A 72,089-nucleotide genomic window follows, 5' to 3' on the forward strand; every position below is an offset into this window, starting at 1 on the left:
GTAGGTCGCATAACGAAGTAATTTTTTAGAAATACGGAAACACTTTTGAGGAACCACCACCATTTTTTTCACCGCTGCCACTGCGGGGAAGCTGTCAACAGCCTCGGTCACCACGGCCTGTCGTGCAGTCGGAGTGCGGGCCGCATACCACGACATGCGAATATCAACGACGTGATCCGTCGGGCTCTTGTTGCCGTCGGCGTGCCAGCCGTACTTGAACCAAATGGTTTGGCACGCGACGATGGCAAGAGACCAGACGGCATGTCGCTATTTCCGTGGAAGATGGGTAGGACTTTAGTGTGGGACGCGACCTGCGTCGACACTCTTGCGCCATCCCATCTTCCTAGAACTGCGTGTTGTGTTGGCTCCGCCGCTTCACAAGCAGAGGACCTCAATCGGCGCAAATATAGTAGCCTTATCGGGAATTACATGTTTGAGCCGTTTGGGGTTGAAACTCTCGGGCCGTGGGGTCCGAGTGCTCACGCGCTTGCGAAGGAAATTTCTAAGCGCCTTGTTGACACTTCTCGTGACCCAAGGGCTGGCTTTTATTTCGCACAGAGGTTGAGCATTGCCATCCAACGTGGCAATGCTGCCAGCCTTCTGGGTACATTACCCAGTGACAGCGATGAGGAGCAATTTTTTGATGCAATGTATTAGTTTTAAGTTGTATATATAAGTTTATTTTTAATTTATAAAATTAATGTAAATATTTTGTAAATATTATGTAAATATGTTAATCAGTGTGACTTGTAACGAATTCCTTTTACTTTATTTAAATCTTTTGAGGAATAAGTTTATTTTAAGGCAAAACTTTTTCGGGACCGTAGACCACAGTATACATAAAGTACCAATTTCAATTTCCTTCCGAAAAAGGTAGAGGTTCTCAATTCGATGGTAGGTATTTTTTTTTGTTTAAAATATGCTCATATCTCTATGCGTTCCTGATCATGATTTTTACAAACCGAGAAGTGTGAAAGAAAAGGTTTTATAAGAGTGTTTTTTTTTTTAATTATTTTGGGGATCCGTAACCTAAAAAGCGCAGTAATAAATATGAAGTAAAACGCAAAAAACCTTTGCCACCAACTGTAGCCTCTGGTGGCCATAAACAGGCACGTAAAATCTATTATACGAGTGAGCACTTTAGTTTTTTCAATTTAATAGGAGTATGGCTGCCAGTTGGCATATTTCTAGTATGCTCATGGTGGTATTTAAGTATTAAGTTTACGCCATGGAGAATAAAACTCGTACAAGTGTTGCCTTGTGCAATCAGAGATATTTAATTCAGTTTCAATGCAATGTAGAGAAGCTACAGATCGATCGATCAAAATCTGTTGTTAAAAGTATTAAAATAGTTTACGTTTTTTCAATTCCGCATTTAAAAGTTTGTCGTTCATGAGAAAAACTACCAATATAGTAGCAATTCTCGGAACTTTAACATTCCAATTTCAAATTGTAACCCAGAACAATAGAACAAACTTTTTTTTGTATTGTTATTCCCTAATTCCAAATTCGTATTGTCTTCAGACTTAAGCGTACGTTCCAAATTTCAAACTACCCACTAAGTTATTACTACAATCTAAAGTTTTAAGCTTTCGAGTCGAGAGCATCATACCGGTTCTGAAACGGTGAAAACTTTTCAAGCGTCTGAAAATTTCAATATCACTAAAAGGATTTCGCGATTCGGCTGTTTTTGAATGGCCCTTGTTATTTTGAGTTGATTGAAGGGCTTAGAGTAAAAACTTTAGGTTTTTTTTCTACTTTAAAATGGGAATTATATTACGGTATCTATGCCTAAGTTATGCGTTCTTAGAATAATTTTGCAGTCAGCTATCAGTATAAAGAACTAGCTTCCGGCCGCAGCTTCGCCCGTGTAGAGTTCGGTTATATCACGTTTCCAAGAGAATTCTTCAAAAGTCCGGGATAAAAACTATCCTATGTTCTTGTTCTTTCTTAAGGTCAACTCTATCTTTGTACCAAATTTTATTAACATCAGTTCAGTGGTTTAGACGTTAAAGCGTAACAGACAGACAGAGTTACTTTCGCATTTATAATATTAGTAGGGATTAAAACTGGTTACGAGAGCCCAAAATCAATGAGATGCAATCACATCTATTGCAAAAAGGTGTTGCCCCCAAAAAGAAGGATGTAGTTTCTTACAAAAATCCTCTCACCTAAGAAACTTGAGGAAACAGATAAACTGGTTAGAGAAGAAACAATCCATTTTAGGCGTATGGTTTCAAATCTCAGCTCCGAATGCTATCGGTCCCCTCAGGTCACATTTTCAGTGATGTTTTATTCATTTCGGTTTTTTTCTTGTGTGCGTTTGATGTTGCCAGGTTCTGAGAAAGAATTTTTTGATTGGTAATTGAGTGGTATATTGATAAAGGTGGATTGTGAATTTTGTCTTTTATACAAGTTATAGAAGCTGGTGTGATTTGAACAGATTTTCGTAATTTCTATGAGTAGTCAAAATCCAATCTGACCAGCACTCTTAACAAGGGGGTTGGCCTGGTAATTTGATTGAGGAGGAAAGATAGGCTTTATGTAAAATAGAAATAGTGAGCTGCATGCGATTAGATGAGAAGCTGACCTCAAAATAGCTGAGAAAAGGCTCGGTATCTCTTAAAAGTTGCTATAGGCCGATAGTTTCATACTTTTTAGCGTTTAAATCTTGTTATGTCGAAAAATGAACCAAAATTTGAAAAACCATAGCTAAAAGCTTCTACCTAATGGACAAACATGGAAAAGTTGCGTTTTAAAAAGTCGTAATTGAATTTTGATCGCACTTTCGCACACGCCTGCAAAATATTCCAATCTATAAATCTTTTCAAACATGTATAACATGTATTTCAAGCAAATATAATAACATTATTTGTTTTTATCAACATAGAGATCGTACGCTTTTAGTTTTTGCCTTTTAGACGTTATTTACTATATTATTTGCCACTCTCTTTATATGGAAGGACAGCAAAACTACTATAGGTATGCACTATACGCGCATGAATTCTAACATAAACTATTCTTAAAATTTTTAAAATGAAAAATAAACGAAATTTATAAAATGAAAACCTAAGTAAAGACTACTTAGGTTTTCATTTTATAAATTTCGGTGCCTCATTTTGGTGGCTCTTCTCGATCTTTTTGGTGCATCTTATCGATCTTTTTCCGTGTATTTACCCAAAGAAACAGCTTTAGCCGTATTATAGTACACAGTTACGCTTTTCATCTATGCTTATTTTCTAAAACCTCCTCAAAAATTTCGTCCACAAAATTATAAAACCATTTTAACATTACAAAATTCCCTATCACTACCCGTATCGACCTCAAAATCTCGTAAAATCTCTCCTACCTTACTTACAAGGACCTAGGGGACCCTCAGCTATCCTAAGAGGTCCTTACCAACACTTGAAGCGTCATAGACCGCAAGATGCGAAGATATAGGCGGTCGCTTTGACCCGTGAAGTGTCAATCTTAGTTACGTGCTACATTATTCGGTAAGTTTTTTATCGAAGATTTTATGGTGGGGTAGATGTTTTCTTGCGATTTTATCCGGATTCTGGAGAATTTTCTTCCAGTACAGGGATTAAATATAGCCTATGTTACTGGAGGATTGTGTAGCTTTCCAACAGTTAATTTTTTTTTTTAAATCGGTACAATAGCTTCGGAGCATTCAGAGTACAAACAAAAAGGTTCTTTGAGTATTTTGTTTGGTTAGCTTTTCACACAAAATAGGAAACATTTACCCATGGATATAGTTATAAATATATCCATCACCACCACCTGCATAACAATAAAACTTACGCAAATACAAAGCATTTACAATTTCAACATCACAATTAAACATTTTCCCATAAAAGCTGTAGTATTTTTCAGTTTGGCAACACAACACAAGCCGGCGGTCCAATAAATCCGATATAAAATACGAATCGGTGTTTACCTTGTTTTCTTTTATTTTCCACTTTTTTTGTTTTCACTTCTGCTTCGTATGCCGTACTCGCGATAATGTCAATACATTGAACTTTTTACACTGTATTTTCATTATTTTGTTTGTCTCGTATCTTTTCGCTCTATTTCCTATTTTAGTTTTATTTTATGTAGTTTGTATTTTTTACTGGAGTAAATGAACAATGTTTTTTATTTATGTAGTCTTTTTATTTTCCCTGCAGAGAATTTGTGCTATTTAATTTTGTAAAAATATTGACGCATACTAGTATTCCAAGATACAGATAAATACAAGTACTTATGTAAGTTTTGAAATAAACGATAATTAGTCAGACTTTTACTGATTAAAACCTCTTTTCCTTTTGTGTACCAGGGCCACACTTAACTCTATTGAACCATCCTGGATCCTGAGAAAAATAAAGGGTACTTTTGTTTCTGATAAGACCATTTAGGCACCTACCCAAGAGCATTTAGAATACTGAATACTGAATATCCAAAAAATATTTTTTTTCATAAAGAAACATACACTAATCTGTGAAACGAAACCATAACTTTTACATTTAAACGAAAAAGACCAACCATCCATTGCAAGCCCAAAGACATAAAAACTATCAGCAAAAAACCAAAAAAAGAACAAAAAAGAACCATTTTAAAACGAACAAGACGATGTTATAATGTAACCGACACGGCGACTCGGCGTCCAATTGCAATTTTTCATACGATTGGCTCAATTCCAACGTGATTACCGCGAATACAGCTCCAGGTGAAATATGTATGAACTATGAACAGAATAATATCTGTTCTTGTATTGTTTTTGTTGATTGGGTAGGTACCTTGATTTTATATACGGCTGGGTTCGGCATTAACGAGGTTCGAAAGCCTCAAAAAGTATATTTTTTGAGGCTTATATCGTTATGAGGGATAGTTATTTGATTTTCTAGGAAAAAAGGTTTTTTGTACAATTTATTTTAGAGGGTACCTACGGATTAAATGGAATTTGCTGGTTATTGTTCGAGCTTAAAATATTGTAATGCTTTGATAATTTTGGATTTATTTTATGTGCTAGATTTTTTAGTTTTTATATCGAATCTCTGTGAAAAATAAAAACTCGTGTGGTGTAACGTAAATTATAAAAATCTATTTTTATTATATACCTACTACTATTTATATGCTAGTTTATAAGTTAATTATAATAAAGAGGAAACATTTTCTAAACCTATTTAAAACATTCTTTCATTAAGTGAGCTATATTTTGTCCGAGTACGCAAAAAACTCCCCTTAGACCCGAGGGAAACTGCGGTAAAAAGTTAGTGTGTTAAGTGAACATTCTAATACAATATTAATCCCCATGTACGCATTCTTATCACATTCTGAACCCACCTCACACTACCAGTGTCAATATTGGTCCTTTCGCTCTATTGATATAATTTCGTGGTACAAAGGACCAGAATTTATTGTTCTCTACCATTGTTCGAGGTCAGTCGGTTTACAAAGCTTAATTGTAAGGCTTGGACGTGTACGATGGAAAAATGAGCGGAGAAGTTACAAAGCAGGTAGGTTAAGCTCCTTCTTGTAGGTAAAATACCGTGATGATGATGCCATGAAATTTCTCCTCCACCTATAGGTTGACTGGTAGAGAACGCCTAAGGCGTTAAGTCTGCCATTGTACATTGTTTTTCATTTGTGTAAAATGTGTGCAAAAAAGTATAAATAAATAAATGATGATGATGTCCTCCTAGCCGATTATCGGCTACGGCGGCTGTTAACGTATAAGGAGATTGGCCAACTGCGCAGGACATATAGTGCACAAGCATTAGCGAAGACACAGGTGCACTCACTATTCCTTTCCTAAATGACGTAACAAAACGATCAGTTACTAGTAAACTAATTCGGGTTCCTTAAGATATCTGTCGAAGATTGATTAGAATATGGGTTTCAAAAAAAGCGTATGAGAGCGTAGTCAGTAACCCGCATAGTCAGTGGCGCGCGACTTTCTTAGTAGATTTTCCATTATGACATGTCCGCTTGTAATTTTGTTCTCCAAGAGTTTGGAGTATTACACATGTGTCTATTTGCTATTGTACTTTGTATGTGATCTTTGTAGTTTTGGTTTGTTTAGCGCGTTGGGTTGCGTGAATAAGTGAGTTTTTATCTGAATCTTGAGTGTAATGTTTGCGATTTCATGTTTAGTGGGTGAATATGATGACAAACTTATTTTAAGGGTAAAAGCTCTTTAAATCTTTAAAAGAATTAGGTTGTACTGACGTAAAAAATCCTTTTTTTCTGTATCTTTAAACATTATTTTCATTTTTTATTTTGAATACCTAATACAAAGGGTTTCTATGGTTACAACAACATATACAATTGAGACATTTTTGCAAAAAAGTCTGAAAAGACTTAAAATTTATCATCCACATAAGTACCTATGTCTTCAAAAGCTCACACAATCAAAAACCACTTGCTTCGAAATTTCAAAACCTACACAGCTATATAAACACAAAACAAAATGAAGCGCCACTTACGCCACCCTTCACCACGAACAACTGCCAACGAGGGGTGAGCAAATAACATTAGTTAGTGCTCAAACTCAGACCGTCTTACCACAAAAACTTTTAAACGTCAGTTTATGCCTTGTCTAAAAAAATGTCAAATTATGACGTTGACATATGGTTCATTTTGCAGCCAAAATTTTATTAGACAAGTGTAAAACAGGGTTTAAAGTTTTTGTAGTAAGGCCCCTTGTTTCTAAACATAATCTTCACTTCGCGAGATGAATAACTTTGTATGAACTTGCTATTGACTTTATATCTGTGTTGATTTTGAATGCCAATGTAAGTTTGGTTACCTAAGTAAAAGGTTTTGGGTGTGTCTGAATTCAGTCAGTCTAAAAGCCTTATATTATAAATGTCATTGAAAACAAAGATATTTTAAAACATGTTTATCTATGTATGGTTATAAATTACAGGCTATAAATAATTTCGAATTGCAAATTGATAAGTTTCACAAAAACGATTCTCAAACTTTATAGACAGTACCTTAGTTATTTTTTTAAAATCCTGTACAATTTAAGCACCTTCGATTATCCTTTCCTCTGGCCTTTTGCAAAGATTAAAAAAAATCTGTAGCTCTCTATTCATCATTTTCAACCCTTGATGTCATGACTCAATGCGCCATCGATAAAGAAAAAACGTCTATATATTTTTTATCAAAAATCATAGCATTTTTTCACAACAAACAAACGCATTTGTTGAATGACAGATCTTTCTAAAACCCTCCTATAATTTAAGTGCAAATGCTAAAGAATACCGTCAGACACTATTGTAATGACGTCGATTTTCGATAAATATCAACACCTACCTATCTGACTACCCCCTTTCCCCCCATTTTTAATCTAAGATAAAGGGTACATTGAGTGCTTAACCATCGCGTCTGGCTGAAACTATGTTACACTTACATCTACTCTCCCCCTTAACTCTTTCACAATAAAGTCTAATTTCGATCATCTTGTGTGCGGCTAAAAAGTTTGTATCGCGATACTTGAAGACTATGTTAGTCATGCGGTTGGAAAGGCTGTAATGTCGGGGGCATAAGGTTGATTTTACGGCAGCTTGAGTGTTAGATTTAGTGTGGGTTTTTCCGTATCTGTAGATAGTAGACTTGACAATAGGGCCTCTTGTTTCACCGGTCGCTGAACGTAGGGGTAGCGGTCACTGTGTATAAGCGATAGCGATTTATCCTTATCCTTGTTTATATCAAGTGCCTACTTCTCAGGACAAAAACTACTATTTGATTATGTGATTATTTGTTACAACAGATTTAGACTATCTGCTTATAATTGCAGACGGAAATTGGATGCTGAAGCTAAAGACCCACGAATTATGAAGGAAACGTTAGAAGAGGCGCAAGGACTATTACTTTATGAAGATGTACATAGTATCTCTACTACTACTACTACTAGGCTAAAAATACTAAAATACATAAAAAGCTGATGATGGTAACATTGACATATTTTCAACGTGTTGTCTAAAATGTATACGTCTATTCTATAATGTAACATTAATTTATTATTATAAAAATCACCGCGTCCCTGAAGGTGACTGACACCCAAAATCGCTGTTCTCGTGCCACTACATCCCCACCCCATCCATCTGCCTGTCCCCCTCTTCATTGACAATAGATTATCTACGAGCCGGACACTTTATTATAGGGTATTATATTCACAAACTGCATCATGCAAAATGCGAGCGTTCAATGCACTTTATGAGCCTGAAAGATACGGGAGAACGACAATGGATACCTACAGCCTATGTCGTGTCTGAGGGATTGTTCGAAAGAGTTACCGCGCTAGTACATAAAGGGCTTAAGAAGGAACTTGGTGGGTTTTAGTCAGTAAGAGTCTAACACACTCACGCTGCGCCCACAGCGGGAGGTCATGTGATGATTTCCCATCAAAACCAAAAAAAAGGCCTCTGTAGTCTAGCGCGTTTTTATTATTCCGCAGCTGGCAGCATGTGTCCTCCGCAGCTGGCTGATCTCCTTACATGAGAACAGTCGCCGTGGCCGATAATCGGCTAAAAGCTATGTTGAGGTCGGCTTCCAATCTTACCTGATTCAACTGAGTACCAGTGTTTCACATGGATTAAAAATATTTTACACCAGTGTTTTACTTCCAAAGCTATAAGATACTTGAATTATCTTGTAGCAAGGGAAAATTGCTGTCCCCTGCTAATGGTGTTTGCATATTAATTTATTAAGTACGTCTATAACACATCCACTTCCCATTATATGAGTTTCAATGTAAAACGTAATTTCTATCACATATGAGAGGGATCCGCTTTAGTTGGGGCCATGAAGTCAGCGAATTATACTCTGCTACAAATACATAACGTAATTTAGCGTATAATGTGAAATGTAGCTATAATCTATAAGAGTAGGATTGATATCATGATTATTTTCATTGAACAAATCTTTATTAATACTCCTGAGAAAACTGGAGTATTCGATTATATTAAAGAAAAAACCTTCTGAATTAAGAGCATGGTAATACGATTATAGACCTAAACTGCCAAATGCCTTACACTGTTGGTCCTTTTATCCAAACGCATTAAGCAAAAGGACCAAGTGATATAATACTCGCTCGCTGATTACATGGCCACACTATAATACCAATGTTTACGGAAGTGAGAGAAAATGAATTTTATCATAATCTTTGTAAAAAAGATGAAGAATTAATGAACGTTGCGACAGCCAAATTACTTTACTAATATTATTTTGAAAGAAAATTCCTCTTTAAATACTCTTAGGAGACTATTTGCTTAGGAAAGTAAGATTTTGTTCTTACTGAAATGTGAAGATTTTTGTAAGTAAAAACGAAATATTATTTTTCGAAATTAATGGAACTTTCTTATGCATGGGCAATTTCTACCGTTTTTTGTGGGAACTACTTCCAGCATCCGGATAAAATGAGACTAGAGGCTCTGTAGAGAAAAATCGGTTCAGTAATTTTGGTGTAAAAGCACAGATTACTAATAGTTAGGTATGTAAAAGCCAGACCGATAGACCATCAAACAGAGATATTATCGCATTTATAAGAATTAAAATTTATTTTGATTTTGAAGTCAAACATGTAATTAATATATACCTCTGTTTACCCTCAAGAAAATACCAAGCTTGATCTTTTCTTAACAACTTCGAAACATCTCAATCATAAGAGGTTATATTTCAAGTTAATTATCAGCCATGTTTCATAATGAAAATATCCAATCTTTGAGAAAATACGAACAATGGACGCGCTTCTAATAAATACCTTTTTATTGTGAGACAAACAACGTGAGTTTGAATACACTCGAGGCCAAGGAAAATGGGCTCCTCTGTTGTTTTTATAGGAGTTGTTGAAACGTGATCGGTACTTCATTATTGCATTTGTGTGGATAGATCAATCAATAAGGTTTGGTTTCAATTTATTGACATTTATATTTTGAGATATCTATTATAGACGTCACAGATTTCGGTTTTTAATTGTTATTTTTTTACCAAATCTGAACAAAACCAATATCATTTATATCTTAACATGCACTTATGAATATCAAAACGGTATGATTGATTCTAGTATTCTAGCTTATTAATCCATAGAAAAGAACGACTTAGAAATTGTATGGTAGCTAAGCTACTTTTAAAATATATAGTCAAAATTTTGTGTATCAAGCAGCTCAAATATAAAAACTGGATTTAAACTACCATCAACAACAACTATAAACACAACAAAAAAATCCTGTTAACAACCATTACAATATTTTAAATTTTAAAGCGTACAATTTAAAACATTGCCATACATAGGCGCCAATTATTCTGTCCTGCAGTGTACGTATGTACAATGCACGTCACGGCCAGGTTTCCACCACTGTTGCGTCGTGTTTTGTTTTTATTTTATTATAATACCCATTGCCAAGTTGTTTAATACTCTTGCGTTTTTTAGTATGGAAATCTGTTCCCAATATATTTTTTTTGCGATTCATATTGGTACTTTTTTGCACGAGCCTATTCAAAGCTGATCTGATTCTGTATTTCATTCATTATTAGTTAAAGCGTTCCCCTCATGAGTCAAAATCAAAAATCATTTATTAAAAGTAGGCTGAAAAACAGTACTTTTCGATCGTCAGGATTACATGAGACAGCCCCAAAAACGCTCATCCTTCACCACTTCCTATGTGTCATTACTGGGAAGAAGAAGTGGCGCAATACTCCCCAGCAACCCCAGAATGCTACTTACCCACTTATTTTTTCCGTCGTGTTTAAAACATTAATAGGCACTCTACGTCTAGTTTATTTTACTACAAGATCAGCAAAGTTAACTCACGTCAGTTTATGTAGATACTCACTTATTAAAAACTTGAATAAACCTAGTCTAAATCTAGTAACGTCAGTTCACCTCATACCCAGTGATTAAGGCTATACAAAATGAAACAGGCACTCTGGCCGTACCGGAGTACGGACGGACGACCTGCTTAAATTACATAGAAACCGTCTGCCGTCTACGAGGTACGAAAAGATAGAAGGAGCTAGATTTTTTATGTCTTATATTTATATAAAGGGGTAAAACATATATATGTACGGTAGACTGCACATCAGTGGTAACTGTCATGCACCTTAACACAATAGTAATAAGTACCATTTTCCTACAAAACTGTTACCACTGACCTGAAGTTGACTGTACTTGCTAACCTACTAATATAATACAGGTTTTTTTGTTTATAAATTACTGAAGTTCCACCGAAACTCGGGCGAAACCGCGGGAAACAGCTTGTAGTAATCTATATTATTCTACTAATATTATTGTAAAAAGGATTTTTTTGTTCGATTTGAAAAAATCTTTCACGGATGGGAAGCTACACTATACCCAAATGTCTGAGTTGGTATGTATCTTTTGTCCCCGTACATATGGGACGAAGTTCCTACGGGACGCGGGTGAAAATCGGGAAAACACGGGAAACAGCTACTAACCGTGGTATTTAAGACGTAAAAGCCCGACCGATAGACAGATATACTTTCACATTAAATATTAAATAAGCATATTACCTAAGAACATTTCCTACCAGTCGTCGTAACTCCTAGCCTGGAAGAGGAACGCGTCGTTTTGAACTTAAATTGCCCGTGACCCGGAGTCCCGGTGGTTTTATTAGCTACTAGCTCACTTTGAGAACTGTGACTGTGCTATCTAGGCTTATTTACGTACTAGATTTAAACACTAGGGTTTAAGTATGAATGTAGATGGATGGAGAGGAAGAGGAAGACCTAACAAAAGTAGCTAAGTATGAATGTAGATGGATGGAGAGGAAGAGGAAGACCTAAGAAAAGGATGGATAGATTGCCTGAAAGATGACATGAATAGGAAGGGTGTGAGTGTGAGTATGACGAGTGACAGGGGAAAATGGAAGAGGATGACATATTGCGCCGACCCAAAATAAAATTGGGAACAGGGCAGGAGGCAGAAGAAGATATTTAAACAGAGAAGAGAGAAGAGATTGAGACTTATTATTTGAGTACCTATATTTTTTTCACACGTGTATAATTTGTGTGTATTTTGAGGACTTAGGTACGAAAGTATCCCCAAAATGGAATTTCACGAAAATACCTAAAAGTACTGTTTGTGCAAAGAAAATAACTTGTTTAGATTATATTTAACATAGAGAAGTTTAGAAAAATATTAAATAACACAATTTGCATATCGTTATGTAGGTAATTATGTAAGACATGCAGTTTGGTGGATATTGATAATACAGATGTAGTAATTCTCATGAAACCAAAGGAAATACCATAAGTATTGTAATCTATACATATAATAAATCTGTAAAAAAACTGTGTCTGTACATTGAATATATTTAAAAAATAATAGTTGGGTGGGGTTTAGAAACAGTAATGGAGCACAAATCCAAAAAAAAAATTCTGTCTGTTTGTCTGTATGTCTGTATGTCTGTATGTCTGTATGTCTGTATGTCTGTTTGTTTGTACACGCTAATCTTCGGAACTACTGAACGGATTTCAATGATTTTTTCTTTGTTGTATCAGTATTAAGCCTGGTCAACATATAGGCTATAATATATCTTCGAAACTTGAAGACCTGATGCAGAACTCCAACAGACCAACAAAACTATAAGAGATATAAAAATGGTGCCATGGCAAAAATTGTTTCATGTGATGAGCATTTTTAGTTGAGATAATAAATTTGAAGATCTGGAACACCTGATGTGGAACCCCAAGAGCCCAGCTTCTCTGTACCATATACAGGTATGCCGTTTTAGCAAAAGTTGTTCAATCTGATAAGCACTCTCTGTTGACTTATACAAATTGAAGGTGTAAAACACCTGATGTGGAACTCCAGGAGTCCAGCTAGACTATAGCATATGAAGATATGACGTTTTAGCAAAAGTGGTTCAATCTGATAAGCACTCTCTATTGATGTATAAACATCGAAGATCTGGAACACCTGATATGAAACTTCAAGAGCAATACTACACTTGAAATGTATAGAAATGAATGTTATGAAATAGGTATGGTGAATCCTATCCTAAAATAATGGACACGTATTTTTCTTTTCTCTCTCTCTCACAAACAAATAATAACGAAGATACAACAACGCTTCGTTAAGTCACTGCTTAGTACAAATTTTACATACTTAGACGTGGCGTCACGAGCCCTCACTCTCCGACTTTGTTGCGTTATATCTCATTATTATTTTGTATGTCTCTTCCAGACCTCGGGACTACAGAGTTCCGAATTTTTGGGAGGCAAACGTGGGGCCGAAGCCAACACGCTGAAGCCCTTTTGAGACAACTTTAATGAAATGGTGACACAATACCGTCGATTATCCCTTTATACACTATAGAAATGAACCCAAGGACATTCACCGGTGGACGTCGTTAAAAAAAAGACAATCCCCGGTTCTGTGCTAAACTATTGCTAACTATTGAGGGAAACTACTTGGGCTATTTGTGATGGGATGTTAGTGGATGTCAATGGTACATGTAAAAATGGCAGGTGGAGACTCGCCACCTCACTTACTGGGCCCCCGGGAACCTGAAGCGTGAGGATACCTCGGCGGACTTTAAACACAGATTACGCGCTCCCTGTGCTTACCATGAGGCACCTACCCTCCGAGCAGGGCTACTAATCCTGCTCTAGCGACTCCACTCTGGACGGCCAAGCCAAGCCAGAGGCGTGAGACCTACCCCCGTCATGGTTCACTCCGACCGGCCGGAGATGGGGGATACTCTCCCTGGAGAACTCAGCATATAGTATAGCCCCGCGGGGTTGCTACTCCCCGTCATCAGCCTCAGATGTCCTGCGGTGCCTATATCTCATTATTATTGTCGTTATTATCTCAAGAGCCTTTGTCCCAATTATGTTATGGTCGACTTCCAGTCACGATGCAACTGAGTACCAGTGTTTTACAAGGAGCGACTGCCTATCTGACCTCCACAACCTGGTTACCCGCTCAACCCAACATACCTTGGTAAGACTTACTGGCTTCTGACTACCCATAACGACTGCCAAGAATGTTCAATGACAGCCGGAACCTACAGTTTAACATCCCCTCCAAATAACGGTTATTGGTATCCAAAATATACGTAGAAAGTACATACGAACTTAGAAAAGTTGCATTGGCAGGCACTTGCCAGACCTGGAATCAAAGACGCACGCTCATACTTGAGAGATTGGTTCTCTACCCACTAAACCACCACGACTTCCACTAAGTCACCACGACTTTGTCATCTATTTAATGTTTTTTTACGTAATAATACGTGTAACATTTTTGCCACATAACTTAAATGCAGACTTATTAGAATCACTACTTTTATCCCTATGATCACGCCTATTGCGGTTCAGTTCTCAGCGTTTTGTTTAGTCCAATTTAATTAAATATATGGAACGTTTCTAATGTTTATCCGTATTCCGTTGTTTTCAAGTCAACGGGCCCTTAAAATTCAATATCAGACGGTTCAGATCTTTGATTTTGCTGACCCCGTAGTCGCTGGCATAAGGGACAGGATCCGCGTACGAAGTCGCGGGCAGAAGCTAGTGTACCATATATGTGTATTTGTATTTTTATGGACCCTAGTTGCCTGAAATAAAGGAATAAATAAAAAAATAAAAAATAATGCTACAACTTAGTAAGTATGTATTATTAATTTCACTTGCATTCTCATAAAACGGCTGCAAAGAATAACACATGAAAACATTGCTATGACTCTTTTATTAGGCGTTCTATTATATCCAGATTTTAATCATTTCAACTATTTATATGATCAATTTATTTGTCTACAGGTTCAAAAAAATACTCAACCAATTTTTTTTTTATGAACAGACTTCTATTAATAGGTGAAAACCTAGCAAGTAGGTAAATCATGATGGTGTCAGTAAATGATAAAGTAGATTTTTATTGATAAAAATTACCCCTGAATGAATGATGAAATGATCGTAGGTATTTTTTTATATCATCTCCAAGAACATCATAACACCTAAATCCATTCCATATTCGAAAAACCAAAGTTATTCGTAAGCAGTTGATCCGACCAATCAGAGGCGCTATCAATATATTCATAGCGTTTTCCAACACAACTGTGTTACAATATTTCCAGCTATTTCTCTTCAGAGGGAATTCTGTTGGAGTTTTCTTTTTCAATTTCAAACTGTCTCTAGTCTGGGGCTCGCGAAACAAGTGCGGAAGTACGGGTTGAGACTGTTTTTGTGTGGATATGACTGGTTTTTATTTAAGGTAAAGTTTTTTTGGGACATTTTTGGGTAGGTATGTTATGGTATGGTGTAGGCTATCTGTCTGTTAGTTCGTTTCCATAATGATAGGTATAAATATTTATTCTTGTGCTAGGGAGCTTTTTTTTTTAATTTATGTTAAAAAAATGTTTCATAAGTTTAAACTTATTTTGTGAGTATTTTTCATTTGTAGTTGATTTTTTTTTAATCTAGTAAGTGATGAAGCGTATAAATATCTTTGGTCATGTTCATTCTAATAAAAAATCTCTTTTCCACTTTATACGCAATATTAATAGGTGTGACGACATATACAGTAATTTCGCGAATGGTAATCACATCTTCGGTAGTATAGTGGTAAGTATCCCCGCCTGTCACGCGGGAGACCGGGGTTCGATTCCCCGCCGGAGAGATTCTTTTGCGATTTCTACCAATGCCAAAATCTGCTTTTTTACACTTTATAGTATTTTTGGCAATTTTTTAATACCTTTTATAAATAAATATATTTTTTTTATCAAATATGTAGTAAAGTCTCATCCACACTAAACCAATGAATATCAAAGCGACGCGATGTCTAAAATTCGCTGTTATAGGAAGAGCTTCGAAAAAAGACCAGCGAGACACTCTGTCTAATAGAATTTAAATTGTTCCTCCTTCAGTTTGTTTATATTTTGTCTTATTTGCATGCTGAACTGACTTGATTCTTATACTATTGAAATATAAACGTGGCATCTTTTTTCCAAGCTTTTTAGTTTCGCCATCGATACTAAAGTAATAAAAACGAAATATTATTTATTTGTTTGTGCCCTAAAGGCTTCGAAACTACCTACTGAACTGTATTTAAAAATTATTTCACTGTTTAAAAGCTACTTTTTCCGGAGTAACATCTAGGTACTTTAGATGGTGGGGTGTCGTGTTCAGAGATAAGTAAATAAACTGAATACTAATTAATACACTTTTATTTTCTGACTCCAATTAGGTTACATGGGATTTGGTACGGTCACAATATTTAGTAGCGTGCGTTGGTAGTGCGATATACGGGACAACTGGAGAGGCGAACACAATGCAAGTACAGTATGAACAATATTGATGCGTCAACAATTAGTGTAGGTCCCACTACATCATTCCTCCCCTTTTTTTAAAAAAAAATTTGACAAAAGATTTTTTTACAAAAAAAAATATTCTTATCCAGTTGCTATATAATCCAAGAAGCTTACAATGTTCACAAACAATATTATTAAATTACAGTCTCAACAAAAATTTGCTTACAGTATACATTTATACAATAACAACTTTGAAACAAGATGCTTGACGGGTTGTGCGATAAGCGCATGTTTGTCTCAGTACTACTGGCTTTGTACCTAATGGCTTAGTGATTAAAAGATACACCTCTCGTGCCTGAGAGTGCGGGTTCAAACTTATGTTCATTATTACAAATTGAATATCAAATACAGAGTAAAAAATCTATCTTCAAACAGGACAAAACTTTCTAAAAAAAAATCTTAAACTAAGTACAAAATGTTCTTAACCTTTGTGTTATACTCTGTTCTCCTCTCTTGGAGTCATTGTGGCCGGCCGGTACCAACAATACAAACTATGCAGAATGTCCTACGATCGAAAAACAAAATATAACACAATACGTCCTGTAACTGCCTTAAATCTATGTAATACACTACTCATATACGTCTATTACAGTTGCGGAACACTTCTAGCGAGTCCGTCTTGACATTTAATGTGATTACATACATAATAGGTAACATGAAATATACATAATCTATATTATATACGATATACGTTAAGGGTAGTTATCATGCCGGGTTACTCTGCTATACATATTAAAAAATAAAATTACACGCTTGGCCTACTCGTACGAATGACCAAGAGTCTCCAGTATCCGACATGATGACGCCATAAAAAATATACATTCACTACTGTTTAACATTCACTACACATTCACACAAATATAATATCACTTGAGAGAACGAAGGTTTTTGATCAGAATATTATTATCAAAGCACAACTTTGGCTGTTGGCGGTGGACTCATTGTAAGTATGTTGAGGTTGCACAGTTTCGACCTTAATACTAGGTAAGGCTACAGAACTGGCTACCATTTCTTTTCTTAACCATTTTCTCACGCCTCTAATAAATCTTCGTTTCAGTGCGTAGGCAAATACCATGATTAACATTATTATAATAACTATCATCACTATGCCAATAATATTTAACTTATTATGTACATGGGCCACATTAGATAAATTTTCGTTTACAGTTACGTTCCCTTTCGTTTGATTAGAACCCATTTTGCTAATTTAGTCCGCTATACTGATGTATCGTCTCAACGTAAATGAAATTAAAGATCACGATACCACAATTTGAAACTAATGTCCTAAATAAATCTGCAAAATTGACATTTTAACAATAAAATAATTTATCGGTATTTCAATGGCTTTTTGCTTACTCGACCAGTTCGCGTAGTATAAACTTTACTATCGGGTTCGTCCGTTTGAATTGTTACTTTTTTCGTAACTTTTCGACAAACGGCATCCCTATTACTATTATCAACTGCTTTAGATTGCGATTCATCCTCTATTAACATGTACGCTGGTTTCAGACGATCTATAGAAACTTTAACTTGTCGGTCGGGCAACCGAATACAAAATACTTTATTATCTCTACTTATGACGCGATATGGTCCGTCGTATGGTGGTTGTAACGGTTTCCGTACTGCGTCATTACGGATAAAAATATATTCACAATCATACAAGTCTTTATGCACAAAAATCTTATTTGGTGACTTATTTTTCCTATTAGATGGCTTTAACCCGTCAATTACAGCTTTTAACTTATTTACGAAATTTTCAGAATCGCTAATTTTCAAATCAGTTGTATCATAAAAGTCACCGGGTACTCTAATATTACTGCCATACAACATTTGTGCAGCGGTTACGCCTGTATCTAATTTTATCGTTGTGCGTAACCCCAACATTACAGTTGCCAATTCGTCAACCCAGCATTTATTATTTAAGCGAGCCATTAACGCGGCTTTTAAAGATCTATGCCAACGTTCTACTAAACCATTACATTGAGGATGATACGGAGTTGTACGTGTCTTTATAATTCCCATTAAAATCATTAATTCTTTGAATAAGTTACTTTCGAACTGACGACCCTGGTCACTAGTGAGCTTTATAGGACAACCAAAACGACTAATCCAACCTTCATATAATGTTTTCGCTACGATTTCTGCAGTTATCTCTTTTAGTGGAAATGCCTCTGGCCAACGAGTGAATCTATCGATAATCGTTAAACAATATCTATAACCTTCTGGCGAGGTTGGTAACGGTCCTATAATATCAATATGTATATGCTCAAAACGTTTAGTACTTTTAAAGGACTCTAAATCGGAAACCGTATGTTTTTGAACTTTCGCTCTTTGACATTTTACACATGTTTTAGCCCAATTACCAATATCTCTATTCATTTCAGGCCAAAAATATCTATCTTTTACTAATTTTTTACTTGTCTTAATACCAGGATGACTTAAATTATGAATAGAATCAAAAGCTAAGCGACGAAATTTTTCAGGTAAATATGGTCTTGCACTATTAGTAGACATTTCGCAATAAACATGTTTATCAGTATCGAGTAACGTTACACGTTTCAATATTACTTTACTGTTGTTGTTTGACGCCCTCAATAATTTTGCAAGCTGTTCGTCAACTTCCTGCGCAGTGGCGAGTTCTGCGAAATCTAACGTCGTGGGACATGTTATTGTTTCAACTCTAGATAATGTGTCAGCAACTATATTATTATTTCCACTAATGTGTCGTATGTCAGTACTAAATTCACTAATAAACATAATTTGCCTAGTTCGCCTAGAAGTTTCTCTATTGGTACCTAATTTAGTAAACGCGAAAGTTAATGGTTTATGATCTGTAAAAATTATTAATTCTTGCCCTTCAACTAAATTACGAAAATGTATGATTGCTAAATAAATTGCTAAAAGTTCTCTATCATACGTACTATATTTCTTTTGTGCTTCAGTTAATTTTTTCGAAAAATATCCTAAAGGTTTCCAATTTCCATCAACTTTTTGTTGCAATACTGCACCTACACTTGTGTCTGATGCGTCCGTCATCAATGACAAAGGTGTATGTGCCGATGGGAAATACAATAAGGTAGCATTTTTAAGGTCATCTTTACATTTTTCAAAATTTTTCGTAGCTTCAGGTGTCCAATTGATTTTACTTTTATCCTTACGCCTTGAATTCCCTAAATATTTATTTAACGCTGCCTGATGATCAGCTGAATGAGGTATATGAGCTCTATAAAAATTTAACATGCCTAAAAATCTTCTAAGTTCCTCTACAGTATCCGGCTTTGGAAAATCAATAATCGCTTTAACTTTATCTTCTAATGGTTTAATTCCTTCTGTAGAGACTTCAAAACCCAAAAACTCTAATTTATCTTTACCAAAACTACACTTTGAAAAATTAATCGTTATACCAAATTCATTAAAACGTTCAAAAACTTTTCGTAAATGTTCTCTATGCTGCTCTTCATTTTCCGATGCAATGATGACGTCATCTACGTAATTAAAAAGAAAATCTAAGTCTTGTAAAACAGTATGATGCATAAAACGTTGAAAAGTTTGTGCAGCATTTCTTAATCCAAATGGCATACGCACGAATTCGAATAAACCAAACGGTGTTATGACGGCAGTTTTCTCAATGTCATTTTCCGAAACTGGCACACAATAATAGGCTCTATTTATATCTAGCTTTGAGAAAACCTTTTTATTATCTAACATATACGTAAAATCATGAAGACGGGGAACTGGATATCGATCAGGCTTGGTAATCGCATTTAAACGTCTATAATCTCCACAAGGTCTAATATTCCCGTCCTTCTTAGGAACAACATGCAAGGGACTTGCCCAAGCGCTTTTACTCGGCCTACAAATTCCAAGCTCTTGCATAATCTTAAACTCATTTTTAGCTTTTACGTACCTGTCTGGTGGTAACTGCCTGGCTCGTGCGTGCACTGGAGGTCCTGTGGTCTCAATGTGATGACAAACATTATGTTTAGGCGTTTCTTTGTACGAAACTGGTTTAGTTAGTTCTGGAAATTCACATAATAAATCATAATAAGGGCAATTATTTACGATAGTTTTCAAAGTGGGCTCACTAGAATTAGAAAGATTGCCTTTGGTGCTTAAATTAGTTACTTGATCGATTAACCTTCGTCCGTTCAAGTCAATTAACAACTGAAAATTAGCTAAGAAGTCAGCACCTAATATTGGTTGCTGTACGTCCGCTAATGTAAATAACCAACGGAATGCTCGTCTTAGATTTAAATCTAATTCTAAGTACAATGTACCATACGTGTTAATCTGAGTTCCATTTGCGGCAAAGAGTTTATAACAACACTCACTTGTATTACCTTTCATGTAGGCTACTTTCCGCGGTAACACTGACACGTTTGCACCACTATCCACTAAGAAGTTTAAGCCCGATTTCCTGTCTCTGACACACAGACGGTGATTCCCGAAGGCACGGTCACAGCCTCCCGTCGCAGACTGCACCGACTCTAGTTTTCCGCTGGCTTGTCCTTGTCGTGTTTTTTCTTCCAGTTACATGGATCCACGCATTTAGTTGCCTTGCTGCGATACTTATAATGGTAAAAACATAGCCAATTTGGATCTTCGAATTTCCTTGTGCGACTTCTTGACCCTGACCTGGATCTGTTGCGTCTAAAGTTATTCCTTCGCCAGTTATTTGAACGGCCTCGTGATCTTGACTCTAAATTTTGTAATCTATCACTCAATTTGTTTATTGCCGAAATAATTTGGTCCTGAGAACCGGATGGGCCTGGTTCCTGTTTGACAGTCGCAACACTATTTATGGGAGTCGTTGTTTCCATTATTTTATCCGCTATTGATGCTAATTTCTCTAGATCTTTTTCTTCCGTTACAGCTAAAACTCCTCGCACCGAATTTGGTAAATGATTCTGCCACATAACTATGAGTGTTTCGTTATTTACTCGTCCCCTGGCTAGGTCTTGCATTTTTCTTAGTAATTGTGATGGTTTCTGGTCGCCTAATTCCATTTCGCCAATGAGTTTTTTTACTTGCCGCTCTTCGGATTCTTGATATATAAATATCAACTTATTCTTCAAGGTCTCATATTTATTTTTCTCAGGGGGATCCACAAGGATCTGTGTAACTTGCTCAACTGCGTCCGGGGGTAATTTTGAAATAAGGACCTGGTACTTTGATTCGTCGGACATCTTCTGAGGATTTAGAACTGCTTCTGCTTGGATAAACCATGTTCTAGGCGACTTCTTCCAAAATTCCGGAATTCTAGCTGTGATGGAGATGGACGACAGTTGATGTTCTTCAATAACGACCTTCTTGTCTTCAGACGACATTATAATTTCTTAATTTGACGCGCACTAATATTAAGCCGACACTACGTACACTTGTGTGAGTTGCCCCGGTCGTCCGATTCACTGAATTACAAGTCCAAATTCACTGGTTACAGTTCACACTTTCTCCACACGGGGTCACCAATTTAGATGGTGGGGTGTCGTGTTCAGAGATAAGTAAATAAACTGAATACTAATTAATACACTTTTATTTTCTGACTCCAATTAGGTTACATGGGATTTGGTACGGTCACAATATTTAGTAGCGTGCGTTGGTAGTGCGATATACGGGACAACTGGAGAGGCGAACACAATGCAAGTACAGTATGAACAATATTGATGCGTCAACAATTAGTGTAGGTCCCACTACATCATTCCCGACGTGATTTGAACACGCAACCTTCTGATCACGTGAACATTAACATTATAAAGAAGTATTTGTAACTTTGTATGTAGGGGGAAATCTTTGGAACCGCTGGTCGGATTTCCAAAATTCTTTCACTGATAGACAGCTACAATTTTCCTGAGTTCCATAGTCTATAGGTATTTTACTCCGGTACGGCCAGTAGTTCCCACGGGAAGCGGGTAAAACCGCTGCAAAACGGCTAGTAGGCTATAATTTACACAAATAAAAAATAATGTTAAGTAGGTACTTACGTAAAACAAAAGACAGCGCGCCTGTCGATTTCTCCAAGAATCCAAAATTGAATTAACGTCAAACGTCAGTCCAAGGAATGTTTTTCTACAAACTGTGATATATTGGATTAACAATGCTATTTATTGGCACAGTTCAAATATGCATAAGTACGTACATATATGCGAGTGTGACATTTTTACGAACGTTTGTGTTTTAACGAACCTTCAAAACTGTTCATTTTTATTCTGTGCTACTTGGTATGTTGGTCCCTTGATTAATTTATTAATTTGTAAGAACCTAGTTTGAACCCATACCACCAAAATTATGTAAAAACCATTTTAACGGTCAGACATTTCATTGGTCTATTGTCATTGGCAAGGCACTTTGCACAGATAACTATATACTAGGTACTACAGTTTGGCAAATCCGTTACTGGCACTCACATCGTCTAACGTACCTAGTCTAAACGGTGAGCAGAGAACGTTACAAAACTATACTTGAATTTGAGAATATTTAATTTAAAATATTAATTTAAGTTACGCATCGGATCAATTCTGGATGGATGAAGTGGCGACAGGTAACTATCACTATCTGTGACCCACGGATGCCCCTCAAACTGAAGGGCAAAATCTACAAATCCGTCATAAGACCTGTCGTCCTGTATGGATCGGAGTGTTGGGCATTGAAAAAGAGGGATGAGAAGAGAGTGCATGTAGCAGAGATGAGAATGTTGAGATGGATGTGTGGGGTTACCAGAATGGACAAAGTGAGGAATGAGTATATCAGAGGAAGCCTGAAAGTAGCGCCAGTGACAGAGAAAATGAGAGGTCAGCGTTTGTCGTGGTATGGGCATGTGATGAGACGGTGTGAAACGCCTGCCACGAAGAGTGTGCTAAGTATGAATGTGGAGGGATGGTCAGGCAGAGGTAGACCGAGGAAAAGATGGATTGATTGCCTGAAAGAAGACATGAAGCAGAAGGGAGTGGATGTAAGTATGACGTCTGACAGAGAGGAATGGAAGAAAAAGACATGTCGCGCCGACCCCAAATGACTTGGGAACAGGGCAGGAAGATGATGATAATTAATTGCAACTTATTAAAGCAAATACTTTTAAAGTAGGTTAGTACGATTTAAAATTATTTCTCGTTCTTTGAACTATAATCAAAGTTCCTACATTCTTTATGAAATGAATGAATTATGAATAATAACTTTAGGTACTTTGTGTAAGTTTCAAAAAATGCCAAGCAATAAAGATTAGGCATATGGAAATAAGAGTAAGTACCTGTTCTATAAACATTGTCTTAAGAAAGTATTAAATAAAATGTGACATAAAATTAAATAACATTTATTCGCGTAACATTTTGTAGCTTACAATATAAGAATCCAGAGTGACGAAGGCTCCCAAACTACATCTTTGCCATCGTCTTTCCGAGTAGTTTCGGCTACATTTAATCCCGGTACGGGCAGTAGTTCCCATAGAACGCAGATAAAACGGCAGGAAAAAGGATACGTGTCAATAATCACATTAGGAAAATAACCGCGCTGACTTCATTCATACGCATGAGCCGAGCGAGCCTTTCTCATTTCTCGAAAACAGCGTTAACCAAAAATGGATTTAGAGAGATGTTCCTCAATTAATCGCTAAGGGATCTACTTCTTCCACTTCCATTGATTCATCAACTGCCTCCAAATATACCTCTGGTTCATCCGTTTCATCATCAGAGCTTGTTCCTTTGTCTTCTACTACAGGTGCCAAACTAGAAACACTGCCTTCCTCAATAATTGGTAGTATCATTTCTGGGCATTCAAAAATTACTGGGACAATCGGAGTAACGACTTCTCTTGCTGCACTAGTACTGGGCAAACTAGTTACATCTACTTTTTTTCCTTTGTATTTCTTTCCATCCGAACATCGAAAAATTTGATCAAATGGTGAATTTCTATGTGTCTGATATATATTCTTGTTCAATTGCCATTTCAGCACATAGCACGCGATTGCCCAACTTGAAGAATTGTTGTCCATACACCATTCAAATAACAATGATTTCAGGCGATCCATGTATGCTGAATTTAGTTGAACATGTTTAATCTCTATGTCAAATGGTGCGAATTGAGTAAGATGTTTAACTTGGTCGATTGATGTTTCCACAATCTTGTCATCTATAAATAGTTTCTTAGGCGGTCCGTAATCCATAAATAGTCTTAACAGCTCTAAAGAAATTTCTGAATCTATTGTACTGTTACTCATAGGGACCATATGAAGAAATCCAGTATGCAGTTCTTCGTAAACCATGATTCGGTCAAAAGCATTGTCAAGCTGGTGCATTTGTAAAATATGTACAGCACATCGTGCGAACGGCCTATCTTCTCCTAAGCAAACGCAACAAACCTCATTCAGGAGCTCAATGGCAAAATTTGGAATTATATGAAAATCTTGTACAACGTGTTTCATCAATTCAGGACTGGGATGGTGGTGTTGCAAATGGAGTGGCCAAATTATATCAAAAATATCCTGCCAAGCGGGAAATATTTTAAATAGGCCCTGGTCCTTTACCAACAACTGGTTGCCTCCATAACGTGAAGTTCCAACTTCGAATTCATCTTCGTACTTATTTTTGTAATCCTTACGAAACTTCGAGATATGTTGCTCCTGTTGTATTTCAGCCATTAATTCATTGAGATAAAATTTAGACCACAATTTGGACTTGTCAAAAGCTGTTCGTTCGGTTGATTGTAGTATAATATTCCGTAGTTTATCATTAAATTCTGCTTTCATGGCTTCTTTTGCAGCTCTGCACACTTGATCTGCGTTTTTTTTGTACGAGCTTCTAGCATCACTCACTTTGCTTGTACTCGCCATATTGAGATCAACACAATACACACCGTTAAAAAAAAAGAAATGGTATTTACTGTAATTGGCGCTTCAAAACCATTTTATTTCAATAAAATTAAGGAAAACAGAATACTTAGAGGTTAGGAAGTATGTAAATAAACAAACTGGACTGTAAGAAAAAGAGCTAAAGCTTCTTCTCTTTCCAACCTCAGTTCATTCATCGTTTGACATTTAGGGGCACGCAATTAGAATGAAGTAGCGATATTAAGAAGGTGAAAGAGCGAGCGAGAGAAGACTATTCAATAGTATGCTTCAGATCTGTGAATTTTGTATCAAATGCTAAAGAACTTGGCTGTTTCGCATAAACTTAAACTTCACTTATTTTTTGTTGTGGTTGAAAATTGCGTTATATATAATTTAGTTCTGTTTTAATTGTAACTTACCGTGCGTAAAGTGTCCAAAATAATTTGGTACAATAATGCTATGACGAATGTGATTAGTGAAACGTAAGTAACTTTTTTTGCAGTCAATTCATTTAAGTAATAGAATCTTCTTGTAGATTTGATTTTTGAGGTGTTAAAAACTTTTTTTAACCGTAGGAGTAATGGTTAAGATGTATGTGCTCCATTATACATTCATTATTTAAGTTAAAGAGGTCAGATAGGCAGTTGCTCCATGTAAAACTGGTGCTCAGATGCATCCAGTTAGACTGGACACCAGTCAGTTGTATTTAGGCACAGTTGGGAAAAGGCTGGGCTGATGAAGTAGGTGTTTCATTAAAGAAAACCTGTTATGTTTTGCATTACTACATAGTATAAAACAAAGCCGCTTTTTCTGTCCCTATGTCCCTTTGTACACTTAAATCTTCAAAACTACACAACCGATTTTCAAACTGGTTTATTTCAATAGATAGAGCAAGAGGAAGGTATATATGTATAATAACATACATTAAATAGTAGGGGAATACTGTCATCCCGTGCGAAGCCGGGGTGGGTCGCTAGTATATTATAACTTTTTATGTTTTACTAATACTTACAGTGTGTAGTGCTAATAAAATAGAAACTTTTCATATATGCCTTTGCTAACTTGTCATCCCATCATCATCCTCCTAGCCTTTTCCCAACTATGTTGGGGTCGGCTTCCAGTCTAAGCGGATGTAGCTGAGTACCAGTGTTTTACAAGGAGCCACTGCCCTATCTGACCTCCTCAACCAAGTTACCCGGGCAACCTAATACCCTTTGGTACAACTGGTGTCAGACTTACTGGCTTCTGACTACCCGTAACAACTGTACAGATTAACATGCCATCCGAAATACAGTCATTGGTGTCTAAGATATACTTAGAAACTTTGCCTTTGCTAACTTGTAATGTTTACATAATAAGTAGGTAGGTATCCTATGGACGATTGAAGATCGTAGCCACAAGCTCCATTATTGTTGTCCTAAATAAGTAGCGCAGACATTAGGACCCTTTCTGCTATAGAAACAAAGATAAATGAGAACTTCAGTCAGTGGGTCCTGTTAGCTTCTTTCATAAATAGTAACCTGAGTAACTAAATTAAATTCAAGTTTAGTCACAGTTAGTACAAAATTTTGTTCAGTTTTTTTATAGTCCCACTATTGGCCACAGGCCTCCTCTGACACGGAGAAGGATTGAGTGTTAATCACCACGCTTCCTCAATGCGGGTTGATGATTTTAGACCTTATAGTCCAGGCTTCCTCTAGATATTTCCTTTACCTTTAATCAGTCATTTGGAGTCCAAGACTATCTTAGAAAGTACATAGGTACAAACTTAGAAAAGTAAGTAACATGAGAAATTATGATTTATTATTATCATTCTTAGCAGATGATAGAAAGGGTAGTTCAATTACACAATGCTTGTTAAATACATTGGGAAAAATAAAATGTTATATGCATTTGACTTGTAATGAGATAATTGAATGGGAAATTCCCATAAGTGATCAACTCTTTTTTATGTAATCATCATCATTAACAGCATAGCCCTTTCCCAACTATTTTTGGTCGGCTTTCTGGATGCACTTGAGTAATTCCTGTTTTTTAAATGGGCGACTACCTATATGACCTCCTCAAATCAGTTATCTGGGTAAATCCTCTACAATAATGTACCTATGTGTCCACTGTTTCTCACAAATAAATATTTTAATTATTTATTCTTAATACTTAAGTTGCCCCGGTAAGTGTGTTGATGAGGTCAGATAGGCAGTCTCTCTTTGAACTCAGTTGCATCCGGTTAGATTGGAAGCCAATCCAAGATAGTTGGGAAAAGGCTTGGCAGATGATGATTTATTCAATTATTTAAGTTGTAATGTGTAGGTACATGATTTTGGCCAACATTAAAATGAAACTGCACTATCTACATAGTTGTAGGTATATATTTATTTACAACTGATAGTTAACAATTTCATTAAATTGCAATGTACCTAAAGGTTTTAATTTAATCTAAATTGCAATAGTAGTGAGTACTATATGTCACCTACCTTAACTAGATTCAGATCAAAAATGTAAAATTGGTGTACCTAATAAAGTATATCTATCTATCTATCTACTAGAGGCACTTTCCTGAGCGTCCAATGTTTCTCTTCCATTTCCGATCGCAGTTAAAAAAGCACAGAAAAAAGCTTTTTTAAACTGAATTGATTAACCGTCGCAATAAAATGGTTCGGTTAGTTCTTCCTAGCTGAAATAGAAAGTAAATATTTTGCCTTGAGCGGCACATAGCTTTTTATGTCGGTTTTTTTTCAGCTAGATGGACAGTGGTGCCATTTTACAACTTGCGGTTTTTGTAATTGAAAACAAGCGATTGGCCTACTTTTGATGTGAAATAAATATTTAAGAATAGACTTTTAAAAATGAGTTTTCTCTTCTCTTATCATGATGAGTTCCTACGTGTTTCAGAAGGCGCATTCATTTGGTAGGTATGAGCTGCCATTTTGAATATCTTTAGTAGTCGGTTATTTAGTAGAGGAACTGCAGCATATTTGGAATACTGCAGGTAACTTGGAATACTTCGATATCTAAATATATATAAACGCCATCTGAGTTTTTATGCCGTAAACATAACGTCAAACGATACACAAAGCCATACAGCATTAAAAACAGGACGCCATCTTGACATTTCGGCTACCAGCCCCCAGCGAACGAGACGCCTGATTTGAAAACTTTTTCGGTAAGAATGCAATCAGTGGTAATCATTTGCTGTAATACTCTAAATCTTTATTGTACCATAATTATATTAATAATATTATTTTAATTGCGGAGTGACCTTGTTAGTTTAAGATATTACTATGATTTTGTGAATATTTCTAGAATTAAAAATTTGACATGCAATTTTAAGTTAGGTTGGTGTGTTGTTAATTTGGAATAACCGTGTTTTTTTGCTTTTCAGTTTTTTTGGGAGTCGGTTTTATTTTTTTGTAAAAATTTCTTTTTTTGTAAAGAGCCAATGACTATAAAAATATTAGAATTCTATTAGTTTCTAAGAAAAAGTGTTAGCAATTTTCAAAGAAAAAAAAATGAATATAATTTGGAATACTATATTCCAAATTATCTGCACCCTAAGGGTGCGTCCACATCTGGCGAATGCGCCGCGAATGCGCAGCACGCGAGCCGATCGCGAGCTGTCCGCGAGCTGCGCGCGTGCAGTCACTGCAATAGTTCGGTGCGCCTCTTTAGCGCAACTCACGCAAGGCTCGTATAGAGCGCGCGAGCGGCGCGCGATCTGCGCGCAATCAGTTCTCGCCCTTACAGTTCCGTATATTGGCTCAGTACTATCGAAGATGGCAGACGTCGCGCGCCGCCTGCGCGCCGCTCGCGTGCGGCGCTTAGGTCGCGCGCGAGCTGCGCGCGGGCGGCGCAGAAGCGGCGCACGAACAAAAATGCACGCGCGCAGCTCGCGGACAGCTCGCGATCGGCTCGCGTGCTGCGCATTCGCGGCGCATTCGCCAGATGTGGACGCACCCTAAGTCAAATCACGTTTTTGGAGTATTTTTAGTTTGATAGGCATTTTGATAATATATCTGGTATTTTTTATATTTGATTGTTCTCATTATTAAAGTTTAATATTTTGACAATTATTTAAAGTATTTTTTATTGAGCTATCCCGTTTCTCCTTCAATTTATTTTCAAAGAACAAACTGGTATTCCAAATATGCTTCACTTCCTCTAATCGGCAGTCACGGGAAGTGGGAAGTGCCTTTTAGTCAGAAAGTGAAAATCACCGGGGGGGCCCCGATGCCGATTGGTAACTGGGTTGAACAGGTCAGATAGGCAATCACTGCATGTAAAATACTGTTACTCAGTGACATCTGGTTAGAAAGGAAGTCCGCCTTAAAATAATTGGGGAGTGTCATCTTCATAACGTTCATTACGTAACGTCCCGAATGAATCAGGAATCTGGAAGTAGGGATAGGATAATTTTAAACCATACTTAAAAAGTAGTATAAAATCTTCAAAAACATGAAACACAAAAAAGCAATAATTTAGCAAATTCGGTCCATCTCGTCGCCATTACCGCGGTTATGTCCCGTGTATTTTAATAGACGCGTTTCTGACGATTTATTAGGGGAAAAACAAGATGGCGTAGGCCGGTAAATGATGTTGCTACCTCACAGCCGGACAAATGGACGACAATCATTTATTTTTGCTTTCGTTTTTGAGTTTTTTTTGGAGGGAAATGTATGAGGAAGATTGTTGCCGGCATTTTGATATAAAATATATCGTGAAGATTATTAAGAGCCAAAATGGGTACAGAAAACCTTACTATTGTAATGTCACGCTTTTAGGTACTTCAGTAAGCTAATCTTAATAGCTGTAACTACTGTGCTGAGGCCATCTTCCAGTCTTAATCGGTAGCAGCTGAGAACTATTGTTGTACAAGGAGCGACTGCCGATCTGACCTTCCCAACCCAATTTACAGGGAAACCCGATACCTATTGACTAAGACTGGTTGTCACATTTTCTGGCTTCTGCTGAGATTGATTAGTAACGTCCGTCAAAGATAAAATTAATATAATGTACCTAGATACATTTAATTTGGGTCACAGCTACTTTTTATCTGTACTGGTGACAGTAAAGTGGAAACCAACCCCGAGTAGTGAGTTATAACGCCCTAGAAAATCAAACTACAAACCCAAGAGCCATCTTCAACATCTGTAACCCTCAATAAAACAATGGCGTTCCAAAGTTACCCTACCAATTAACATCAGTGGTTCCGATAGAATCAATAAGTATCATTCTAAAACTAAAAACCGTTCGTTCCATGCAAATCTCGTGATATTTGAACAAGTTGCCTGAGAGTACTTTAAACTTATATTGTTTCAACACGTTGTGGGTTACGCCATCGTAAGATGATCAGAAGTTCCGTTTTTAGCAAAACGTTCTTGTGGTGGTGATTAGCGCTCATTCTGCCGTGGTGCCACAGAAAGGCTGATGATAATGCCTACGTAAAATGGAATCTACCTGTAGGAACTTACTGATATTATAAAGTTGAACAGTTTCGCGCTAATCTCAGCTCAGGAAATCTTAATTAATCTTAAAATATATTTTGTTACCGCGGAAAGATTTTAATCCCGGTGCTCGTAATACCTAGTTCTCACGGGACGCGGGTGAAACTTTCGGAGGAAGCTAATCAAAAATATATACAAATACACTCAGTACTTATTTGGAAGTGTATCCACTATCTCATAAATAACAATAAGGTGCTTCTGACATCAAACATAGTCAGGTAAAACATACCTAAGCTCATTTTATCACACTTTACAAGTGAATGAACCTTCTAAACCCGTATTCCACTATGTTTCCGCTCAATAGCACTGAAACTATAGTCCTTGTAGCCAGAAAGGGACAGCAGCAACCCTGAATACATCCATCTTTGTCACACAGAACAATGTTGGGTCTCTGAACTTTGAAACTCGGTTCTGAAGAGTTTTAAAAGGGGTTCAAAAGCTTTAATTGTACTTACACATGTGTCGTTTGATAGTTCAAGTAATATAATAAATGTGACAGTTAGTGTGTTTGGATGTTGGATCCTCAATCACGCTTGATAGTTCATCATTCGCCTGCCTTTAGCCCAATTTTATGTGGGGTCGGCGCTGCATGTCTTCTCTTTCCATTCTATTATATCTGCCGTCATCTTATAAGTAACATTCTTTCTGACCATATCGACTTTCACACAATCCATCCATCGTTTCAGCTTAGTAGCTGAACAAAATTACCTACTTGGCACACACATAGATTGAGGTTCAATTCAAAACATAGGATACTTTTTATCCCGGTGCGATAATAGATCCCTCGGGACGCGGGTGAAACCGCAATCGGAAGCTAGTTTGACCTATCAATGACATTTGGGTGAAATTGCGAATGTATAGTGATTTAAGTAGGGCTTAAAATAAGACCCCCTTTCGTTGCGGGTCAGTAGGTAGGTAGACGTTGTGTGTTTAAAGGATTACATCAGCTCGGGAGATGCGTTACTTGGAAATTGTTGGTCATGACTATGAAAATACTGGTTTTAGTTGATCAAATAATAGAAGCATTTTTTGGGATTTGTCACTGGTTTTTCCTAACATGGAAATCATTAGAACTAAAATCAACTATGTTGTTTTAACTTTAGCATTTAACAAAAGTATTTCAAACTTCGCTGGTTGCACGTGGCACTCCCATGCACCTCATTCAATATCTCATAAGCGAGTAAATAACCCGATATAAATAAGAAGTCCCTACATATATTTTGGTCTTACCCTTTTTATTAGCGAAGGCAAAAGGTCACCTTAGTAAGTGGATTTACTAGGAATTTTTTGACGCCATGGAAATCAGATTATCCCTTTTCAAAAGGATTATTAAAGTACTGTTAGGTTCGCATTCCTGAAACTCATGTGTTCAATTCTCGACAATTCTTTTAACGAAAAATACGAAGAACGCGTATTCTTTAGATTCTTTCTACATGTACTTTAAAATTGAAAAGAAGATTCAAGAGTTACAGAAACCAAAACAATGAAACAAACTTAGAGCAAAACCATTTATTTTAATTTACTTTTCCATTAACAAACTCTTAGAAGTCTAGGCGACAATAGATTCTTCTTACAAAGGTTTACCTAAGTATCGTAGCGTGTTCTAGCTAAATGATTGATTTAGTACTTTTCTTTCTGCTTTTATACTTAAGAAACTGCATGCGGCGTGGTCTCACGATCAATTTGGTTTTCTGTACTAAATCGTATCTAAATTAATCAGACATAATTATGTTCGTCTTAAAAGATGTCTCTAGCTGCTCCTAAAGTTAATCTGCCAAGTCTTTACATGCTGTGGTGGGATTGGCCTTTAGTCGAGCTGGATGCACCTGTGAAGGTACCAGTGCCTTACATGAAGCTACTACCTGTCTCACTCACCTACTTAACCCAGTTACAGGGTCATTGGCATACTCTACGCGTAACAGAAAATGGATGACATTTTATTGTAAATTTTGAACTTAGAACCGCAAAAACGCCCGCCATTTTCTTCCCGATCATAAAGGTGTCTACACACCAAAGCCGCTGACGCCGGCGGCACAGCCCGGCGGCCCAACCCGCCGGCCGTATTTTGTACAATCATGCCGCCGGCTTGCGCCCGCGCGGGCAAGCCGGCGGGGCAGCATGCCGATGCCGACGGCATCCCTCTCCACTCACTCAGTCAGTTGCCCGCCGGCTTTCATAGAGTATTTGACAATTACTGGAACACCACATGCCGCGGCAGTCGTGCCGCCGGCAAAGTCGTTCGGCTTGGACATTCTGAAGCCGCCGGGTTAACCCGCCGGCACTAAGCCACCGGGCTGTGCCGCCGGGTCAGCGGCTTTGGTGTGTAGACCCCTTTACGTTTGGCGCCAATTACGTTCCATATTCGAATCAAAATGGCATCCAATCTAATCACATCGGTTCCAAGAATCGAGACAAACTGGACCAATCCCAATGTGATTGCTATCCGTGCTGTTGTATTCCAATCCAATTTTCTTTACTGGCAATCTATTTTTGAGGAGAAAGATATTTTTTTGAGACAATGCGAGGTTGCGTGGTTTAGTTTTTAGGGTTCCGTAGCCAAAATGGCAAAAACGGAACCCTTATAGTTTCGTCATGTCCGTCTGTCCGTCTGTCCGTCTGTCCGTCTGTCACAGCCGATTTACTCGGAAACTATAAGTACTACAGTGATGAAATTTGATGGGAATATGTGTTGTATGAACCGCTACAAAAATATGACACTAAATAGTAAAAAAAAGAATTGGGGGTGGGGCCCCCCATACATGTAACTGAGGGATGAAATTTTTTTTTTCGATGTACATACCCGTGTGGGGTATCAATGGAAAGGTCTTTTAAAATGATATAAAGTTTTCTAAAAAACATTTTTCTTAAAGTGAACGGTTTTTGGGATATCAGCTCTCAAAGTCGTAAAAAGTATGTCCCCCCTCCTCTATTTTTATAACTACGGGGTATAAAATTCTAAAAAAAATAGAGGTGATGCATGCTAATTAACTCTTTCAACGATTTTTGGTTTGATCAAAGTATGGGGATTGTGGCTTAGAGATAAATGATACGATCGAGATCCAGATACATACTAGTTTATTGAAATAAAATGATTACAATATATACTCCTCTCATCTCTCCCTTAAAAATAAAATAAAATGAAATTGGTACAAGATTTCATTTTATGAAAATAAAATTAATGCATACCTAGTTATAGTAGCTATATAAAGATATCATAAAAATAAAATATTTAAAATAACATGCAGAACAAAGTTCGAATAAAGCATGGTGATTGTTTACACAATGTAAGAGTGCGATGCTACAAACAAGTTAAGACAATAATAGGTTTCTAATTACAGGTCTGTTACACACTGAGTACAAAATAATATTATGAATATTATTTCTTAAACTATTACTATACATGAAATAATTTTGTTCTATTTTTGTGAATAGTGTCAGTTTTTCCATTAATTTTGATTTGTACATTTGGTGACACATCTTTAATAACTTCGTAAGGACCAGAATAAAGGCTTGACAACTTATTACCTGTTTCATTTTTAACAAGAACCAAATCACCTGACTTGTATAAAATTGGATTTATGTGATTATCATAATTGTTTTTTCTTTGTAACTTAGTTTCTATGAGATTATTTCGAGCTTCGGCATGAGCCGTTTGTAGTCTGTACTTTAATTCAAGAGGATAGCTTTCGTGATTATAAAGTGGGTCTACGCGTTTAAGTAAATTATTGGGTAAGTTACATTTTTTGCCATAAACCAATTCAAATGGTGTAAATTTTGTTGAGGTATGTACTGATGTGTTATATGAAAAACACCAAAACGGAAGCCATGTACTCCATGTGTCGTACTTACCTTCCGCTTGAATTCTCAGAAAAGCGCCAAGATGTTTGTGGGAGTTCTCCAGTGATCCGATACTTTGGTGATGGTACGCTGTTGAGTTTAATTTCTTAATGTTTAATAATTCACATACCTGTTTGACCGTATCAGACATGAATTCTGCGCCTCTATCAGTAGCTATCTCTCTTGGTACGCCATGTTGTAATATGAAATTGTTTACAAAACTACGCGCGACTTCTGTTGCTGTTTTTGTAAATAATGGATAAGCACATACATATTTTGTCAACTCACACTGTATAGTGAGAATATAAAGATAATTATGACTGTCCCTATCTAAAGGTCCAACTAAGTCCAAAAAATTTTTTTCAAATGCCGAATGAGCACTCGAGGTGATGGCCATTGGCTCTTTCACCTGTACAGTGTATTTTTGTTTCTGACATTGAGGACACTTTAACACAAACTTTTTAATATCAGATGCCATACCTGGCCAAAAATAGTAACGTTTAATATTATTCAACATTCTTCTTATGCCTGCGTGGCCACTCGTAGGCAAAAGATGAAAATCGTTGATTATGACTTTTCTGTCATCTACGTCATCAATTCTTTCGACGTCTTTTAATATACATAAACTAGGCCCAACATAATTAGTTATGTTTTTAATTTCACTTGCAAGTTTGTCAACAAATACCTCATTATTTTTATCCTTTATCAAATATATTTCGCTTATATTTATTTTTTCAGCGAAATCACACATTTCCCTCACAAATTCGGCTCGCGATACTTGTGTTCGAGAAACTGGATTTATATAAATTGTCTTTTTCTTGGAAATGTAAATAAGTCGTTTACTTTCACATGTGATTTCATTATTTCTCCTAAATCGGTCTATAGTCTCTATGTCCGTAAATCTCATCTCCACTGCGTCTTTCGGCCTAATATGAGTTTCCACGACTTTTGGTTGATCAGGCCAATAGTCTGGCGGACTCATATCATGATCGCAAGAGGCGTCATTTAGTCTTTTCCTTTGTGCACGCGTCAGTACATATAAACATTCATTCATCTCTTTCAATTCTTTCGAAGAAACTTGCATCCTAGACAATGCGTCTGCAGCCACATTATCTTTTCCTCTCACATACTCGACAACATAATCATACTCCTCTAAAAGCAATCTAAATTTAAAAAGTCTACTCGATGGGTCCTTTAAATTAAATAAGTATACAAGAGGCTTATGGTCAGTGATTATTCTAAATTTCCTACCGTATAGATATGGCCTAAAATGTTTTATGGCCCATACCACAGCTAAAAGTTCTTTTTCTATGGTGGGGTAGTTTTTCTCAGCTTTATTTAGATTTCTGCTAGCGTACGCTATTGGTTTTTTATCTTTATTACATAAAACGGCTCCTAGGGCATAGCCAGATGCGTCCGTTTGCAGAATAAACTCATTATCAATTGAAAAATTTGGGTATTGTAACACGGGAGGAGATATCATACTATTTTTGAGATGTTCGAATGACTCTTGACATTTATTATCCCAAACAAAGGTTGCATTTTTTTTGCACAACAAGTTCAAATAATATGCCTTTTCCGCGAATTGGTTTATGAATTTTCTATAGTAGCCGGCGAATGCTAGGAAACGCTTTACTTCGTCAGCATTTTTAGGAACCGGATAATTTTGAATTGTTTTAATTTTTTCGGGGTCAGGTAAGACACCGTTCTTTGATACAACATGCCCTAAGTAAAGAATTTCTTTTTTTAGAAAATTACATTTAACAGGGTTTAATTTTAAATTAGCACTACGCAGCCTTTCAAAAACGAGCAAAAGGTTTTTATTGTGATCAACTAAATTTCGACCCAAAATAATTAAATCGTCTAAATATACTAGGCATTTTTCGTATGATAAACCTGCCATCGCCATGGTCATCATTCTTGAAAAAGAGCTGGGACTGGTTTTCAGACCCATAGGCATTCTAGTCATTTGATACTGCTCCCCTGCGCAAAATGCTGTATATTTTCTACTATTGTTTTCGAGACTAACGTTAAAAAATCCTTGATTTAGATCTAAGTGCGTAAAATAAATACATCCACTGAGTGAATCCAAAATTTCTGTAATATTTGGGAGAGGGAATTTGTCGTCTTGTATACAATTATTTAGTTTTCTATAATCAATGACTAAACGCCATTTCTTTTCTCCGCTTGAGTCTAATTTCTTAGGTACGAGTAATACAGGACTGGACCACTCACTAGTACAAGGTTCGATAATACCTTGCCTAAGTAACTCATTAACTTGATTTTTTAACTCATTTTTCTGTGCATGAGGAAGTCTGTACGGTTTTGTATATATAGGGTCAACATCTGGTTTTAAAGTTATTTTATGTTCATAAATATTAGTCGTATTAAGTTTATCGCCTGGAAGATAGAAAATATCCGAATACTTTGCGCATATCGATTCAATAGTGTCTCGCTCTTCGGTATTTAAATAATTAAGGTTTAATAATGAAAATAGTGTTTTAACGCGATGTGCATTATTCGGTGACTGCTGAAAATCGCATAACTCGTATTCACTAGCTTTATTAATTATAGGATTTACTTCTTTGACCACTAAGTCCGAATCGGTTGTGTTTAATATACGAATCGGTATTTTTCCGTTTAAGGGTTTCACTAAACAGCTAGCAATGAATATTCCATGTTGTAATTCAGTTGCGTTTATCACACAATCCTCCGTTTCACGCGTATCGATTAAATGTATAGACTCCGATCTAGATGGTATAGTTATAGATGTATTGTCCATTATTAAAGGTAAATTAATAGTAAAGTTTTTGTTCCATAGTAACAAAGTTCGATTGCCATAGTTTAGAATAGACTTGTACTTGCTTAAAAAGTCTTGTCCGAGAATTCCAGCTGCCTTACATGGCAAGGATTTAAAAACATAGAACTTGTGCTGGAGTGTCTGTTTTCCTAGGTGTAAAATTAAGTAAGCATATCCAATCGCTTGGACTTTGCCCCCAATACCGTTGACCAAGATGTTCTTATTATGGATAGGAATATTTAAGTCTCGAACAAGTTTATACAAGCTGTTGATTTGCATCCGTGCCATATTCAAGGACGTAATTATGCTAATGATTCTCGACCCAAATCAATAAAAAAATTGGTATGTAATTTTTTTTCTTTAATTTTTTTTCGGAAATCCGTAAATGTCATCTAGCCTTATTTAAACTTGTCGCGTATGTTACTGACGTTAAAACCGTGCTGCACCCTCACACAAACGCAAACACAAAGCATACGCAACGATCACTCATAAATTTCATTCATAAAATTGGATTACTTCGAAAATACCACGACATTACAATGACAAAAAAAGCAGTGCACATTAGTTATTTCCCATCTACTGTAATTCCAATCGATTATTTACGTATTGTATGTCCTCCTCCTGAACTATGGCACAAATGCAAATCAACACCTTGTATTTGATGACTGAAATAGAAGCCCCGGTATCAACTAACAAACTGAGGCAAGAATTGTTTTGTAATTTTATGTTTACACAAGCTGTATTATTACATGACAAAATATGGTTTTTAGTCACGAAAAAAATTATTTTGATTTTGAGTATCTCGAGAACTTTCTTGCTGACCTTCGGCGGATTCTACTATAGAGTTTGACAAAGTATGTACAGTACGTGCATTGGCTTGATATGAAGGTCTATTATAAGAGAACTTACCTCGTCCCCTGTAGTTCGATCTCGTTGCGCGCCATCTCGTTTGAGAACCTCTGAAGGGGTGTCCTCTATACCGCTGAGTTGGCGTCGTCTCGGTGCGTTGCTGAGGGGGTTGAAATTTACCTGAGAACGCGGAGCGTCCCCGTCCTGGTCTTCGGCGAAATGCTCGGCTTCTATAATTCATAGTAAACACATCAGTTGAGGTTGATGGTGATTGAACGTCTTCGTCAATAGCAGCCTGGACAGCATCTTTTAAATAGTTGTAATTCCTCGCAGAAATGATGGTGCTGAGCCTGCGATTTCTCAATCCATCGGAAAAGCATTTGATGGCTTGTTTCTCATTTAATGGTTTAAGAACTTTAAAATGTTCGTCATTGCCATCTGATTGAGCAATCGTAAGCTCTACAAACATTTCTGTAATTTCTTTAGCGAACTCATCAATAGACAAATTATTTTGTTTAGTGTTTTGCATTCTACGCTGAATTGCTGTTGCGGATTTCTTAGGCAATAAATGCAATTTTAGGTCTTTTATCAATTCCTCGATACTATCATATTTGGAAGACAACTTTAGTTTAGCTGCCTGGGAAAGTCTACTTTTTAATGTAAAGTTCATTAATTGTTTTTTCGATGGTTCATCTAATTCAGATTGATAATATTCAATACCATCTATCAACTGTTTGATACTGGCCTCATCATCAGTCGAAACAGGTAATAGCTGTAAAGCAATTTTCAAATCAAATTTCGCAGACATTTTAGAAGATGATTCTTCTGTACACAAGTCTAATATCTCTTCATACAATTTATGAAAATTAGTAGTCAGTTTCTCAATTAAAATACATTCACTTTCTTCAACATTACTTTTTGACTCAGAATAGTCTTGTAAAAATATATTAAAATCTCTTACTATATCATCAGCATCTTTTAATTTTTTAATAACTATGCTGCCTTTTCTACGACTTGCTCCTATTTTTATCAAATATTTTCTTATATCAACCAGATTTTTATACAATTCATGCAAAGTTTCTGCCATAAAGATGACTTACAAGTGATATATTATATTAGTATACATACCAAATTGCTGGCACCATTATTATTATTTTTTTTTTACACTAACACAAAGATATATTAACTCTAAAACTTAATACTTCTAAAGTCTTCTATATAGTCTCCCGATAATACCTATATTACGATGTTTTTTTTTTTTTTTTTTTTTATTTGCACTACACTGATTATATTGGATACATTTGAATACACTTTCCACAAAACACTGCACTTATTCGTATTGAAGTTCAATCACACAAAGTCATCAGTTGGATCTTTCCTCACGTCACGTTGACGGCGTCCATGCCATCGCAAAGATCTTCTTATAGAATCTCTAGATATTTCATTCAAAATCCATTTCTTGTGGCAATTTTTGTAGATCCTGAAGACGGCGTACAGAAATGCCAGTCCCACCAAAACCAAAAGTACGGTCAGGATAATATTGGTTGCGCTGGCGTGGAAAGCAAGTTGTCTTATCTGAGCATTGTTGTCACCAGCCGCAGCGTTCTGTGCCAGAACTATTTCTTCCTTGGAATTTGAAGATCCCATTTTTGCGGATTTTCGAAAATATAGAGGCGTCCACGTACGACGAAAGAAATATCGTTAGTCGTCGTCATAATTACACTATGCACCGAACGTATTTGGTCAATGGAATGTAAACACTGGCAGGGTCGCCATATGGGGATTGTGGCTTAGAGATAAATGATACGATCGAGATCCAGATACATACTAGTTTATTGAAATAAAATGATTACAATATATACTCCTCTCAAAAGTATCTCTTATAGTTTTTGAGATAGGTTGATTTAACTGTAATTTACGGAACCCTTCGTGCACGAGTCCGACTCGCACTTGGCCGGTTTTTTTTTCGTTATTTTTATTGAGAGGTTATGTCTTTGACCTTATAATGTCACAAAGGAGAATGGTTTTTTCATGTTAACCTTCTGCAGTTGTAGTGAAATATTTTGGAATCCCATCCAACTTTTATCCCCAAAAAATAAACATAACATATACGACAATAAGGCTCAGTACATACCTTGATCCTTGAGCAAATCAGTCCGTCCCTTTACGAGTCCCTACGTTGAAGCAGTCATTTACACGATGTTACTAACATTTATGACTCCGCCGTGTATTCAAGCCCTTAGTTTTGTACGACATGAGAACGAAGCAACAAAATAATATTTTCGTTGTAGCTTCCGCTCACGGTTTTACCTGCGTCCCAAGGGGTAGCTATGTAAGTCTATGTTTTTCTTATGTATGAGCTATATTTGTGGCAAGTTTGATCAAAATACGATTACCAGTGTAGTTTTTCACTCAGTTTTAACCAATGATGTCAGTACACGATATGCTCTTCCTGTTCACTGTTCTTATAATGAAAGACAAGATTTTTGCTACCATCATATTTGCCACTTTTTTATTTGTGTAGTAGAAAGTAAAAATTTAAAGACTTATCCTACAACAGCTTTGTGGAACATTCACTTAGAACGTGCTCAAGTAGTCCACACGACGTAACTTCTAACTCATGTCAACCTAACAATAAGACCCATCTCACTCTCAGGGGCATGTAAAGAAAATTTATTGTTATTAGACCAGTACTCATTTTTACTGACACTAAACTTTGTTGTAGGTATCCATAGAACTCCCAGGGGAGAGCGAGACGGATGTATGTTTGTTGTGTTGTCCAGTAAAGGCCCCAGTACACGTTGGCCCAAGTGCGGCCAATACACGCCATCACCAATGTGTACACGGGGTATTGGTGCAGGTTGGCGGACATTTGTCAAGGTTGGCGCGCATTCGGCGAGTTGTCGGTTTTTTGGGCACACATCAAAGGAATCTTGGCCCAGCTTGGCGTGTGGTGCTTACACATTCGGCCAATGTTTAGTTCGTCACCGACCGCTGAGGATAAAATACACTTTTGTGTTGCGTGTAAAAATAAATATAGTAGTGTAGTATAATATAAATCTATATAGAAGTGTAGTATAATATAAATATAAATATATACAGAAGTGTAGTATAATATAAATATATATAGTAGTGTACAAATAAATAGCCGAAGCCTTAATTGCTTCGACGTCCATCGCAAGTGGTTTGCCAGGCAGGAATGAGCCATGCGCCAATGTGTAAACACCATTTGATCGTGGCCTACATTTGTGCATTGCACAGCTTGGCCCAACACAGGCCAACGTGTACTGGGGCCTAAACAGAGATTGTTGGGTCGTGTTTTGTTTTGGTCTATAAGTCACCTGATAAGTGGTTGATCAAGGTTAAGTAATTCTTGGTGCTGTTCCTGTCTCGATGACTTCTATGTTTCCTTGATTGGTGGGTCCCAGTTGGCTTTTGAACATCTTCGCCGTTAGAGGTCAGAAATACTAATAACCAGTCTTATCAAGGAACATTGGTCGCTCCATGTAAAACACTGGCACACAGCTGGATCCAGTTACTTTGGAAGCCAACCACAATTTAGATACACAAAATACTTTGCAAGAGTTTTGTATATGAGCAGAAAAAATTGCCTTTATTCCAAACTGATACGTTTCTAAACTAAAGCAAAAATTATCTTCCACCATATTTCCTCATAGTTTTGTCAAACTCCCCTTTACAAGTGGCTACAATATCTTATACAAAGCCTTACATTACTTAAATCTTTTCCGTACTTGGAGAAGTTCACCTACTGGAAACGCCTTTCCCTCTGCCAAAGGTACAAGAGCGCCGGCTACCGTTGGGACTCAAAAGTTGTCATCATCATCGGCCTAGCCTTTTCCCAACTATGTTGGGGTCGATTTCCAGTCTAACCGAATGCAGCTGAGTACCAGTGCTTTACAAGTGCCGACTGCCTATCTGACCTCCTCAACACAGTTTTACTCGTAGTACCTCTCGTCACTTAGGTATTCGTACGTAGGTATAGTGTAATTTCTATCATCAATTTTATTAATTGTGCTTCTTAAAATTGTCTTATGCGTCGCTAACCACATAATGTGCTATCATTATTGGTTGATTTATCTCGCCCCTACTCGAAAATTGGCAGACTTTTTAGCAAGAGATAAAAAAGCTGTGCTAAAAAGTCTCTCTGTGGCTGATCCAGTTGGTTGTATGCTCCAAGTGCACCCGCAGTACATCTATGTTCGTACAAAACGTGATGTGATAAAACTAATGTAACTATAGGCTTATTTCCACGAGCCGTGGAGAAAATGGCGGCGGGCTTTCCTGCGCATTTCTTTATTGTATTATGTCGAGTTGTGTTAGAAGAATTCGGTTTTTTCGGTATTTTTGTTCGTGAAATGTTGTTTGGTTTTCTATTTTTGTTTTTGTTTACTGTTGCGAGAATAGAGTAGGCACCTCTTTCTATTCTCTTTTTATATTAATTATTTCTTATTTATTTTAAATAGAGGTTTTTTAAATATTTATTTAATGTAACTACTTAGAAGAATAAATAGTATTCTAATATGTATTGTCAAATAATTTGGCTGATCTGAAATCAGACTTTTAATGACTCTAATATCCTTATTGCTCAATGGTATTTATACACTTTGACTAGAAAAGAGTCAACTTAGGTAGGTAGACCTATTTGACGAAAGCTGGAATACTTACATATTTTTCAGAATAAATGTCTGAGTATTTATTTACACAAATATAAGTGAAATTAATTAAAACTCAATGAAACACGATGATAAAATTATGGTATGACCGTCCGGGCTCTTCATTAAACTGGCATTCACAGTTTTAGACCGAAATTACATTTCGGTTCAACAATTTGACTTTAATTTAGAAAGGTAAACTAATTGCATTGTTTAACATTTACTTAGTACATAAGGTACGAGAAAATGTAACTGGACTTATTGCTAAACATTGTGTTAAACTACAATTATTTTATCCTTAGCACAGATTACGTATCTATAGTTCGTGAAAGATCTCTTTAGAAGAAGATATCTTTATTGAATTCAAAGAATTTCAGAAGATTCAGATACAAGTAAATATTTACGAGAACATGATAAACACATAGGTACAACACAGAACTTAAATACAAAAATTCCCGTCCATGAAGACTATTGGCCTTACTACAAAAACTTTAACCACTGTTTTAAACTTGTCTAAAAAAAATGTAGCTCCAAAATGAACCATATGTCAATGTCATAATTTGTCATTTTTTTAGACAAGTCTTAAACTGACGTTAAAAAGTTTTTGTGGTAAGACGGTTTCTGTCTAACTGTCCAAATTATACAATTACTCGGCAGGTCAGAATATGATTGCAATCTGATTCATAACCAGACAGCTAGGAAGACAAAATTTGGACCGCCGCATAAAGCTCCTTTCAACCACATCGAAGACATTTCGCTGCTCCTTCTCAAGAGTACCCTTACTCCCATTCCCCATAAACGTTAGGTGCCGTTAATTCCCTTACCGACACTAATTAACATAACAAGGAAATTCCAAGTCCACAAACATAGTACAATATAATTTAAAGTTGTCAAGCGTTACTCCGAAACTTACGTTATTATGTCTCTCTGTCGCCATAAATTATTTCACAGTTATGCTATTTCGTTCCTCTTGCGGCCATCTTGGAATTTGCAGTTGGGCTTAAGTCGTTATTATTAATACTGTTTGACATTTTGTTCATTAATGTTTAGGGTTATTTTATTGTCAGCATGTTAGAATAGATCGAAAAAGTTACATAGGTTTTCTTTGCAAATAAGTAAAATAGGCACTTGAATCTAATTTCGACTTCAAGTTAGCTTTGAACATCGTAGCTTTGTTTGATGAAATAAATGTCGGTGAAATAAACTACATATATTAATTTATGTATTCTGCTTTCCAATTCGATAAGATAGTATTTACCTGACTTTGTAATAGTAATAATGGCGTCCAGAAAGATTATCGTCCACGACGACTGTTCCCGCGAACACAGGTGCATTATTATGTTCCCCCACTCATAATCCGATAGGATGGTCTTCCAGCTTCGTCATGTAAATAAATAAATAATGCCGGGACATTTTTCACACACGGTCGGTTAGCCCCACGGTAAGTTATTAATTAACTTGTGTTATGGGTGCTAACACAACTGATAAACTACATATAGTTACATATATACATATTTATAAATTTATATTATAACACCCAGACCACGGCCAACAAGCATGCTCAACACACAAATGTCGACCGAACCGAGAATCGAACCCGGGACCTCAGGTTCGGCAGTCCGGCATGGTGACCATTGCGCCATCGAGGTCGTCAGTGTATCGAGGTCGTATGTGTATCTGACCATTAGATGGCAAACTCGATTATGATGAAGAGTGTCTGCGGAATGTTTTCCTCTTTTCATAAGAAACTCCCTGTATTTGTGGCCTTACCTTTAACGTTTCGCTAAAACCTATGATAGGTCTTAGTACCTATTTCAAACAAAAACATTCGACTTCGATGCGGCACAAAAAAGTTCTACGCTAATTTTGTTCCAGATTCTACTTGCAACTAATTAGACTCTACAATAGCACCATTTAAACTGCTAATTTAGATTTAAATACGTATAAAATGTCCTGCTTTTTCCCTCTATATTTCCGAGAGCACGAGAGGAATTATAGTGTTAGCAAACACATACCTTCACGTAGCACAGAATACAAACGGAATTCCACTTGCGGATGCATTTCTTGAATGTTGACTGTTTTGTTATACAATAATGTTCTTAGTTTGTTTTATTGGGTCAAGGTCAACGTTTTGGTTCAGGTTTTTCGTGGCATTTTTTATCATATGGGTTCTGTGTACTGTGTAACACATTTAAAAAAAGTGAATTCTTACTTAATCATCACCGTAGCCTTTTCTCAAGTCTATTGAGGTCGACTTCCAGAATAACTATATGCAGCTGAGTAGTTTACATCGAGCGAGTGCCTGTTTGACCTCCTGAACCAAGATACTCAGAGCCCAGAAACCAGATAGAATTTAACAAGATGGTCACCCACCCTCGGACTGATTGCGCCAAGTATGGCGATTGTACCCATGCGACTATTCTCCTCATCAATCCTTACAATACTTATTATAAATTCAGATTCCAATTTTAGAGATGTTAATTTAAAACAGTTACAGCAGCCAGCGTACCATATGTATGTAGGTATACCTATGCCTGTTCAGCTTGTACATCAAACAGACTACCAATATTCGTTACAAACACCGTCAGCTTATTTGTTCAGGCTAGGTATTCCAATATCGTCTTTGAGGGAAAGCTCTGAGTCCGTCTAAAATGGTTGTAGGCTATTCGATACTTCGAGCAGTCGAACTACTGGAACCGCTACAAGCCTTCTGTGAGAGTAATGCCCGTTTTCACCAATAATCTCTTAACGTTCCCCTAACTAAGTATCACTTAGAATAAGGGCTCCCCCAAAAATAAAGGTGATAAGGGACACTTAAACGATGGTGAAAACGAAATTCGTATTAAATGTTCCCTAAACGCTCTTAGGGAATCCCTAAAGGACAATGGGCACAAATATATGGGACCTGGTATACCCCACCAATAGGAATGTCATATATATCATTGGATAGGCCTTTTTATGTAGGACAAGATTTACTATGACAGCTTTGCTGAAATGTTTGTCCGTTCTGAGATATAGATCAAAAACTGTGCTAAAGTTAGAACTAAGTAATCTATTGATACCTCAAGTTTTTAAAGGAAAATCTAAGTACTAATAACTTTAAGTCTTGTAAGTACTACTGTGCCCGTTAGGATCCATAATTGTTACTATTATGTAGCATTTCAACCTTTTATTGTACCAACTGGATGTTGGGCGTAGTGAGAAACCGCACCAATAGGAAAGTCATACATATCATTGGATAGGTCTTTTTAACTGGTACAACATTTACTATGACAGCTTTGTTCTATTGTTTGTCCGTTCTGAGATATAGATAACAAACAATCTTAAAACTGATGCTAATCAATACTGTAATCTGATTTTCTTTCATATACAAGACTTACACTTAGTAGTTCTTAGATTTTCCTTTAAAAACTTGAGTTATCAATAGATTACTTAGTTCTAACTTTTGCACAGTTTTTGATCTATATCTCAGAACGGACAAACATTTCAGCAAAGCTGTCATAGTAAATATTGTTCTACATAAAAAGGCCTATCCAATGATATATATGACATTGCTATTGGTGGGGTATACCAATCTGCCCATTGTCCTTTAGGTATTTGTTGGTGAAAATGGGCATAAGTCTGCCAATTTACGGGCGGAATGCGAGGCTATGGAAATGGAACAAATAAGAGGAGTTTTCTCACAGAGATTGGCAATGCTATGTTGCTATGGATGAGTTTGATATCCACCAATCATATCCATTGTTGCACATAACATAGGTCCTGGTGAAAACGTGTTCATTTTCGATGAAATATTGTTTAGTATAAACCCAAAAATAAAGAACGCAAGCATGATCTTTAGTCTTGACGAAATTATGAGTATGGGCTGCGTTCTTGTGACTTTGATAAAGGGACTGGCAATGGCGACTCCATTTTGTTAAATGCTCTAAGAAGCGATAGACAAACCCGTGTTCTAACAAGGTAGGTTATCTGTGGACGTGTTATACCTACATGCATGTATGTATGTATGTATGTAGGTGTCGATGTGTGTAGGAAGTGTCGTATGCGTGTTGCTGGTAATTGGGTTATGTCGGTGAGTTTGGGAAATGTCTGGATGAATTTCTTTTTGTGATATGAGATAGGTGTAGATTTTTAGTACAAAAGCAGTGTGGTCCTTTGAACGAGTGGTAAGGAACTATGTTTAATTATTGTTAATCCAAACTTGAATCAAGTTCACTTATAAATAGTTGGATTTATGACTTTTCGAGTTACAAGTTGTAAAGCCTAAGTACTCTATAATCCACAACATTACACTAATTAACAGCTGATTTCAAACCAATTGGCCCAACGCGTCTTTACATCATACTCCCCAAAATCTCCTATAAAATCTGGAAACACTACTATCTCCCCGAATTCCCAACACAGTAGCAGCATAAACGTCTCGGCTCACAAACATTTACGAGCAGGATCGCTCTCAGTGATGTGTGAAACATAGTCCAACACAGTTTATGTGTAGTTCAGCTACGATACCTAGTAATGGACACTCGATATCGCGGTATATTGCCGTGTAGATAGGTAATAATTTAGGTAAGGAGAATAGTATTTCGGAAGCCAAAAAGTCGGACAACCAGTCTTTCCAGGGAGTATTGGGTTGACCCAGTAACTGGGTTGAGGAGGTCAGATAGGCAGTCGCTCTATGTAAAAGACTGGTACTCAGCTGCAACTGGTATGACTGGAAGCCGAACCCCAACATAGTTGGGAAAAGGCTACGCAGATGATGATTCCTTTCTCCCCGAATTCACAATACACGTCTCGGCTCACAAACATTTACGTGCAGGATCGCTCTCGGTGATGTGTGAAACATAGTCCAACACAGTTTGTGTGTAGTTCACCTGCGATACCTAGTAATGGACACTCGATATCGCGGTATATTGCCCAAGGATCGATAATGGATAACTACTGTAGGTAATGGTACCTAATAATATTTTATTATAAAGCTGAAGAGATTGTTTGCGCCAATGAATGAATGATCTACAAAATCTTTCAACGTAGGTTTGTTTATTTGTAGAGAAAGGGAGTAGGCTACTTTTATAGGGAACGTGAATTAAAATATGTAAATATAAATAAGTAAATGACTTGAACAAGTCGGTATTTTTGTAAACGTGCTAAAGAAACAACATTTCTAAACGAAACATCTACAAACACATAGCCTTTACCTCATCCAACACAAACAGCTGATCTCAAAAGCTTCTTTCTACGTTAAAAGAGCACAAATCCTTTATATACACAAACTTGTCTCAATAAAAAATGAGCATTACTCAAAACCAATTCTCGTTTAATAAAAATATCTTTATAAAGTGGTAGTTTTACAGGCAATATCCCTTCAAAGAACTGAAGATCAAAGCAGAAATAATGTTGATAACAAATTCGCTGCAATTTTCAAATTTTCCTGCGCAGTCGGTTGAGCGGAAAAACGTGCCAGGAGCGTTTTGGATAACGCCGTGGTTCCGTAGCTTTGCCAATATTTATGCGGATTTTTCGTTGATGTAGATCAGAATCTAAGACCATGAGAAATGTTAATCAATTTATTATGTATTTATGACAGAGTACCTTTCATTGGTACCAAAGGCCATTTAAAATGACACACAGACTATCAAATGATTTATTATTGATACCAAATAATAAGCGATACTTTCGCTGTTTGAAAACGGAAAACAAAATAATAGTACTTATTTCTTATGTACTCTTATTCTTTAGTACCTATTTGTGACGAAAATAATGGGATCTTTTTGTATTTATCGAATTGGAGTTTATACTACTTTAGAATTGTATTCCAATGAAGAATTAGTAATGTGATCGCAAAGATACATGTTGAATGCGTTCCATTCGAAGCTTACGGAACTCTAAAAATCTGGCTGCAAAAGAAGCTAATAGTATGAATTAAATTTCCTTTGAAACATTTTCTATTAGCATACGTCGGATTTGTTTGAAATGGAATTTAGCTCGGCTATTTAAATTTCTTACTAGTTTCGTAGTGCAAGGTGCTGCAAAATATTCCAGTACTTTACATAATTAACTTTTACTTGAACCAGTGAGCTAGAATTTTGTAGATTAACCTGGAACAAGAAAGTAGTGAACAACTGTTTTGCAAAAAAATAATAAATATAAAGAATTCATGTAATTTTATATTGAAGAGGAATTCGAAAAAATATTAGGTTGGTATCAAGTTATCTAAATTATTATGATGTATGCCTATAGAGGAAAATGTTGTTTATTTGTGTGTCTGTACCTACCCTGAAGGCTCCGAAATTACTGAACCAATGTGATGAAAAAAAGCACGGGTCCCCCACTATATTCGGGTCTTCATCCGGGTACAGGAAAAAGATTCTCCCTGGGCGCGAGAAACAGCTAGTAAGTAATAAAGACTATGTTCCGGATAGGCCAAAGGCTTTCAAAAACTTTAATTCATTAAGCTCAAAATGTGGTCCCATCAAGAAAATTCTATCGTTATTTCAAAGCATTCCTTAGCATGAGTTATATAAAACAATTCATTAAATAAATTGTTCTACCCGAAGCGGCAATTCAAAGATATTAGGTCCCAAACAATTATTAAAATTATACACGTGGACCTTTTAGGTTGAGATTAAATTTTCGCTAACGTCAGCAGCCATTTTTTATTTTGATTATGCTGCTGTCAGCAGTTTAGTTTTTGTGCTATAGGAACCCTTAGGAGATAGATGGTTGTGAGTGGTAATCATAAACAATGAGTACCTAAGTAGGTATTATTTTCAATAACCGTCCCTTGAGTTATATTGATACATCTTGCATGCTGGAAGACATCGTTATTCTTACATTTATTCTCACTCGCAAAGGACGATCAAAGAAACGACTAATGGTTGGTGTGAAAGTCGATATGGATTGAAAGAATTTTACTTGTGAGATGACGGCAGATAGAAGAGTATGCAAGGAGAAAACATGCTGCGCCGACCACAAATAAAATTGGGATACCTAAGGGCGGGAGGATGATGATGATGATGACTCACTCACACGTTATGGAATATACCTACGGCTTTGCATAAAACGCTCCTAGCTTTTGAAAGGTGTTCTTTATAATTAGGTACGTACACCACTATGGATAAACCGTATAAGATGAAATATAGTATAGACCGACTTTCAAACGTACATTGGAAAAATATACGGGCATAAAGCGAACTTCACTATTATTATAATTTCCAAACCATAAACATAACAGACTTTCATAGCTTTTTATTTCACACACACTGGTTGGTTCGACCACAAAACGAGCATAATAGAATAAATGTCAAAAATGTATAATTTGGCGGGGAGGACGAACTCGGGGGCGACAGTTTTTTGTCTTTTGTTGCATATTTTTGGCTGGTCCAGTGTGGGGGTAAGGTTTGGTCTTTGTGTTAGCGGAGTGGGTTCAAAACGGGTGACTGGTACACCGAGTGAACTGATGTACAAAAAGTCCTTAGCTATTGGTGTTGAAATACTGCTAAGTCTAAAAAGTTTAATCTGAAACATGGGCATATAAGGTTGGTAGCTATTATTATGTTCTTTAAGGGAGATTAAGATTAAACAGCGGTTTTGCAAGGGCGAATTATTCATCTTCTAATCGCTTTTAAAACTGCACTCTATGCATAAGAATATCTGAATAAGCGATTCACTATCTGTTCATTCCAGCATTTTCATCGCACAACTTACAGAAATCTCTATACGCTTTCAGTCACAACGTTTCATTAAAATCTAAACCATATCTACCGCATACTATTATTACACAAACAATTAAAAAAAAAACAACGCAACAAATAACCCGTTAAGAGATTGCACAATGACACACACACTTACACAGCTCACGCACACAAACACACACACTATTCACGGACTCAAACCCTAAACAGCTTTTGAGTTGCAACAAAATATTTTTAGCTCTAAAATATTTCTGCTGGACAGAGATTTTTGTACCAACATTCTTTTTTCGCACTCTCAGCAGTTTCCGCCGTGCCGCTTAAAATCTGAGCTTTAAAACGTTATGTGCCTGCTTAAGGCGAAGTCACATCGGATTTCGTTGAGAAAATGTTGACCGGATTTCAAGAAACAATAAATGGAGTAGTGTTGTTATTAAATTGTCTGTTCTGTCCGACTTTTGTGGATAACTGATGTTTTATTTGTTTTGTCAGAGTGAAATGTTGAGGTTTCGTTTAAAAGAAGATTTTTATTTAACAATTCATTCGTCTTAAGTTCCAAATGCCAATCTTTCTTAAATGCGTGTTTTTCTTAACTGAAGAAATTGTGAGCCTTAATTCTTTTATTTATTTGAATTGTTACAAGCGACAAGTTTTTAAACAATTAATGTGTTAGTGTTTTATCATTATTATGTAGGTATCAGAATGGTTTATTTTGCTATATACAGGGTTACTGGTAAGTAGACCGCATCCTTTCATGAGTTCATAGTATAGGTCAATACGGACAAATTTTACCATGGCATAGGTACACTGGGCAAAAGTTAACCCGTTTGAAGATTATCGAATTTCAAGATCTTTTCTTTACAAGTCGTCTAGGTACACGTATAGATTTTTATTATTAGTTAAAAGTCTCGTTTTTGCGGATTTTTGTGCGTTTTGTGCCTTTTTGGATAGCTAGATAAATGTAGATGTTTTTTAAGTATTCTGCACAAAAAAATGAAGACTAATATTTATGAGAAAATAGCTACTAAAAAAGTAATTGCTGTTCGCTATAATTTCCTCTGTGATTTGTACAGTTTTATGGTTTGTTATTATGAAGTGATTCATCTTCTCTCCAAAAACACACAAAAATCCACAAAATCGAGACTTTTGACTAATAATGAAAATCCCACCCAAAACAAAAATGTGAAAGACTGCCAAGTTCGATAATATGGGAATGCTTGGCCTATAAAAGAAGTGAGATCTGAATAAGTACCAAGTTCCATACACATACCTCAGTTAAAAATAGTTACTTTTTAATGATGTTACTTGGCAAGTTTTCATACACCTTGTTATAAACCTACTAAACGCAATGAATCAAGTATTTAATTTTCTATTAAAACTTGCCAAGTAATCATCATTAAAAAGTAACTATTTTTAACTGAGGTATGTGTATGGAACTTGGTACTTATTCAGATCTCACTTCTTTTATAGGCGAAGCATTCCCATATTATCGAACTTGGCAGTCTTTCACATTTTTGTTTTGGGTGGGATTTCATTTATTTTTGTAAGGTTGTTTATTTTATTTTTTTCTTATGATGAAGTTAGTTAAAGAAATGTCTCATTTATACTATCTTTTAGATTTTTTAATATGCACTATGTTTCTTACAAAGAAATGAACTAGATTAACTATGACTAGATTTACCAACTGACTGACATGACATGTTATCATATATTATGTTCGTGGATCAAAGTTACACATTCGTTATTTTCGAAAGTGATTCACACTTGGCCGTTTTCAGATTTTTACTTTACTTTGACTAAATACAAACCTTTGTACCATTCGAAGATATATTATATAAATATAGATAAATTTAGTTCGTTTTAGTTCCTTAGGGGTATAAATTTACACCGGGTATAAAACACCTTCATTATTTTGAAACCGACTCACACTTGGCCATTTTCAGATTTTTCCCTTTACCTTGACATAAAGACCTACCTCCATGCCAAATTTCAAGTCAATACGACCATTGGAAGTGGTCTAGGTTTTTGATGAGTGAGTCAGTGAATCAGTGAATAAGTGAATAAGTGAATCAGTCAGTGAGTGTATAGTAAAAATAGCGATTTTCTGACGTCAATATCTCAAGACCTACAATAGGTATATTAATGAAATTTTGTATTTTGGATAAGTGAGGGGGTCTCAACAGATACTAGAAATTTGATATGCGTAAATAAAATAGATTTTGAGTTACAGGGGGGTCGAATTTGGCCCGAAATGGTTCGTGTAATATAACCCACGGCCGGTGTGTCGCCTTTTTTGCTAGAACTTGGCGGACACACTGCCGTGTGTCTAGATGTATACGTGTACCTAGATGACTGATCTTGAAATTCGACTATCTGGAAACGGGTTAACTTTTGTCCAGTGTATGCCATGGTCAAAGTCCGTATTGACCTATACTATCACCTCCTGAAATGATGCGGTCTACTTACCAGTAACCCTGTATATAAGTCATGGTATTTATATCTTTGAATAGGGTATCAATTCCAAACACGCAATTAGCTCTACTCTTTTGAGTATTCTACCTTGTTCTCAAATATCAGAAGTGCTTTAGAAGAATAAGTACGTAACAATGGCACACCAGCTCGTTGTAATGTATGTAATCTAAACTTAACTGCAGTAAACATCTATCGTTAAGCTATCCAATAGAGCGAACAACTAATAGTCTCTAGAGACAACATTAAACGTTACTATTAGTCACTATTGATTGCCTGAGAATTCTACTATTCTCTAGGTGCAATTTACATACTGTGTGTATGTTACACTAGCTTCTGCTATCTGTTTCATTCATATCCCAGGGGAACTATTCCGATGAACTGGATAAATATTAGCCAATGCCCGTTTCTGGTGACAAATGTTATTTTAAGTGGTTCAGCCGTTTTAGAGTTCCTTTCATATTACAAATATTACTTTCATATTTGTAATATGAAAGGAACTCTATAATAAAATATAAAGAAATATAAAATATACTCCGAACGCAGGTCGGCCGAAGCAAAGACAATCGGTCCAGGTGGAGTTTCACGGGCGGGGCGGACCTTGGGTGCGAGTGCGGGGCTGCTATGCAGACCATGTCCCACCTCATCGCATGTCCACTGTGCCCTGAAACTTGCTTGCGACAGGACCTCATGAGTGCATCCGGCGGTGCTCTCGCTGTGGCAGCATATTGGGCTGACAAAGTGTAGTCTCACTATAAGACATGTCATCGACACGAAAGAAGAAGAATTTATAATATTAGTTAGTAAATAAGTATATGGAAAGGACGTTTGTAATATATAGATGTTTTGTTAAGGGGATAAAGGGTTCTCGTCTGATTTTTATCTTTGAAATTCAAATAGTTCAGGACATCTACCAGTTTAAAAAAAATGGATTGGATGTCCATCTACTTATATTATTCAAGCGATAGGCATTTATTCCTGATTTGAAAAAAACTGAGATTAAAAAATATAACTGTTTTCAGTTTACAACAAAATTCTAATTTTACACTACTGCCAAAAAATAGTTTTTTTATTATAGTTCGGCCATTCAGAGAATGCGTTCCTGACACGTCGCGATTGAACTGACGACGTAATAACATTCATTGATTATTGATATAATAATGTTGTTTTAATGCTCCTCAATTGTTAAAACGGTAAACAACCAGCAAAAATATTTTTATCGTAACTGCAACGCCATTGCAAAGTTACGTCGTCAGTTCAATCGCGACGTGTCAGGAACGCATTCTCTGAATGGCCGAACTATAACTACCCGAATTTCATACCTCCAAATTCCCGGATAGAATGCAATCATACCCGGCTTTGAAAAAACCATCTTCCCCTTAACTTCAGAGGACGAAAACCGTGCATAATTAATATCTTTGAGCGGACACACATTGCATATTCATGAGCGAGACGCCTCAGCATAAAACTAGATTATTAGACTGTTTTCTATCATTCTTAATTGATATTACTTGTGTGTGAAACGTTCTAGATTGTTCTAAGTCTTCGGTCTAGGGATTATTTTGTTACGAGCTGGCGCTAGGCAACGGCTTCACCCGCCTCCCTGGAGCCAGCTTACATTTCGCATCGAGATAAATAATAACTTATATGTCATGCTGATGTTTAAATTAGGTATATTGCTGTCAAGTTTTACCAATATCCGTTGAGTAATTTTTGTGGGAAGTAATAAACATCCCCTCATACAAACTGTCATGGCTTCCCGTCAGCGGTTTCGTCCGCATCGTAAGAAAACTAGATGCTGCACCTAGATAAAAAGCTATGTGTCATGCACACAAATTATATTACCTACTGATAATATTCATCAAAATCTGTTCAATAATTGTCACGACAAATTGAAGACTAGTCCTTTTCCCGCGGTTTTAATCACATTCGTACTAGGAAAATAAGCCTATGTTTCTCAGGAAGAGTGTAACTTCCCAACAACGAAAGAATTTTTCAAATCGTTTCAGTAGTTTTGGAGCATTTAAGGTACAAATCCACATACAAAAAATATTCCTCTTTATTGTATTAGTATAACTAAATTGAGGTTAATGTCCACAATCCTAGTGCCAACCCGTCTCTCCTAAGTCCTGCTTTCCTTTCGTACTAATACCCTAGTTATTATACTCATGTGTATAAGATTAGTAACGCCTTACATAACATTTCATCACCACTGAAATTCTGGACATAAATTCTGTGAGAAAACCGGTATTTCGTATTTGAGAACTACTTCTCAAGCTTTTTCGTCTTCTTAAATGGAGACAGTATGAAATTGATAAAAATGACAATGTGGCACAATGTTTTTTTTTCTTAGCCTGTATTGTCCCACTGCTGGGCAAAGGCCTCCCCACTTTGCTTTCCCGACTTCCCGAGTCTTCCCACCAATCAGGGTTGTAGGCATCCCACCATCTATTCCGGGGTACAATGTTATCACAAAAAATACAAACATCCGAATTGTTAATCTCCTTCTTTTTGGGGAAGTCGCTTAAGAAGTGCCAAGACCCCTATAGCCGAATCAATGTATAAAACTACAACCGGTACCTATCTACATTTTTAACCTTGGATTTTTCTAGACAGTAAAAATACTTATTGAAAATAACTTCATGTAGAAAAACTCATCAAAGGCAACTAACAAACAAAGCGTGAAAGCGAACCGCAATTAAAAACAATTAAACACCCACAATACGTGAGGAAGCAGACGTACCCGTCGCAATAACATAGGTAACTTTCAGGACATAGGAATAGGTAAATGTGGTCAGATAAGTCAGAGATTTGACGTATTTTGTCATACATCGTCACCTTTTTTTTATAAAAATCAACCCTGATGGTAAAGATTCCGCGTTTTCCAAAATTCGAGGATAATTTAGCTACTTCTTTCCTCCTTTACTTCTTTTCCCTACTTTGTTCCTTATATCATCTGCCTAGTCTTTTCTCAACTACGTTGAAGTCGGCTCCCAGTTTCACCAAATGCAGCAATTTTTTTTCCTTATATACTTCTCACGTACATTATTATCAGTTACCTACTTACTCTAGCCACAGTTTTTCACTCACAGATCTGTTTTGGCATCAATCCAGTCTTAAAACTTTCCACATTCATAATATAATCAGTCTCCTCATACATGGTTTTCTAAATTAAATTCGTAAGATTATCCACTCTATTTACTTCCTGGCTCTATGGCAACTATAGACACGAGTACACGTAGACTCCGCATCCCCTTTTGATTCAGAACACTTCATTTACAGTAGTGCGGAACAAAACATTGTTATAGTGGTTTTTACTTAACGCTGCAGGTTGAGATGTACTGAGACTGAGATCTTTTGTTTTTTTTTTCATGGGGATCTAGTGTTTTGTTATTTTGATTGTAGTATTTGTGATTTGAATTTGAATAGTGATTTTTTTTAATCTGTTGGAACTCTTTGGGAAAATGCACCTCATAAGTTTTTAATATTTGAACAATGTTATTTTATATTACTTACGTGTGTTAATGACACATATCTCTAGATTTCATTATTTTTTTATTTCCATTCCTATATAGTCATCTAGTTATTTCTTCAAAAGAATCCCGGTCATAATCCAAAGGAGCACAAATCTTTTTTTTATCATCCTATCAGACTATGTATAATTTCTTTTGCTAATTCTTTATAATGTCTCTGTAGCCTGTAGCTTTGGTGGACAACGCAACTTTTAGAAATTATAAGTTTGAACGTTTTCAGGGTGATTCATGATCACATTATGAAAACTCTATTTTATTAAAGACCAAAAAGAAAAATTCTTCCCAATTCTGCCCCTCAACTTATTCTCCCCGGTGTGTTTCGTCATGTCTGAATGACGCTGAAGTGAGGGGGAACAAAGCAAGAATATCTCCTATACATCCTGTATAGGAGATATTATCCGCCATATTGCTGATACTGACCGGTTACTGGAAGATTAATATTCGTGTTAGAAGCGATTCTGCGAAAACTACTTTTGATAAGTACCTAAATGCCGTACCATTTAGGTATTATGAATGATAGTAAATACTGATAAATCCAAAATCTTATTTTTAGGGTTTTGTACCCAAAGGGTCCGTCCGTCCGTCCGTCCGTCTGTCACCAGGCTGCATCTCATGAACCGTGATAGTTAGAGAGCGGACATTTTCAAAGAAGATATAGTTTTGTTGCCGCTATAACAACAAATACTGAAAACTAGAATTAAATAAATATATTGGGGGGCTCCCATATAACAAACGTGATTTTTTTCCGTTTTATATAAATGGTACGGAACCCTTCGTGCGCGAGCCCGACTCGCACTTGGCCGGTTTTCTTTATTTGTATAACAGCGAATTTCTAATGCTAATGGTAACAACTCTAATCGAAAATCAACGAACAGATAGAAACCCACCATTAAAGCATAATTTACCATAGATTTGCACCACCCAAGAATAGAGCAAGAAATAAGCAAGTTCTAAATTCTTTTATCATACTAAAAAAAGTTGTAAGAAAAACCTTCTTAACGAAAAAATATGTAGACCCAAGAAAACAAAGTGCTCGCCAACTTACAAAACAAGATCCAAGTTATTTAGCAAAAAGCATTACTTTACAAAACTGAAACAAGCTTACGTTGGATTTTTATTTTCATATTTTTTTTACCTTTTAGGGTCTTGCTGTAGTCAAAGTTATGCTACGTTCGCGATGCGGAGCGAGTTGAAAGCGAGTTAAAAAACATCTAACAAAACTATATTTTAAAAAAATTAAAGTTGATCAATATGTATAATGAAACTAAAAAATAATTGTAGTATTTTTGAATTACATATTAATTAATTCTCATTTCGAACAAAGATACGTGCAAAATAAAGATTAGTTTTGAGAAAAAAACGAAACGCTCATAAATTCACAGTCTGAAATGATCGTATTTGACTCTCTTTTATAAAAAGATAAAAGTTATGTAGGTACTTTTATCTTTTGCATGTTCAAGATATTTTGTATATATTTTAATTATTTTTAGATATTCTTTTGTTGTAAATAAAAGATATTTTATAGCTTTCACTGGTTCACAAACATCTAGTAGCTGTGGACTTTATCAGATTACGTAGACTCCGCTCTACAATGAGGAAATACGTTTTTTAAATGAATTTCATGGAAAATAAAATATTTTATGCGAGAGATGGTCTGACTTCTTCATTGGTCTCATTATTTCTGAATTAAATAGCTTCTATTTAAATGTGATAAAAAGTCCAATTTGTTTTTTAGTAACTGAGCTGTTGAACCTTCTTGTCAGTTTTTTTTATGAGTGACCATAGATTTTCTTAGAAACCACTATGTGTCAAAATTATCAATCACCGAGTTTTTCGTACCTTCATTGACACACCGTTTAATTGGTCATACAGATTCTTCAGAAACTTTAAAAGTTTCCTTATAAAACTTTTGTAACAACGCGATTGAACTATCAAATTCGACTCTTAATTCGTGTACCAAAAAATGCGCATGTACTTTGAAACTTTATAAACTATCTGTTTCATACATAAGCTTTATTAGATCATATAATATATTTTTCTTCTTCCTGCTCCCCAAGTTACTTGGGGTGAGAACAATATGTTACTTACATTCCTCTTTGTCATGTATCACACTAGCATGCACTCCCTTCCTATTAATAACAACTCTATTAGATTTATAGATATGACTAGTTTTATCTGCATTTAGTCCATCCTTCAGACCACTGCATACCAATCGAAGATCACACTTATGAATGTTAGATTTGCAAACTTACATCTTTACCTTCAAATTCAACTACAAAAATAATAATTGGACCGTTCAATTTGAACGTAACGTTGCAAGTAAGGTCGTTCAATAAACGTCTGTGTCAATCGGCGTATCGTCTTTCTATAATGGATGGCCTGTCGGTTCCAAGCGACGGGTTAATCTATTAAACTGTTCCCATTTACACACGGGACTTTAAATGCAGCAAAAATATGTCAAAATGTGTTGTTTGTGATTTATGATAGTTGTGGGGTATGTGGGTATAACCGTGTTAAGAGGGAACTACGTACCGTACCTTATCGTACTGACAACATAAAACCAAGTCTTAAAATGGTATATTTTTTTATGGGAATCATCAAATGAATCCTCCCGCTGTGGTTGCAGCGTGAGGGAGTGTCAGACTCTTACTGACTAAAACCGATCATGTCCCTTCTTAGGCCCTTTATGTAACTGGGCTGCGGTAACACTTTCGAAGAATCCCACAGCCCCGGTGGAGTATCACGTACTTAGTAACCAGATTTTAATTGCTTCCTGAATCATACTGTAGTTTACGAATCACGCAGGAACTCCTGATGACAAATGGTCACCACGCACCGATCTCGCTAAACCTATGATCGATCGGTCCTCGAGGCTGTAACTTAGCAGCGAGCTCCATTGCTAAGTCACAGTCAACAACGTTTATCATAGTGCTCTTAGTATTACAATAAGACCCTTATGGAATACGCCGATGTTTAACAAATAAATATTCCTTTCTCAAAGTAAGCTCGCTTTTAGTGCTTTTTCACGTCAAAATTACATAAGGACAGCACCCCCAAAACGTCCCCCTTTCTTCACTTCCTAGCATTACGGCCACTTACTAGTGCTCTAACATAGATCACTAAAATACATTTTTAGTTTCTGCAATCGTTAATCCATTTAGACTTAGATTTTAGTTGTAGAAGCCTAAATGACTTCGAGATATTAAATAAAACTGTTTCGCTTGAATTATACATTGTATAATCTATTTTCAGTCGAATGCTATTTACGCTAGAATTAAGCGAAGTAACTTGACGTTTCTAAGACGTCAAACTTATCTTTAATAAAGGCTCGTCTCGTCTTTGTTGCGATTTGGCTTATCAATTTAATTCGCGAAATTCTACTTATCTATAACGTCCTTTCGTAGAAATATCATATTTAGTGACTGTCTATGATTTATTAAATCACGAACAAAACACATAATACGACTTATTATGGACTAGGTCTAGTCTAGACAAGTCAATTAGTATTATTGGTTTATTTCCATGCTTTCTCAGAAACTCACTTAAAATTAAAGGAAGCACCTTCGTTTTCATATAAAAAATGCTTATAGTCACTATAGTTCGGCCATTCAGAGAATGCGTTCCTGACACGTCGCGATTGAACTGACGACGTAACTTTGCAATGGCGTTGCAGTTACGATAAAAATATTTTTGCTGGTTGTTTACCGTTTTAACAATTGAGGAGCATTAAAACAACATTATTATATCAATAATCAATGAATGTTATTACGTCGTCAGTTCAATCGCGACGTGTCAGGAACGCATTCTCTGAATGGCCGAACTATAACCGTGGAGTCTCTGAAACAATTTTTATTTGGGGTCGGCGTAGCATGTTTTCTCCTTCCATACACCTTTGTCTGTTCATATGCTTTTATTTCGAACGTTTAACTTCCAAACCGTGATTGAGCGGGTTTTAGCGCTAATTGCAAAAGAAATATCGTACCAATACAAACAATGGAAACGTCTCCAGTTTTTGATGATCACGTCTTCAGAAGAGGGTTAATGATAGCATCATTTTTCACACCCCCCAGACTTTGATGTGTGGTGATAAAATGATGCAAGTTTATATTGAATTCTAGAGCTCTTATTTATATGAGCGCAGTTTTATTTCGTCGCTTTGCATTCGGAATGCGAAATGGAAGATTTATATTTGCTGGTGAAACTGTTGAGTTTTTCTTGATAGTATAAACAAATGCTAAAGGTAAGTAGTAGGTATATACATTTATCTTTTACTTAAGTACAGGTAATATCTGAATTCAAAATGGGTATAAATAGCTAAACCTAGTTGAAGTATGAAATAGATATCAAGAATAGTTTGGGTTCGGTCGTTGGCTTTTTACCTAAACTGCCAAGTAGGGTTATTTTTAAGATAAGGTACGGGTAAAAACAAGGGTAGCTGTAGGTACGGGTTACAAATCAAAAATACCTTTGAATACTAGTTCAAAAATCTGAATGAGGTAGTTATATACCAAACAAAAAAAATAAAAATAAATAATGCAGTTGCATTCGATAGCCGTAGAAAAATATTTGTTTCCATTTTGTACTGCAATTTGCATCTTTGGTTTCTAAACCCACTACAATTAATGCTACCCCTTTATACATAGTATCTACCACAGATTAGACGATAACGTGAATTATGTGCACAGTAGGTACACAACTCACGCCGGCATTGTGCACTATTATGTTACGCCATCTGCCAACATGACATAATCTATGGCTTGTACGTGGCTCACTGTTGAATATTCGCCACCACGAATCGGATTCCGATATAGGAGATCGGTACAGGGTTTGATCAGGGTAAAGTTCGTATTTGATCATGAAACACTTACGTAAAATAACAATTGATTCAACTCTTTAACCAGACACCAGTCAAACCAAGGGGTATCGGGTTACCCGGGTAACTGGGTTGAGGAGGTCAGATAGGCAGTCGCTTCTTGTAAAGTACTGGTACTCAGCTGAATCCGGTTAGACTGGAAGCCGACCCTAACATAGTTTGGGAAAAGGCTCGGAGGATGAGGATGATGATTCAACTCTTCAAGACTAATCACATCCTCTTATCGAGTGCGCTGCAGGTTTTAATCACCCAACAACCCCTACTGTCAGAGTTTTCTCAAGTCCGCCTGATGGTCTCTGACGTGGAATTGTTACAACGACTGCTTCAGAATAGCAATCGGAGACGCCGGCTTTACGAGCCCTCCAAGGCACGAGGGTGTAGGCAACACCGTCAACTTCAAAACTCCGGGCTGTTTTGTGAAAGTATCTAAAAACCAAGCACTGTCCACATAGGTACTATATTTTCATCATCGCTGCCAAACCATTTTCATTACATTTGAATGTGTTCAGTAGGTTTGACATGAAAGCCCGACAGTCAGACATAATATAATTATTCAGGAGTCAAAATCGGTCCATCTATTTTACCATGAAAGCAACTACCAATTCAATACTCTTTACGAACCCAGAATTTATGATCATTATGTTTTATGCCTCCACAAAGCATACGACGTCATAGGAAGAAACTAGTTTGCAATAAAACGAAACAAATAATCGTATATAAGTTTTATTACCCTTTTGTTTTACGTCTCATGTTTTAAATCAGCTAACCAAGCAATTTCTAGATTAAATTCTTGGAATACGGGTCGCGAGCTTTGGATCTTTAGATATAAAAACTTTTCTGTGACACTATTGTTCTTACTATGGGCTCGTGAATTCTGACTTTTCGCTTTGACGAGAAGCGACTCACGAATTCCCGAACAGACCTACATTTTGCTTGTCGTTCGAATGGGCATCAGACTAATTTTTAGAAATTCTGAAAGTCCGGATGTCTGGAAGTTTCACGCAAAAATTTAACAAATTCTGATGGCTTTTTATATCAGCATTAGGTATTTTCTTTTTTATGCAGCTCACACATCAGTATAAAATAATAGGCCTCTTTATATACGGATGTAGGAAGAAGTTTCTCTAGCAGACATTGCCTATTAAATAAGTAAATAAAATCGTTTATATACTCAATTTGTACATAATTTTATAGTAAAGTGCTGATATATAAATTACCAGAATAGGTTCTACACCTGTGTTTCAGGCGTCACAGTACTTAATTTAATGTTTATATTAGTAGAAAATACGTACCTAATTGTACGTATTTAGGTACGCGACTTAAAATCTTCGTTTAATAAAAAAAAAAAAACAAAAAAAAAACGGAATACATAGAAATAAGGTCAGAAAATTGCCATCACAGCATATATTAACATCTTAAAGAGAAAAGTTCTTGTGCTCTAAAACTTTAATGACCCCTAGTAGGGGTAAATCCAGCATGTCAGAGTAATTGATGCTCTGTCGTAGCGTCCTGTCCTCTCAGTCGATATCGAGATAACCTCTCCGATATTATAAATATTTTAATAGGATTGTACCGTCCTTTGAAGATCTATGCTCTGAGATCTTGATTCTAGTCAATTGGGGATATGGCTGCGAGAATTCTTTATTGGTAAAGGATTTATAGGAAGGAGAACATTATAGGATCTGTTTTAGCATTTATCCTTTTTGCCTTTGAAGGCCAATACATCTTAATTTTCATGCCTTAGGAGCTACATGATACATGGAGACTATAGCCAACAGTTTCAACGAGTATTTACCGCTTTGGAAAAACGAAGGGGCATTGCAAGTTGGTTGTCTCCGTGTTGAGTCTGACTGTATGTGATATCGTAGCTCAAGTTGGATGAACCGATATTTTTCTTATGTTTGGTACGTGAATTCGTCTCAAAAGTTCTTAGTGAGTTGCTATGAAAATCAGACCTAGTGCAGAAAGCACATTTTTCACGACTCCTTCAACTTTTACAACCTACCGAATGTTAGGGATTGTAGAAAATATTCAGCAAAGAAAAATCTTCTTTACCACAAAACCTAACACCAGATATAAATGGGCGAATAATACAAAAAATAAAGCATTAATCCCTTGATGTTGGTAATTAGCGAAATTGTAGCCTGTCTCGTAACTTATTATCAAGTTACGTCAGTACTCGCGGCCGTCTCGCGGCAATTTGTGCGAATTATGAAACACTAGTGCTCGCTTTTTGGTTTTGCGCAGGATTTTCTGGGCTTTGTTTCGTATGAAAGTTTTTGAATTTTTTTTCTTCGTGAAGTTTACTATTGCACTGTGTCCTGGCTTGCATTTTTCATCATTGGAATCACAGTGATTTTGCAAAGGCGAAAGTTTCTGAAGGTGTACAGTAATATAGCTTAGAAAGCATCTGGGCATAGAAAGCAGTTCCCTTATAAAGCGGGTAAACTGCTGGCCAATGCTAGTCTTGTATAAAAAGATCCCAAACATACACATGTAGGTATGAGGTTGGTCCACCCTCTAAAATTCGTAGTTTCAATGCTAGTCAATCCGGTAGCTCTTCCAAAGGTTGCAAAGTTGATTGAGTACTAGATTTCTGAAGCCCGGTAACGTTGAAATTGACATAGGTATTTGAATGACAACCGGAGCTGAAAACTGTGACGTACTATCGTCAGGTTGAAATCTGTTACGAGGGACGGATGTGTATGGATTTGTGGCAAATGTTGCATTTTTTCTCAGAATCGGTTTCTTATATAAATTGTAGCGCGGACCTTGCCTATTGCCCCTCCGCGCCCCTCTAGATTAAGACGCGCGCCGGCTCGCTACCGAAATAATTAAAAGTGGAACAGCCGCGCAGCTTTTGCGGCGCGCGCGGAGAGCCGACAGTGCACGAGCAACCGCGAAGCACGACGCATGCGCTCCGGTTGTTGACGGACGCCCGGGTCGCTCGCGTGCCGGTGCTTAAGCTCCCTAATATATATTGTATTGTGTTTTTGTGTACGGATTATACTATTTTACCACCAATCGTTTTTTTCAATAAAAACTCGGAACGAAGCCCAACTATACGTGGCGCCCAACGTCGAGGCCGTTTTCGAGTACAAACTTCACTGGAAAAAAAACAAAATCAGTGACAGTGACGTTCGAACGAGTTCTGGATTTTTTATTGAAAATTTGTTACAAAATACCATGGTGCTTACGCGTTCACGTACGAATAGTGCTTCGCGCTTAACACAGCAGCCAGCAGAACCGTACCCCGCGCCTAGTGGGCAGCTGGACGGTGCGACGCCGTCTAATACGGAGGGAGGTGCGTTTTTCGTCGACGTGAGATCGGCAACGCCACCGCTGGCAGGACGCCCTGCGTCCGCCGGCGCCCCGGCCTCTTCACCACCGCCGCTGTACGGGCGTGAGCTGCATGGCTACTGCGCTATGCCACAGCACGGGCATGCTCCGCCCGTCGCCTCACCGCAACAACCTATGCCAACACCCGTGGTCATGACGGACCACCAATTGCTATCCTTGCTACAAGCGTTACGGTCGCAGCCTGCACAAGGCGCGCCGCTCCCATCTGTAAGTGCAAACTTGTCAAATTGCTCGGCGAGATACAATGGGTCCGGTGATGTACGTGCCTTTACCGACGCCGTGCAGATTTACAAGGACTGTGTTGGTGTTAGTGACGAGATTGCACTAAGAGGCCTGCCAATGCTGCTGACTGATTTTGCAGCTACCTGGTGGCAAGGAGTTCGTCACTCAGTCGCGACTTGGCAGGAAGCCATTCTGTTACTTCAGCAGACTTTTGGTCCACGACTTCCGCCTCACAGAGTCTACAGAGAGATCTTTAGTCGAGAGCAAGCTGAGGAGCGCACGGACGTTTTCGTGTGCAGAGTAAGAGCACTTATTGCTCAGTTACCGCCGCGCACCCTACCTGAAAACCCAGTACAACTGGATATGGTGTACGGGCTCCTTAATAGAAGAATACGCGAGCGAGTAGCGAGAAACTCTTTCTCCACGTTTTCCGAGCTACTACAGCACGCCCGGTCAGTGGAGGATGTGCTCGAGGAAGTGCGCGCTCCTGCACCTGCGAGAAGGGCACAACCTGCGACAGCCGCCCCGATGCCTCCACTCGTCCACCCGTCGACGTCTTCATATACTCCTGCGACCAGAACTGTGGACCAAGCCCCTCAAGTCAGGGTCAGACCGAGGTGCTCATTTTGTAAAATGTTCGGCCACCTAAAGGAAGAGTGCCGTAAATTATTAAATAAAAGTAATCCCGCGCAGGAGCCAGTTAAGAACGAACCAGCTGCAGTTGCACAACCGGAGCTGCGCCCTTCCCTAACATGTTTCGGATGCGGTGCGCCCGGTGTTACGAGGTCAAACTGCAGCGTGTGCAAGGAAAGACGTTCTGCGCCGTCGACATCTACATTTCAGTCGTTGTCGGCGTGTAATACTGTATTTAAACCGCGTGTGCGTCCCCTATTAAATATAGAAGTGTTTGGTGCTAACGGTACCGCTTTATTAGACACTGGTGCGAAACAATCCGTTGCCAGTGAAAGTTTAGCTAAACATATGCGGGCCAATGGCCAATTGTTTCAAAGTGTAGAAACGGAACTTAAATTCGCGGATGGAACGCTGCGCGTTCAAATCGTAGAAGTAGCCTCAACCATTGTAAAGGTGCGGGGAGTGGCAATTGACACACTCTTCATGGTCCTGCCTGGCGCAACTGAGTCATTGTTAGGAATGAATTTTATACAGGACGCTGGCATGGTACTCGATTTTGCTAAGAATCGGTTCACTTTACGCGATGTAGGCTCATGCGATTTACAATATGAATGCGAGGATCGTGTGGTAACTAGTTCTGCGATGGGTCTCCGCGAGTCCGAGGGCGTTCTCCTGTCATCAGCGGATAGGTCGAAATTGGCTGCACTGCTAGAAAAGAACAGCGATGTCTTCAGTGCAGGGGGAGGGCCGACGCCCTTTGCCCTACACAGGATCGATACAGGTAACGCCGCGCCTATTTCTACACCGCCTTATCGTATGAATCCGGCCAAGAAGGAAATTATTAAGGCCGAAATTGATAAGATGTTGGAACTCGAAGTCATTGAGGAAGCCGAGTCAGAATGGACTTCCCCGATTGTCCTGGTTCCTAAGAAGAATGGTGAAATAAGATTTTGCGTTGATTACAGGAAGTTAAATGCGGTGACACGTACAGATAAATACCCGCTGCCCCTGATCGATGACATTCTGTTTTCCACAAAGAGTAATTGTGTGATGTCCACCATAGATTTAAAATCAGGCTACTGGCAGGTTGAAGTGGCCCCGGAAGACAGACATAAGACGGCGTTCGTTTCCCCTTTCGGAACGTTTCAATTTAAACGCATGCCGTTCGGATTAAAGAATGCACCTTCAACATTTCAGCGATTGATGGATCGTTTTCGTACTGGATTGAAGGATGTGACTGTCGTGGCTTATTTAGACGATATTCTGGTTATCTCAGCAGACCTGGATGCGCATCTGCAAGATTTACACCAGGTATTTGATCGTCTACGTCAATTTAATCTCCAGGCAAATAGAGAAAAATGCGTATTTGCTCGAGAGAGAGTAGCCTACCTTGGACACGTCATTACCACTAAAGGAATCGAACCCGATCCAAAGAAGGTACAAGCCGTGGTGGATATGGCCCCACCGACTAATTTGAAACAACTTAAAACGTTTTTACAAACTTGTTCATGGTTTCGCAAATTTATTAGTCAGTTCTCTGAAATTGCGCAACCCTTGACCGACCTCACCAAGAAGAATAAACCTTGGAAATGGACTGAAGAGGAAGACTATGCCTACAACGAGCTCAAGCGAAGACTTACCACTAGTCCCATCCTGCGACAGCCAGACTTTGACCAGCCATTTATTCTACGCACAGATGCCAGTGCTTATGCACTAGGTGCAGTGTTAATGCAGGGTCCGGATCCAAAGTCTGAGAAGCCTATTGAGTATGCCAGTAGACTGTTAACGTCAGCAGAGCAAAATTACTCCACAACGGAGCGGGAAGCTTTAGCTGTGGTATGGGCTCTAGAAAAGTTTCGGGGTTACCTGGAAGGCGCCGAAGTTCGCGTCGCCACCGATCATCAGCCACTGAAGTGGTTGCTGTCACTGAAGACACCAAGTGGCCGCTTAGCTCGATGGGCCCTGAAAATTCAATCTTATAACCTGGACATAGAATATACTCCAGGTAAGGTCAACGTAGTCGCTGACACTCTTAGCCGTCCGGTATGCCAGGCATCAGAGGTCGATGTCAATACCTGTGATCTGTGTCCCATCTCAGTAGACTTACCTCACAAAAGCTCCGAAGAGTTGCGAGTAGCTCAGCTCGAAGATCCTGGAATCAAGAAAATACTCACGGATTTCGAAGAGAACGATGCATACAACAGATGGACGGATCGTGGGTACTATCTTTCACAAGGTGTTTTGTTCCGCTTCGATCCGGATGGTGAATCCGAAGAGCCCCAGCTGGTGGTGCCCGAGTCGATGCGCGAGGAGATTATGAAAGAACTCCACGACGCTCCCACAGCTGGACATTTGGGCTTGGAACGCACTCTTAAGAAGATTAAGGAACGATTTTACTTCCCTAATATGCGTCAATACGTAGCAAGGTATCTTAAGGCTTGTGATCTATGCCAGAAATTTAAGGCAACCAATTTTAAACCGGCCGGCCTACTGCAAACGCCTGTCCCGCAACAGCGATTTGAAGTTCTCGCTATAGATCTGTTTGGACCTCTTCCTGAGGGTAGTAAGGGCGAGAAATGGATCTTTCTGATCGAGGATACTGCGAGCAGATGGGTGGAGTTGTTCCCGTTAGCCGTAGCCAACGCAGAAAATTGCGCTAAAATACTAATTGAAGAAGTTTTCCTAAGATATGGTTTTCCCCGTCGGGTGATCTCCGACAATGGTACCCAATTTGTCTCGGCCGTAATGCAGAAGGCTATGTACGTTCTCGGAGTGAATCAGAATCTGACGCCAATTTATCATCCCCAGGCCAATCCCGCAGAGAGGAAAAATCGGGAAATGAAAGAGATGCTGGCTATCTTAATAGACCCAGAACATCGACGTTGGCCTGAGGCATTGCCAGCTGTTCGATTCGCGTTGAATACAGCACCTAATCAGGGTACTGGTCATACAGCTGCCTTCCTAACATTCGCACGCCAGTTTAGGTCCCCGGTGGACGTAGCCCACGACTTAAGGACGGTCATAGACCAAGAGAATTATGTGCCTCAAATTACGCCGTATCTCAAAGAATTTGCAAGTCGCTTGCAAGAAGTGAAGTGGCGAATCGAGCGACAGCAGGACATCCGTAAGGAAGCTGCGGATAAAAGCCGTAGACCCGGACCCGATTATCGTGAGGGTGACCTCGTCCTCGTGGATAGCCATCGCCTTAGTCAGGCCGAAAAAGGCTGTACTAGTAAGTTCGCACCGCGTCGCGAAGGCCCGTTTCGTATAGTGAAAATAGTATCTCCAACCACGTACGAAATCGTGGACAAGAATAATAAACCTCGCGGCAAGTGCCATGCCAGCCTCCTGTCACCTTACATAGGTGAATCTGATCTGGCTCAAGTTAGGAGTAGGGGTAGACCAAAAAAGTCGGTTCCCAAGCCAGCTCCACAAGTTTCCGCTGACTTGGAGGGGGAGGATGTAGCGCGGACCTTGCCTATTGCCCCTCCGCGCCCCTCTAGATTAAGACGCGCGCCGGCTCGCTACCGAAATAATTAAAAGTGGAACAGCCGCGCAGCTTTTGCGGCGCGCGCGGAGAGCCGACAGTGCACGAGCAACCGCGAAGCACGACGCATGCGCTCCGGTTGTTGACGGACGCCCGGGTCGCTCGCGTGCCGGTGCTTAAGCTCCCTAATATATATTGTATTGTGTTTTTGTGTACGGATTATACTATTTTACCACCAATCGTTTTTTTCAATAAAAACTCGGAACGAAGCCCAACTATAAAATCATATTTTATCTTAGTTTTTCTTGATTAAGGAAAGTTTTTAGAGGTAAATAAACTATCTGCCTGCCACAGCAAAACAGTGGAATGAACTGTTACTTTCAAAACCACATTGCAACCTAAAGGTGGAAATCTTCCTTTTTAAGGATAGTAACTAGCGAGATGTCTTGTTCAGCGCTTTTCTTTTTTGTCTCACTGTTTGTTTTGTCCATTGTTTTATTTGTTTGTATTTGTGTGTGTTTGTTTTCTGCGTCATTTGTGTGTTAAATAAATGGTTTTTCTTTTAAATAAAACTACTTTTACGGATTTTATCGCGTTATATTAATATTATTTAATCCCGACGTTTCGGATCCTTTACAGCATCCATATTCACGGGCAGACTAAGGTGTTGGTCGTCTTGATACATTAGTTACAAACTAATAATAATAATAACTTAGTCTGCCCGTGACCATGGATGCTGTAAAGGATCCGAAACGTCAGGATTAAATAATATTAATATAACGCGATAAAATCCGTAAAAGTAGTTTTATTTAAATGTCTAATATTCGCGTAAGTGTGAGAAATCAATATGGTTTTTCTTTCTTTCTTTCTTTCTTTCTTTAGGTGTCCAAGGATGGCAATAATCGCTTATCAGGAAACCACCGGCGTTTTGCCTGATATCATGTAAAAAAGTTACTTCATAAAAAGTTATTATTTTATTAGTAATCGCTATTTTTAAAGCCCTGGTATAATTTATAAACACACAAACAAAACACCATCCTTTCGTACACATAATAAAATTCATACCTAAAACATTCGTAAGCTTTTCGAAACATCACACAGCGTGATTGGTAATGCAATTGTCTAAAATTGTTAGTGGTACGCGAACTCAATTGTAAGGCTTTTTAATGTTTATAATTGGCATCGGGTGACGTTAATCAGTATCCTGGCTGAATAACGTGGTAGGTTTTTGCCTTTGCCTTGTAATTTAAAAAGTTTGGGAGAATTCGCGTTGTTTGTGGGTGAGAGTGTTGTTTTGGCGCGAACGTGTATCTATTGTTTTTACACGCTTTTTATTAGCTTCACCTGTATGTTTGTAACCGACTTCTTTGGGCGCGATTTTGACCCACTTTAAACGGCCAGATTTCGTTCAAACTTTGTAGATTTATTGAGGACCGATGACAATACTCTAATTTGATAAAATTATTCCATTTTTAACCGACTTCCCAAAAAGGAGGAGGTGTGTATGTACATCGATTACTCCGAGGTTTATAGACCGATTTACGTGATTATTTTTTTGTTCGACCCGGAATTGCTGCCAGTTGGTCCCATAGTCATCAGGTCAGGATCTGATGATGGAAACCCTGAGAAATCGAGGACAACCTTCGAAAGTTGTAGGCATACATAGAGTAAAAACTTGACACTCAGGTGTATGCCTAAAAACACTATTCAACAGTGAAGGTTTGGAGTTGACCTGATGCTGGAGACCAGAGAGGGTCGAGGGAACTCGACAACAGAATGTGTAAAGTACCTCGTGTTTGGGCTCATATTATTTGTATTGACGAGACCTTTGCAACAGTGAAGGTTTGGATTTGACCTGATGATGGAGACCAGAGAGGGTCGAGGGAACTCGACAGCTGAATATGTGAAATACCTTGTATTTGGGCTTATATTCTTTGTATTGATGAGAACTTTCCACTAATATGGATAGTGACAACTATTCGTATCACTAAAAAGCTGTAAATAAATTTTCAATTTGCAAAATATGATTTTTGTTAATTTATATAATTTTCATCTATAGTCGATAAGGTAAGAAAATTAATTAAAATTTTCTAGAATTTTTCTCTACAGTCGATAAGGCAGGACTCGATGTTAATTTTGTAGGTGTCGTTTTTTATTAATTATAATTATATACTTACAAGGCTAAAATACTAAAAATAGTTGCCAAAATAAGGCGAAAAATTTTTTTCGGTCGTAAAGCACTCTCTGATGCTTCGCATCATGAGTCGTGCAATAGTTTAAAATTAAAAAGCTATTATAAATAATCCAAACTAAAAAGTAGAAAATAAATAATAGTGTAAAAAATTTCAATGAATATAAATTAATAATAGTGTGACTACAAAAAAATAATATTTTATTAAAAAAAAGCGTGGGGTGCTTTTTAAGATATCGAAATGAAAAGCACTCATATCTGTCAATAAAATATTTATAACTATTGACACCATGCACCCCACGCTTTTATTTAATAAAATATTATTTTTTTGTAATCACACTATTATTAATTTATTGTTTTGAATTGTAATATAATATTGCTTCTATTTGTATGTACGTGATTATTTATACATAACTAGAGGAGATCTAGAGGGAAAAGAATTTATAGAAATGATGTGTGTTTACTTTATAATTTTTATTCAGTATTTATACTTAACATTTAATTAATGCTGACAAAAGTATTTACAATTTTATATACAGGACTTTATGGAAATAACATATCTAAGTATTAATTAAATAATAATATGGCACAATTAAGTTAGCAATACTATTAAAATCAATGCTGAATAATAACTAATTAAATACGTAAATTATGAACTTTGAAGTAAAGCTTCAAAATATGATTTGCGATGCAAATTTCAGAATTTATACAAATGGTGCTCCAAGCAAATGGTTTTATATGTAAGATGATATATATTTCAACCTACTTCGCAAAAAAGGAAGAGGTTAACAATTCAGATGATTATTTTCTAAATTAACTTAAAAGTCATGTTGGAATTCCGCCTG

At 37.2% G+C, this 72,089-nt stretch overlaps 2 protein-coding genes and 1 non-coding gene across 3 annotated transcripts in view; 1 reads left to right on the top strand and 2 right to left on the bottom strand.

Moving 5' to 3' along the window:
• Nucleotides 1-15,547: 15,547 nt before the first annotated feature.
• On the top strand, nt 15,548-15,619 carry Trnad-guc. The gene has a single exon. It is a non-coding gene; the product is annotated as a tRNA-Asp (tRNA).
• A 717-nt stretch (nt 15,620-16,336) lies between these two features.
• Nucleotides 16,337-21,886, bottom strand: LOC124642428. Its single transcript, XM_047180842.1, has 2 exons — nt 20,822-21,886; nt 16,337-17,215 (listed from the first exon to the last, which is right to left on the bottom strand). Exons 1-2 carry the CDS (start codon nt 21,635-21,637, stop codon nt 17,177-17,179), a joined length of 855 nt encoding a protein of 284 aa, XP_047036798.1. The 5' UTR covers nt 21,638-21,886; the 3' UTR covers nt 16,337-17,176.
• A 49,813-nt stretch (nt 21,887-71,699) lies between these two features.
• LOC124642459 (gloverin-like) overlaps nt 71,700-72,089 on the bottom strand; it is a 2,232-nt gene continuing 1,842 nt past the window's right edge. Inside the window, exon 4 of the mRNA XM_047180886.1 lies at nt 71,700-72,089. This exon is cut by the window's right edge and continues 108 nt beyond it. Within this exon, the coding sequence (XP_047036842.1) occupies nt 72,063-72,089 (27 nt within the window). The 3' untranslated portion in view covers nt 71,700-72,062.

The sequence above is a fragment of the Helicoverpa zea genome, chromosome 24, assembly GCF_022581195.2.
Source record: "Helicoverpa zea isolate HzStark_Cry1AcR chromosome 24, ilHelZeax1.1, whole genome shotgun sequence".
NCBI lineage: Eukaryota > Metazoa > Arthropoda > Insecta > Lepidoptera > Noctuidae > Helicoverpa > Helicoverpa zea.

Excerpts from the sequence above, each read along its gene's own strand:
- LOC124642428 (XM_047180842.1), bottom strand. The coding sequence starts at position 21,637 with ATGTCGTCTGAAGACAAGAAGGTCGTTATTGAAGAACATCAACTGTCG. Across the intron at positions 17,216-20,821 it reads ACTGGAAGAAAAAACACGAC|AATAATATTCTGATCAAAAA; the intron begins AAGGACAAGCCA and ends TTGTGCTTTGAT.